This window comes from Pollicipes pollicipes, unplaced genomic scaffold (genome assembly GCF_011947565.3).
Source record: "Pollicipes pollicipes isolate AB1234 unplaced genomic scaffold, Ppol_2.1 Scaffold_7261;HRSCAF=8764_pilon_pilon_pilon, whole genome shotgun sequence".
In the NCBI taxonomy this organism is placed as follows: domain Eukaryota; kingdom Metazoa; phylum Arthropoda; class Thecostraca; order Pollicipedomorpha; family Pollicipedidae; genus Pollicipes; species Pollicipes pollicipes.
Genome location: NW_023597054.1, coordinates 26,844,932 through 26,916,303, shown reverse-complemented (window position 1 = coordinate 26,916,303; position 71,372 = coordinate 26,844,932). Strand labels below are relative to the sequence as shown.

At 53.4% G+C, this 71,372-nt stretch overlaps 2 protein-coding genes across 2 annotated transcripts; one reads left to right on the top strand and one right to left on the bottom strand.

Moving 5' to 3' along the window:
- Nucleotides 1-20,109: 20,109 nt before the first annotated feature.
- On the top strand, nt 20,110-23,919 carry LOC119111823 (nucleoporin SEH1). The gene is made up of 2 exons (XM_037235653.1): nt 20,110-20,252; nt 22,277-23,919. Exon 2 carries the CDS (start codon nt 22,375-22,377, stop codon nt 23,479-23,481), a length of 1,107 nt encoding a protein of 368 aa, XP_037091548.1. The 5' UTR covers nt 20,110-20,252; nt 22,277-22,374; the 3' UTR covers nt 23,482-23,919.
- A 1,785-nt stretch (nt 23,920-25,704) lies between these two features.
- On the bottom strand, nt 25,705-46,138 carry Letm1 (Leucine zipper and EF-hand containing transmembrane protein 1). Its single transcript, XM_037235071.1, has 12 exons — nt 46,130-46,138; nt 37,326-37,409; nt 37,055-37,210; nt 36,720-36,863; nt 33,020-33,223; nt 31,781-31,927; nt 30,900-31,004; nt 30,211-30,330; nt 29,830-30,009; nt 28,965-29,158; nt 26,578-26,728; nt 25,705-25,899 (listed from the first exon to the last, which is right to left on the bottom strand). The coding sequence occupies exons 1-12, from the start codon at nt 46,136-46,138 to the stop codon at nt 25,705-25,707; spliced, it is 1,689 nt and encodes a 562-aa protein (XP_037090966.1).
- Between the last annotated feature and the right edge of the window lie 25,234 nt (nt 46,139-71,372).

Below are 71,372 nucleotides of genomic sequence, written 5' to 3'. Positions count from 1 at the left end.
TTTCGGGAAAATTTTACATTTGATTTGGTATAGTGAAATCGATTATTGACCTGGCGACATCAAACTTATACACAATCGTGAGATCTTGCTGAGACTAACTCGCTGAGTATCTTACATTCCTGGGTTTGGAAACGACAGAGAGGGGTTCGCATCGAACACCGACCCATCAGTCGGCATTATGAAAAACGGCGAATCAGGGCGAGGGTTCATAGGCGCTTGTACAAAACACCAATGTAGGCTATACTCATTGACAACCCGTTGGAAGTGGTTGGGCAAAAACCCATGCCCCTATGAGCCTTGCGGCATCTGTTTTTATCTGCCCCTCAACAAATGTTAAGCATCGAATACCAGCTGCATCGTATAAGTTCAAATCCATCTAAAAATGGTGACTGGATCTATAAAAATTATAGGGCTTTGAGCTATGCAATGAACAGAAAAGATGCTGAAGAGACATCTGAGTTTATTCATTTCCTGCTGAGGATGGATCGAGTTATGATTCCATTATATCACAAAACTCAATAAGCGCAAGCCTGGTGGTTATTGGTGCCTCTTATTGTGGATGGGTAGGGTAGGATGATGTAGAGGCTGCTAGGTTGACACAAGTTTTCTGCACAATGATTATGTTCGAGCAGCACAACCTAAATGCTAGAAGCATGCTACATTACCTTTCGGTACGTCGCTCGGTGCCTGGTACTTCATGTTGGCGTAAGTTACTTAGCACCCTGTTTTGTTATACTGTAGAAGACATTTGTGCTCAGTGTGTGCGGCATAAGCCCGTGAATGCAAGAGCTAGAACGGTCGGCCATCGGATGCGTGCTAGCGCTGCGTGGGCAGATATCTTTCTTGAGAAAGACGCGGTTTGACTCTGTCAATCCCCTGAGACCCTCACTTCCCCCTTGGGAGAAATCCATTCCCAGGTCTCCAACGCCGGTATTAGTTTAGGGCAGTGATTTGTAAATTGGCTCCCGGGTAATAATAGACTGAACAACTACGCCCGTTATACAACAGCTTCCATGTTTTCAGTACGGAAGTTCTAAGCGATGGAGGAGTTTCAGAAAAGGCTACATCTAAACTTACTTATTTCTACTGATAATCGTAACGTAACGTAGAAAGAGCCATTCTTAAGCGATTGATTGGGCTCCATCCCCCCCGGGTCTTGGGCCTCATCCCTCCCCCCTAAAAAAACGCATTTTACGAAACCATGCCCCGGAAACAAATTGTGGTTAAAAGAAGCGCGAGCAGTAATATAGTGCGCACCATTTCTTGTGATATAGGTTCTCCAGTTCACAGGTTCTATGCACGCTATACACCCCCACCGCATGGTGTTGCAGAATCCAAGCACATACCTATTCGCGAGCAGACCTGACTTTGCCCAGCACATTCTGAGGAGCCGTCGATTTCACCGCTGGGCGATGAACCATCTTTAACAATGGACAGCGATACCGGATGCCTGCAATGTCCTGCCGCGTGCGATGGGCGAGCACCACGCTCTAAAGCGTCACAGTTGAACATATGTGCGCTGTTTGTCAGAGGCGTCTGCGACTCCACTATCTGTTGGTGGTGCCCAGCCGTCTCACTTGACTTATCGGGTTGGCGGCCGACTTGATCGTCTTCCCTCGTCTTCACTGTGTCTTCATCACCGCAAGGAGTGTTCATCTCTGTCTCACATCTCGCTCTGAACTGAAGCGTGAAGTCATGGCTGATGATGCACACCCCTGATGGCATAACTAACGTCTTGATTCTCATCTCAAATATAATCGAATGGCAGAGGTGGTAGTGGCGGCGGGCGTAGCAAATCCCATAGGGCCGATAGCACCAGTGAAGCCGGCGGATCCAGCAGAGCGGGTGTGCATCGGTACGGCTGCGGACCGGAGGGGCCGAGCCGGCCTGGCCACTGGCCCGCGGCTAGTGGCCCGGTCGTCGGGCGCCCTGGTGCCGGGTCCCTGAACAGACGATGCGAGCGGAGCGGGACGGGGCGCGCAGGCCTTGAGCACCGGCATCATCCCGACGTCAACGTCACTCGTCTGCGATCGGTGGATGTCACGTGTCTCAGGCAGGCTGGACACAAGCTCCCCACCTCCGCAACGAAGGAGAAGCTGGCTAGCGGTCGCGCGCGCGAGCCGCCTCAACGGCTGGCTAACCGGCGCGCGCCGACCAGCCAGTCGCTGCTGGTCAGCTAGGAGAAGCTGGCTAGCCGGGCGCGAGAGCCGTCTCAACGTTCTCCGTGCGCGTTAAGGCTTTGGGATGCGCCGGAGGCAGTTTGTCGACGTTTGTACCCGGATGGTCTGCTGGTCAACGTCGATCGGAGGGCTGTTCATGTTTTTTTTTCTGGTTGGCTATAGGGATCTTCTCGCGCGTATGCTGCCAATGATGAAAGCTACGGATAAAAGCATTTTTCGCCAGTGAACGATTCTACCTGCCCCACAGGCTACATGCATGCACATATATTTTAGGTCCATTTTATAGGTGCGTCGCTCTGCGTCGCTGAAAGGATAATCTGTGCTGCACAGCTAATTAAAGGTTTGAGCGCAGATGGTCGCGAAATACTTTTAGTATCCCGAAGAACAGTTTTATGTATGTGCGACACATGCGTAAATACACCACCGAGCCATGGGATGCACTGGGCTGAGTCCACGCATGCCTCGCAGTATTCGCAGCGCGGACTGAGCGATACTCGGAGGATAAGGTCGTAAATCAAAATTCCTACGGATTTGGAGGCTGAAAATGCGGGGATTATGAACATGAAATTGATATCGTCTGGCTTTGCGGGGTGAGAGGATGGGCACTTTCTATGGCCCGAATCGAAGCTAAATTCACAGGACAATAGGCAGTGGGCGGCTTGACCTTGAAGAAAATCCGCGCATCGTGGCATTTGATGAACCGTGTTACGTACCAGATCCATTGTAAAAGAATCTTGAGCGTATGCGAGGACGTCATACGCCACTTAAATCGGCTCGCCTTGGAAATGATGCAAAAGTGATATAGGAAATGATCCAGCCTGGTATGATCCAAGTGGCTTCAGGCTGGCATGCGAATCCATGCCATACCAACGGATGCCACATGCTATTAGTGAGCAGCAAAACAAAATGCGATACTATCCTTCAGAAATTAAGATATAGTGCAGCAGCCTCCCATAACTTAAGATATCTAACTTTACCAATTTCGACTTACCCTCTCCATGGCTGCGCGCGCGTGCAGCCAAGGAGTGAGTGAGTCGAAAAATCATAGCCGTTGCTGGTTATTTTTGGCGATGAGCTACTTCTCCCCTTGCTTGCGCTCTTTTGGGCGAAATATCCTAAAGGGGTAGCGTCTGTTGGCCCCCTGACTGGGCTAGATAGGCAAACGAAGACGGGTGTATCGCTTGTTAAGACAGGATGCTAACAGTATGTTTTCCTAAGGGTGTGAAACAAACACCTCATCATGATTCGCAACACCACCCGAGCGTGAAGTTCTGTCCACGTCCAACTCCTTCTTCTCCTTCTTGTTCCGTCGCCCAGTTCCCTCCTTTCCTTCCTGTTCCGCTGTCCAGCCCCCTGCTCTCCCCCTTGTTCCGCTGCCCTACCCCCTTATCTCCTCCGTGTTCCGCTGTCCAGCCCCCTCCTTTCCTCCTTGTTCCGCTGTCCATCCTCTTCTCTCCTCCTTGTTGCGGTGGGCTACGTTCCATCAATCCTCCCCTTCCCCACCATGCGCTAATAACATATGGACAACTCTTCATTGACCGGACATATCCTGGAACCTTCCCTTGCGAAACGTGCTCAATGGATGCATGATCGATCACATTCAATTTTGGCAACGCTTTTGCCCATCGTTTTTCAGAAGTCTCAGAAATGCTCGTGGCGGTGGCACGCTCGCTTCGCTCGGCGGGAGTTGGAAGGGATGCCTGACTAAGGACGTCGATGAACTTAAGCATTCCCCATAGTTGTCAACGACGGACGATAAACACAGCAAATTTGTTTATCTTTTATCAGCCACAACACTGCAATCAGTGTTGGCGACTAGCGCATGAATGGTACAGCACTTCGTACCGGTTTCTGCTGCTCACAAAGCGCCGCTCACAAAGGTCATCAACGGTTGCACTGTATTGAATCATCGAATGGACCTTGCAAATCGAGGCTGGCTACAGTCAGTCATGAGCCTGCACGGCAATACGCTTTAAATGGCGGCAACGATTTCCGGGGTTGTCGACAGATTTGTCAACGGAAAGCAACCATGGAGTTCATGGGTGAGTGATCACGTAATAATACACATTAAAACCCGCCTACCTAATACCCACACAATGATTAAATTGCGTCTCCTGTTTGTCTTACTGCCTTACAGGACGCATCGATGATGCAGCATAGTATAAGGGAACCGCCTTAGACTTTTGGCTCCATGCATTACACTTACGTGCTGCCGACATCATCGTCTCGTTCCACGGGCTAAAAGCCCACGAAACTGCAAACTGAGTTCGTGGAAATGGACCAAACAGGCATGTGGCACGCGGTGGTTGCACGCGGCGTTCCGTTGTCACTCGGCGTCGCAGCCGGGCAGGTCGTCGCAGAGGCGGAACGGGCCCCGCAGCGTGGTGTTGATGCTGGGGACGGAGGCGGCCGGCCAGCTGAACTCGTCCACGTAGTACAGGTCACCGGCGAACAGCAGGTAGGCGGTGGTTGCGTTGCGGTCGGCGTTCCATAGGGCGGAGGCGGCGCTGAGCTGGCTGCGAGCACAGTCGCGACTCAGCCGTGCGGGTCGGCTCTGGCAGCTCCGATTTCTCATTTGCGCTTCACCACAGCATATAAGTGAAACGATCTTAACACGCATCGGACTTTGACCACCCACACGTGCGCACTTTTGCACTATGCAGCATTTAGTTGAGCGCTGAGGCTAGCCAAGCGAGTCAACATTGAACGCAAAGCATACGAACAATGCTCTTGGTAGCCGGCGGCCGCGGCACGACTCGCGCCGCATCAGTGGGGAGGCGGACTGTTTCGGCCCTGTACTGATTGATCAATCACCGCTGTGATCACCGATAACGCCACCTGATCAGTCGCCGATTAATCGGCTGGCGGTAGTGCCAGTGGCGTGCGGCGGTCGCTCCCTTCCCAGGCTCTCGCACGGGTCATGATAGGGCTCTATGCAAAGGTGTCACTTTGAACATTGTCGGGATGCCCGAGCCTCCGCCCCCCCCCCCGCCCCCCCCCCCACCCCACCACGAGGCTGACTTGCGCCCCCCCCCCCCACCCAAAGAATCTCCTCTAAGCCTTCCGATGCATATGGGCAAACTGAAGAAAAACTGGGCGGAGGAAGTACAACAAAAGACGGTTTAACTGGTCGTCCACCAGGTGCCTGTATACGTCGCTATTTGTATCAGCCTCATGTCATATCACATGACATTCTGTAGGTACCTAACGTACCGTTATCCTAGTTTAAATGTTAATGAGTGATGACTAACAGTTTTTCTAATGTATGCACTAAAGTACATACGATGTAAAATCGTGAAGTCCATACTACATTTATGCCAGACCACTTGTTAGCTCCAAAGTGATGAACCGGTTATGTTTGTGGTCATGTAACTGTTAAAAACTTTTGACTGGTCCTCAGTGTTAGTGTTAGCTTGAATTTGGTCATCCCATTACGTTTTTGTTGATCAAAGTGTTGTTAAGTGCTTATTAGCACCTCCCTTAACATAAGTACCACAAAACTCACTACATAATATCACAAAACATTTGCGATGTCCATACCACGTTTATCCCACACCACTTGATAGCTCACAAGTTTGCAGCTGATTATGTTTTGGGTTATAACAGGTTTGGGGTCTCAAATAAACGATGCTTCTTTCAGATAGATAAGATGGTAGTATAAGCCTTATTCCTCAGGGAAAAACGAGAATGAAAATACAGTTGTGTTGATATTTCGGCAGCATACCTTTATCGAAACTTGCTTTGTTCTGGAATGGATTGAAAGAAGATATCAAACAATACAAGTATGCGATAAAAGTGAGATAATGAAACATGACGCACTGACATAATGACATACATATGAGGCGGCGGCGCAGCGATGATTAAACAAAGGTTCTCCCACGTCGCGTATACATTTTCTCACGCAGGTGGCAGAGCACAGAATCCAGGTGATTTCCTCCACTACGGCGCTGGTCGGCAGGTCTTATCAAGGCAAAACGTGCTGGGAGGGCATACACTTTGCTCAGTGCGGCAGACTTTGCCTCGCATAGCAGTGCGAACAAGATGCTATCGGCAATGGCTGTCGCTGTTGCTGGATATGATGCTGTTAAGAAGGCGCGTTGTTGAGTTGTTTTCTTCTGTTTGTTGATGAGAATTTGCTGAGTACCAAGTTGAGTATTTTTGTCACATACTTCTATTGCTCGATATCTTCTTTCAGTTCAAACCCGGCATATCGGAGGCGAGTTGCTTTCAGGACGCAAAACTGCAATTTAAATTTCCGTCCAGTGTTGTAACGTCACTATGGCCCTGCAGAATCCATCAGGATAAAACGCAGCGATCGCAATTGAGGCGATTTATCCAATTGCTTTCTAGTGTTTGGCGTATCTCGACAAAACACTTTGGGGCATCTTTTTCCACATCACGCAAGCCTTTTTGCGGAGTGAAGTGCTCAGTATGCCATTACGTCTTAATGGCGCTGAGTTACCTATACCTTTGAGTTAGCACTACTGTCTATTTGTTAAACTAATGGACGAATAACGTACACGGCTAAGCCATTACAAGCATGAGTACTCAGGCTCAAATCTAGGAAGAGGTTCTCAGGTCGCTTTAAAAATGCGTGCTGGCTGACGGTGATTTGGCGCTCTTTGTCTGTATAGCAGCCTTCGCTAGTCATCATGGCTGGGAATATGGAAGCCTTCGCTAGTCATCATGGCTGGGAATATAGAAGCCTTCGCTAGTCACTATCGCCGAGAATATAATCCCTCGAAATGAAACATGCACGGGTCTCAAACCACACAAAGCTATGCAATGTACAAGCGTCATGCCATATCCCGACATTGATCCCAAAACCGTGCCTTCAATAGCAAATGGCCTATCTGTAGTCAATAATAGCATCCAGCGCTGCCAGATTAACACCATTAAGTCAATACGTAAACGAGAGTCAGCGGCCCAGTGAGCGGACGAAATGAGTCTGTTCGGGGTCAAAAGACCTGAAGCGGAGTTGGTCCCTTGCATGGCTGTGTGAAAGAGAAAGAGAGAGCTCGGCGGCGTCACGGCAATGCATGCTAACACCCACCTGTCGTCAGAGGTCACCTCACCCAGAAGCTCGTCCATATGCTCGTGTAGCGTGTGATTAATGACCACCTCTTTGCGATTTTTGCTAAACTTCAAGCCGTCGACTTTGGTCCACGTGCCACGGATCTTTTCGTCGCCCTTCAGAACGAAAAAAGATGCGTCGCAGCTTTGACCCATACGCGTGAAGGTGACGTTACAGAGCGGCGTGCTGTCGTTGGCTGGGCCGACCCACTGTACATTTTTACATCGGCACTGTGCACCGCCGACGCCGATCAGAAAGAGCTTATCAGGGCGGTACGCTAGACAGCTGGACGGCAGGCAGGCGGTGGCGTTCGGCATCTGCGCGCGGAACGTCTCGCTGGCCGGCGCTGAGCCCATCCGGCACAGCCGGCTGGCCTGGAGGCGGCCCCAGACGACAGAGCCGTTTGTGGTCATCAGTAGCAGCCGGGCACTCTCGCCGGGTAGAGGCACCTCCTCCGCGGCGAGCACGCTGATGGCGGCAGCGTTGGCAGAACAGGCCGCCGGGCTGCGGTCCCGTTTCCAGAGGTGTGGGTCGGCGGTGGAGGTGGCGGCGGTGGAGGTGGCGGCGGCGGCGGCGGCGGCGGCGGCGGCAGCGGCGGCGGCTGCGGCGGCGGTGGTGGTGGTGGTAGTGGTGGCGGTGGTGGTGGTTGTGGTGGTCGTCGTCGTCGTAGTTGTGTCCGTGGTGGTGGTGGGCATCGTCGTCGTTGTCGTGGCGGCGGTAGTAGTGGTGGTGGCGGTGGTGGTGGTGGTGGTGGTTATCAGCGATGTGGTGGTGGTCTCACTAATGGTGGTGGTAGCGGCCGAGGTGGTGGGGGTTAATGCAACACTTTCGGTTGGCGCGGAAGTGGTTATTTCACCAGCTGAGCCACCACCACTGGTGTGCGTTGCAGATGAGGCTGCGGGAGGGGTCGCCCCGAACGTGTTGACCGACCTGCTGGAGTGTTGGTCTGTCGGCGAGGCGCTGCCCGAGGATGTTTCGTTTGGGGGCAGGCCACCCGAGGTTGGGTTTGTTGGTGGCAGGCCACCCGAGGTTGCGCTTGTTGGTGGTAGGCTACCCGAGGTTGGGTTTGTTGGTGGCAGGCCACCCGAGGTCGGGTTTGTTGGTGGCAGGTCACCCGAGGTCGGGTTTGTTGGTGGTAGGCCACCCGAGGTTGAGTTTGTTGGTGGTAGGCCACCCGAGGTTGGGTTTGTTGGTGGTAGGCCACCCGAGGTTGGGTTTGTTGGTGGTAGGCCACCCGAGGTTGGGTTTGTTGGTGGTAGGCCACCCGAGGTTGGGTTTGTTGGTGGTAGGCCACCCGAGGTTGGGTTTGTTGGTGGCAGGCCACCCGAGGTTGGGTTTGTTGGTGGCGGGCCACTGGAGGTGGGGTCTGTTCGTGGTGTGTTGCCCGAGGATGGGTCTGTTAGTGGCAGGCCACCCGAGGCTGGGCCTGTTGTTGGTGCAGTGCTGGCCGAGGATGGGTCTGTCGGCGGAGTGCCGCCTGATGCTGAGTGTGTTGGTGGAGTGCTGCCCCAGAAGGAGGCACCCGTCAGCGGAGTGTTGGGGGACGGCCTGGCGCCGGAGGGCGGCGTGGCCCGCCTCCACGCCGACCGGCCGGCGGGAGGCTCAGGCTGCCAGTGGATGCAGCGCTCGTACAGCGTGGCGCCCGGCCTCAGACTGAAGCCGCGACAGGTGGACAGACGGGCGCAGCTCGCGGCACAGCGAAGGTCGCTGGGGCCACCTCCAGTACCGGAGAATAGGTCCTTGAGTATGGCTCCGGTACAGGCGGACAGCAGCAGAACGCCTGGAAAAAGCGGCTGCAGCTGAGCTTGGGTCCTGTCAAGGAATTGTTTCAGCAAAGCGATGTGACCAAGGCATGCGCCATCGATTTTGTCGGAGGAAGCAAGCAGATCTAGGGACTTTTAGCAGACTTGGAGACCCGCTTTCCTATCTCCCATCAAAACGCCACTTCTGATTTGACATATCTTGTTCCGAAGAGCGTCCCTTAATTATGTATACAGAATTTGACAAGGGATAGAGGGAGAGTCCTCCTAGGTACCTGTTCTTGGGTAACGGCATACACAGGAAAGATCTCCCGAGAAGTGGCCGCGACGATGCTGGATGGATCTTGATCCAAAGACCGTTGCTACTCGTGTTTCAACCCTTTCTCATAGTGTTCTTGCGTAGTTATCCATGAGTTTAAGGTTATAATATTATATATCACATATATAGACATTCGATAAAGGTGCGTTGCCTAAATATCAGCGTATCTATATATCCATTCTCCTGTTTTTTTCTCCGAGGAATAAAACATATTGATAATGTTGTGTGACGTTCATTCAGGTAGGACGATTAGACCACTGCACTGATATTTGGGGATATATTTGAGCGAGTTTGGCGAGGTCTGACGACTCGCACGGAGCAAGGCGACCTAAATTAAAGCACATAAAAACATCGCTGATGTACTGAAGAGCAGACTTCTCAATACTTTGCTTGAGCCCCGATAGAGACTCCTCAAAAGAATAGATTCCTCAGACTTCCATTCCCTTTGTACGGACATGAGATGCATATCAATATTTGGCTTCAGCCAACGCAAATACATGACTGACTGTGTCAGTGTTGAATTCCAACACTACGGAGGTTTTGATAAAGACAATGCATTCAAAGATGTTGTGACTGGACAACACTGCATTCCAGACTCTTTTGATCAAGACCTGGAAATCAGACACAATTTTTGAAAAAAACATTAAAATGAGCAATCTGCTTTTGTTATGCCTTCCTGTTCTTTATTTCAGTCTGTCGTTTCCGCATTCCGGAGGCGCCGATAGTTTTTCCCAGAGCCTGCCCATTAACTGAAGTTGGCTTTTCCTCGAGCCCTTCGTTCCAATAGCTTAGTTGGTTTAGGGCGATTGCATTCCAAATAACATGCTGGTGGCCGGTAGGGCTAGAGACGCTTTTCGCGGTCAGACTTTTAGGCCTGATTGGTACGGACTGGGAGTGGTAGCAGCGGGTGTTTTAAAGGCCAGGTGACATCGAAGCTTTACCCTCAAGGTAGGATGAGCAGTGCAAGGGCTGCGACAAGTTAAGTTTTCGCAATAAATTTTACCGTGGACCCGGAATACTGCGATCCATTAGTGGTGTCGCGTCCCACGCAAACAACATTATATAGCATGGGTGCACATCCCGGCAATCCATGCAATCAAAAATTTAAGATCGAATCTCTAAAAACGAAAGAACTAAAATGCCACAACCGGTTCCTAGGCTGCAATACTTGTGTGTTCCCAAATAAAGACCCAATGGTGATGGATGCCTGTCGCCTACCACCCACTCGCTCCATGCGCGAACAGGACCGACCACATATCAGCCTCTTTAGCTCACCTCGATTCCTGTCGAGCTTCTCTACCACATCGTCGAACGGATGGGCCGGCCATTAATCCCTTTTCCCCTCTGACCTGTCTGTTGCGGAGGGCACGTGTCGGGATCAAGACTGCGCACAGCAGCTTTGTGCTGCGATGCAGTAAAAGGTTTTAGAATTGACCTCCGGGAATTATGGCGCGCTGGAACGTCAGGGGACTTTATTTTTGCTGTAACTGTACGACGATTGGTTACCAGTCAGAATATGCCCTTCTTAACGTCAGTATTCATATGGCTAAATCATTAAATAATTTCATGATTAATGTGTAAAATGCCGCCACATGAAAGCCGAGGTTTTTGTCGTTTGAGCATTGGCATAAGATTTGCATTTCTGACATTGTCTTCTGCTGGAAAATGTGGCAATCCGGTTTAAACGTCGGAGGGGCCTGGTATCGGGCGTATCTGTAAAAGCAACACCTCATTTTTGATTCAACTATAAATTTATTGAACTCTGCCCTAGAACAAGCGCATTGACGCTGAATATTATTCCGCTGATTGATTTTTTCTTGGTACACCCACATATCCTCTTGCTTGGCATTCACCACTGGGGGGGGGGGGGGGGGGGGACAGGACCTGCTAAAGTATGAGTAGGGACATGCGTCTCTACTCATCTGCAAAATGCGGCGTTAAAAGAGCCCGCCCATCCCAAGGACAACGGCCGTGTTGGCTGCTTAGGCCGTAGTTGCCCATCTCCTCACAGGCATTGTGACGGCCGCATGACACGACCTCGGGCCGTGGCTCCACGCATAAGGTAACTGTTCTGTGCGTGTTTGACGCTTGGGATGAGTGATCTCCCGGTGCCATGTATCGGCGTATTTCCTTACTACCTCCTGGCATGCCACCTATCGTCACATTGACAACCACCAGTGCATGGCTGGTGAACAATCCCTTGCACTCCGCTGACTTGCAGGGCTGGCCCAAACTCACCGAGAAGCAGGCGAAGCATCGTCGCGCGGGTGTCCTGAGCGAGCCGCCCGCCCGTGCCAGGCCTGCCCATGGCCGTCTGCGCTGCTGCCTCGACAAAACGCCTGTACCAATTGCCGACTGTCACAAGTGCACCGCCTGCCAGCGGCCGACCTAATCACTCAGCGGGCTGATTTAGTCCGGCATGTTCGATTGAGCACGGCGCTGCAGCACCAGGATATATTGCCTGCAGTCTATCGCGTTCAACGGGCGACCGCGGGAAAGGTCCGTTAAGTTCTGCCTGTTTGGGACGGACAAAGGCAACGGATTAAAACAAAACCGTAGCGCTGAGACGCTTCCATGGTAGACAATACTCTGAGTCATCCACTAAGGACTGGAATTATGCCTTTTGCTGAGCGCCTCTCAACCTTTTTGTCGAGATCACCTCCGTTGCATTTTGCCGTCATCCGAGGCCTCGGTCGATAAACTGTCACATGAAGGGGCGAACATGAACAGGGGCGCCAGTTTCTCCCCGGCCAGCATGCCACCACTGACACCAGTCACAGACCAAAGCGAACCAGTGATTGTACAGCGTAAGATGACTTAACTCTCATCACCACACGAATGTTTTGCATTCTGCTTTTGTCTGTGCTACCACCTGTTACCTAAATCTGCAACGGCCACATCGATCGCCCTCCTGCGCTCGGCTTCAGCGTGTGTGCGAAGTGGTCAATGCGAGGAGTGTCCGGGATACCACTCGGCATGGCATCGACAAACTGACACTCGATCACCGAAGTCAGCCAGCCACCGCATAACTCAGAAACCTAATCCTAAATTGTATCTGGGTTGTACAGAGATATAGAGGACTCCGAGAATGCACAATGTAGATCGTAATGAATCAGCAATTTGTGAACATGGTCAAGCCGCGTTTGTATGGAAATGTTCAGCATTCAGTCAGAATATATTAGCCAAGAAAACCCTGTAGTGTAGTTTTCGGGATGCGCGCTCGCAAATCTTGGCAGCAAATACCTCGACGTCAAGCGTTACAGCCTCCTTAAGCAGTACGGCGTCGGTCCCGCGGCTAACACTAAGCCGACTGGACGGAAGTGATGACGCATCTGTAAAAGCACCTTGGAACGCTTAAAGATACCACATTATGCATTAGGATGATAAACCGGGTGAATATTTTGCCTGCGCGATTTTTAGATTGATGATCAGAACTGATTGACCCTTACAGCAACGCGAAGTGGTGCTAGAATATGGTGGTGGAGCCGGAAGAGTAAAGGAACAATATGCATTTTTCGTGTCGCTGTAACTATTAATCTGCCCAGACGACAACCTTAAAGCTGTAAAAATATGGTGCAACGATGAGATACACTCAGTCCGGTCTTTGAAAGGCACAATTTAATTTTTTAAAGACATTCGGAAACCTTATTTTACGACCGTCGTTCTCGCGCGCACGGCGCCGGCCGCCTGGTCTCACTTGCAGCGGCCAACGCCGTTCGGTTCTATGGAAGCTGTGCGTCAGGCCATCGCCGTCCTTGCTCACGACATTGTGGGCGGCCAGGCCCAAACTTTTTGTTGCAGTTGGTTTCACCAATCGATTCTGGAAAAGAACGACCGTTCTCAGGCAAACATGGGATGGCCTTGTTCGTTACTTAACTCGTTTTAATCCGCTCTTTTCAACACTGATGAGACTCTTGATTTCTTTTGCGAACAGGGGCCCCTTGAGTAGGCACTGGGGAGGAGATAACCGTTCCCAGTTAACGTCTGAAGGGCCATTCCGTCCCACTGTGCGATGTCTTCCGGCTACCATTCTGGCGATACGAGGCGGGATCCCCCGGCCGACCTGGAGATCCTTGAGGAAAAATCAAACAATACAACTTATGCAATATTTGTCCGTCTTTCGCAGAAACGTCACCAGGCTACCCGGTTTGTCTACACTCGGCAACTCTGTGACACTGCCATCGTCACGCGGCCAGGCCCTCTGGGGATAAGAAATGTGAATGTTCCTATTCTTCTCTGACTAGATTGTATTCGCTTATTTTCATCTTGCTGCAATTAAATCTATGCTCGATTTCGCCGGTAGCCAGCCCCCCCCCCCTAATCCCAGCATTTTTGCATAGTTGCATGAAAAAATATGGTCAAACGATGCCTTTTCTTTTCACCCAATGACATGCTGGATGGCCATGGCTTGTGCTTCAGCAACACGGGTATCGATTTGTATTCTTTTGTGGGGGCCCTGGCCCTCCCAGTGTTGAGTTGCCCCCCCCCCTCCCCAATGTTTTTGGCTGGAATACTAAAAAAAACGGGCAAAACATGATCATAACATAGAGACTATCTTCTTTGACCTTTCTGCGTGGTGGCGTCTCATACCACTCTCATAGCAAAAAGTAATGGTTGTTCTCCCCACAAGATACAAATAGTAACACCTGAGCGGATAAACGATGCAGTTAACTTTATATACCTAGCGCCATAAGACACGCAATGGTTTGTGAGGCCAAAGTAAAGAGCTCTGGAATATGGGGATGACCGAAGTCCTTCATGACTGACCCCGTCTCCGTACCCCACAACCAAAATGCGTGCCACCTCCCATGACCGCCATAGAAGAGCGCCATCGGCACCTAAAGGTGACCTCTAAAGGGGCGCCTTCGCTTGCCGATCAGAAGAGACGCGTACGTCCAGCGCCTGCTCCCTGGATTCAACCCTGCATGACTTCTGTACCGCTTAGATTAAGACTTTTATAAATTATACAAAGATTACAAAACATATATTGCGTTTAATCAAAACAAAATGGGCTATGTCCGGTGAGAAAAATGGGGGTAGGCTGTTGGGTCTTTGGTTCGCCCCCCACCAATAATTTACCAAAAGTTACACCTCTTTTCATCAATATTACATTCTTCACACATATCACGACTGGGTACGCTTGAAACTGTCGTAAAACAGCCGCGCATTCCTGGTTTGGGTTGAATATGTGGTATTTTTTAAGGAAGACTACCTTTTGTGATAGACAAATAATTGTTCACAACTTTTGCATTCAACAAAATAGCATTGCAAATTCCAAGGGGTTAAAAAAGGTTAATTGGCTTTTGGTCAAGCTGTCGCGGTTTGAAAATAAAGTGAAAACATTGGAAACAGCTAAAAGACGCGCTGCCTCATTGTAAGTTGAGCAGTACATAGCCTTGTGCAAGCTAAATAATTGTTGATTGTGTTATAGGCTCTCAAAGACAGCCTTGCTGGATGACATCTTAAGAATTCACGTTGCTTTCGCTTTTCAATCAGTACTCTGAGTCTGAGTTTCCCGAAATTGCACGGCTGGATTCAGGACATAAGAAACCCCTAGAAGAATTTGCATAAAGCGCAAAATATTAGGTGTTATGTTCCTGTCGAGTTGTGTTGGATGCCCATGTTGCGCTGCCCCGGGCCCCCTTCGCAATGAAAAAAGATATACCAAACGACGACGCAAGAATGATAATAAGAAATAGGAAAATGAAGTGGCCGAAATCCGACGACGTTTTGTAAGGAGGAGGCATCAAGTGTCGGGGGGCAACATAGTAAACCGTGGCCTCTCGCTTGACGGAATCCTGGATCCGCCCATGGGCACAGCAGGCTGTGGGGCAGCAGGCTGTGAGACACCAGACTGAGTCGCAGCAGGCTGTGACGCACCAGGCTGTGCCGCACCAGGCTGTGAGGCACCAGACCCAGTCGCAGCGGGATGTGACGCAGCGGGCTGTGACGCACCAGGCTGTGGGGCACCGGGCTCAGGCGCAGCGGGCTGTGCCGCAGTCCGTGCCGGACGGCCCCGTGCGCCACTCATCCCCTGCCGGCCGGTCCGGTCCGCGCTGATGATACAGACAGTGCTGGCCCAGAGGGACGACTGCAGACGGCTGGAGTCATTGTTCGAAAGATGATAGCGTCGCGACTACCGGGGATTTCCCTCACACCCAATGGCACTGGTTGTCTCAGCCGTGGCTCACTTAGCGGCATGAGCTTAGCGTGAGCTTGTCGTTGACCACAATTTTACGTGCACAATGATAATGAAGCGTTTATGCCTTTCGCAAGGAATGGCTTACGTCAGTCCGTCTGTACTGAAGTATAAAGTGACCAATTATGATATGTGATCAGTCACAAAGAGATGTCTTGTAGACCACCGTTCGCTTCAGTGACTTGCATCAGAGAGTGACAAGCTATGCACACGATGCAAAAAGCACGCCCCAAGAGGGATTCTGAGACCACGGACCTGCTTTATTCAGACTCGTCGACCAAACTAGATATGCCACGGTCGGGCCCATCGAGCATGATCCCGCAGCCTGGCACGTCGAGCATACGGGATCCGTTACAGCCGAAGCCCAAGCTCAACTCCATTCGGTGGACTTCTCAATAGCCAGGAGCCTCATCAGGGGTCATTTATGAAGTTGGATATGTATCGTCGTCTGCACAACTGCTAAGTTCACCCAAAGTCGCTCCGAGCGGTCTGATCGCCAAAAATGGATCTGTATGTCTGATCGCCAAAAAGGGATATGTATGTCATCACGACTGTCGTCGGAGCACCGCCAGGTCGCAAATGTCAGCTGGCTGCTGGGTTGCGTCTGTCTGTCATAAGGGAGTTTTAAAATGAAAAACTGTACTCTAGTGTCGATGATTACTAAAGATTGTAATTTGCGAAGTTTCTTTTCGCGCTTTCATCGTCCTTGAAATGGTAGTCGGCCCATATCACGTAAATAGTAAGAACATCTCTCTCCTAAATATAACTATAAACATGATAAGAAATGTTGCCTATCGAATCTGATATATGTGGAAATTATATAGATATCGCATGCGTGGCAAAAAGCACACGCTTGGTTAAATAGTGTTCTTCTGAAAGTGTGTTGTTTTCTTTGTGATCTCAAACGGGTTCAGCGCATACGAAAGGGAAAACAAGATGAAGTAAACGGAAGCGAAAATTGGAAGCCAGCCTTCCATCTCATACAGGATTGACCAAGAGCATGAGGACACAAACATGCGAATACATTGAATTGTGCGCAAGGGTCATGGTGGACTTGGTATAAAAATTGAACCGCCCGTCCACGTCATACGGAAATAAACTGCAAATTCTTACACTGCCCCCATTTATACGCATGTAGCTAATCACAGGTTTGGCGCTACCAAACGCGATCAAATTCACGAGAAAAAAGCACGATCAAGAGCAAGCCGAATGACATGGTTCTGGTGTTTCCAGAGCTAGCGTCGCCAATTGTGTAAACTGCACAACTGTAAAGAGACCTGCAGTTGTTGGCAGTTGTGTGGACGAAAACGGAGATGAAGAGAAAAAAAGAATGCCAAGAAGGCTGCTGGTTGTTCAGAAGACGGTCAAATGGAGCTGAGCCTGAGCCTCGATTGTAACGGATCTTGTTCCTTGACGATACAAGCCCGGCTGTGGGGACAAGCACCACTAACCCGACCGAGAGGGATCCAGTGAGATCAGAGTTCTGACGTGACAGACCCATGGCCTCAATCCTTCCTGGGGACGTGCTCTCTGCATTCTGTGCATGTGTTCTCAGCGCGGTGCAAGTTTCAGAAAAGAACAATACGCCTTTTGATAACGGTCTGCAGCCCTTTGTTGGTCGCCTTATGCCGCAGGTTAACCAGACATTTTCAGTTGCATTGTACCACAAAAGGCACTGATACGGTCACTGAAGCTAAACTCAAAACATAAGCTTATATAATACCGGCCAGCTCAGTCCTGCTCATTTATACACTGCCTATTTATAACGGAATCGTTTCATTGTGTTACAACAACCAATCTCACTTATTAGAAGTTGGTGTTTGCCGGTTCAGGCAGATTGGTGTATAACAATTTTCACCAATGTCATAAAACATTGGCAATCGCAGCTTGAAGGCGTCCTCAGAGCCCTTCGGGCATGCACGAGCAACGTAGGCTTTTTAAGAGCTACTCTGAGCTGAGCTTCCTCAGTTTCTGTATATCGGGTTGAAAGTCAGACAGGGTAGACCTTGCCACTGTCATCCGGGAGTGGCACCGCCTCGTCACGAGAGCTTCTAACCAAAGATGAATTTCCCGGCGCGTTTTTTAACTTCACACGTGAATGAGAAGTGTCCTTGACTTTCGTTAAAAGCAATCAAACCTTATGAATACAATTCGGATGGACTCTGAAACATTTCCCGCAAAAACTGCTTCCTGCCAGGCAGTGAGCTCGAAAGCCATTGCCGAAAAAACAGGGTCTAGAATGGCTTGCCATCTTTGGTAGTTTCGTAGCTTCGCCAAATGTTTGAATGCACACCGCATTAGCGTCGATGGCTTATTGTTAATCCTGTCATTGTGCTGTAAGGCCAGTTCGATCCCTTCCCAGCAACAATACTCCCCTCTCCTCCACATGTCCCTAAGCGCAGTCATTCACACTCTTCGTTACGGTGATGGTAAAGCCTTCGCGGTGAAGAGGATGCAATGCTTGGCTAAATACTTTGCATTTGAACAGTCGTTTGCTTTGCACCCCCCCCCCCCCTCCCTCCAGCTCCTCGGCTGCCCTTGTTGAGCCCAGTAGGGAACATGACGGCCTGCTCGTGACACCCTCTCCAGATCATCCCAGCAACCATGCCACGATCCTGATCCTGATAATCTGCTGAGCGTGCAGGCGTCAGGTAAGGATGAGCGTGGCTCTGAGTGTGGTAATTAGTCCTGCAATACAGCAGGCCACGTAACGATGGATGCCTTACAACAATATGAATGATAACAATTATGCTAGCACCAACATGCAACCATTTTCGTGGCTCAGCGTACTCATGTCATGATTTGGAAGTGTTGTGATCCATCACCCATTAAATGCTAGGCAAGAGTAGCCTGACTACGCTACATGGTGATTGCCGCAAAATTGTTACCGCTTCGGAACCGTTAAACGACAGGTGTGTTTTGAATGTACGTCAGCTGCTCTTCCCATCCTGAAACTACGACAGTGCTGCGTGGCACACTTTCCACAACTAAAGAAGGGATGCTGCTCGGGTGATTCAGTAGAATCTTTTTATCAAATAACACTTTTTTTTTTCAATGCACGCTTTGGTCAGGTCAGATCCTGCTCACGAGTACGAGCTTAACTCACCTACCGTCTACCGACGACATTCCGGCGCCCAGACGCCTACCTCCGAGCGCCGCACTCACAACAACCGCCTCTCCTGGTGGGCTGGATAGCGGGCGAGAAGGGAGAAAACGAAGAACAGCATGGAGAGTAGCTCATCACGACATGATTTAACGTTGCTGGATTGCAGGAAATGAAAAAATACGTGTGTGTGTGTGTGTGTGTGTGTGTGTGTGTGTGTGTGTGTGTGTGTGTGTGTGTGTGTGTGTGTGTGTGTGTGTGTGTGTGTGTGTGTGTGTGTGTGTGTGTGTGTGTGTGTGTGTGTGTGTGTGTGTGTGTGTGTATGTGTGTGTGTGCGAAGCGTATTGGAATTATCACAATATCCCTACCACGATGCATGACTATGCCCCTGCAGGAGGGAGCGCCAGACCAACATATGCGCAAAACCCACAACCAGAAACCTCTACGCTCTGACCTGACTGAAAACACACTGGTTCTAAAATCATGTCCGAACAAACGCCGCCTGCAAGCTCTTGACGTCATCCTCATCAGAGGAAGAATGCCTGACTTCAACAAAAAGCTTAAATCATCCATTACTTTGGACATGTTCAGTCGCCCAATGACAGCAACGTGATCCGATGTTTCTACTTTTCCATGATGTTGAACTGGCTGGGAAAGTAATGTGCTTATGTTTGTCCATATTTTGTGATTTGACTAGATATTCGGATGCATAATCTATTAACTGATGGTTTACCAATGATTATGTCTCGTGGAGCATGTCTCGTATCTGACCATAATCGAATGCTGTCCGCTCGACCGCCTTACATTGCTTTGAGGCTGGGGAACGAACGCCCTTAAAACGCTAGCTAGTTTGAGCTGATATATATATATATATATATATATATATATATATATATATATATATATATATGCATATTTATATATATCGTAAATAACAATCATATCTTTGATACAAAATTATGTTTAATACTTTTTGATTTCATCTTTATCTAACTTAGAACTGTAAAAATGCAGCTTGATGTAAGGTATAACAATGACGTCAAATTCCATCCTAAACACGTTTAGACACACGAAATCAATGGCTTCGAAGTCTCCGGCTCTTAGGAAGGGTTTTGCCTTGGAGAGAGAGACACCGAGAAAACTGGACCGAATAACGTATGAAAACGTACAAACATGGCTTTGGGTGAAGGCTTGCAATTTTTCCGTCCATGTACCGAGCGCTGCCACCAATTGTGAGTGTGCAGCCGAAGTACGATATTCTCCGACGGACAGGCCTATTGGCTTTATGTTTAGATGATTAGTTGCATTTTTTGAAATTAATTTTTTGCTTGAGCTAGGTTTTGCAACATAATGATTCTTTAAAAATTCAAAACTCCATAAAAAGCAATACCGAAACCGACGAATAACTGACAGCGGGTCTGTCATTGGAGACTGTTCCTCTGTGCGCGCTATTTCTGTAGCATTCTGGGTTACCAATACAAAGTTAATTTAAAAAGGCTTTGGAAAGCCGTGTCGTTCGGCGAGGGCAGAATCGGTTCAGAATATTGGTTAAGTCTATAAGAAAAATTCAGCCCAGCGTCATACACTGAGGAAAGTATCGTATCAGACTCAACGTTGGTAAGTAAATGTAGAGGATGCTAACTATTCAGGGCTGGTTCGTTCCATGAGGAGGGAATAATCTCCTGCTCCTGCTGTACGGATCTCCGGACCCCGATTACACAGCAGTCTGACGCCCCATACGGTGCAGTTTAGTACATGAGCTTGGGAAGAGGTTGGGCAGAAAAAAATGTGTTTAACTCTGGTAGATAGTGTAAAATCATATTTTCTTTCTTAATTTGATCAAATTTATTCTCAAAGTTGGTGAATGAGGCTGGAGTTCCATCCAGCTAAATAGTAACTGCACCTCTGGTCCGAACTTAAATATATCCAGGCCTGTAGAAGCCCAGGTGGGTATCATGTTTCCTGCACACCTGAGGTGAGAAAGATTCCACTTTGGTTGTTAGGTAGGTGCCCTGACCACCATGTGTCAGATAGTCCTATTTATACTAGAGTGGCTTGCATGATATTTCAGTCATGAATTTGTCATGATGTGCATGGGAAATTATGCAATGGGTCCACATCATTTGAAGCATTGGTTTCTATCACCCTCAGCTGAGACTTGCACCGTTAGAATAAAGCTGCTGTCAATATGAACAATTTTTCATGTTCCATAGCTAAAAAAAGTGCAGTATACCTTAGCATACATATAGAAAGGAAACACTTGCTTAGGAAGAAAACACTTACTCAGGAAGCTAGAATCTTCCAGAATTATAGGCTGCCAATTTGCAATTGCCTTAGGCAACCACAGAGACCAGCTAGTGCATGGTATTTACTGTCTAACTACTGTTATAAGATGCTATACATTATCAGTTATGTGCACAGTATGTATTCATGTGGGCTTTTTTGTTCTCACTACAAGCCACAGTTTTACAATTTTGTTCTCTATCCCTAAGAATCAGTACCAAGTACCAATTTTCAGTCACAGTACAAGTGTACTTAAATTTGAAAGGAGACAGTTCTTATTTTGCCACAGATAGCACTCTTAAAAGATGTGTGAGATTCAACAAAGCTCTCAAGCTCTGAATAATGTAGATTTGGTGAGGTGAAGCCTTAACAAGTAACATCATTGTCCAGAGCTAGTGGTGTCATTGTCAGGACACATGTGCATGCCTGGCATAAGGTCAATTTTATGACATCAGACCTCTGGGCAGTCAGCAAGTCAGATGTTCAGAACATTGTCATGGCCAACCTAGTTTGGTGTGTCTGTGATCATCATCAGTTGTATGAATAAGGTTATGATCCTGGATAAGGCCCTGTTACCACCCTTTTTGTTGTGAAGCAAGTGCTAGGTGTCTTGCATCTGTCTTGCTCTATGTTTGTATGTGTGCATATTTGTCCTACACCTTTGTGTGCTAAGATATGCATCAGCCTGGAGGTATGAAGTAAACTATTATTATTATTTCATTATGTCTACTGTCACTTATTCACTTAGCCCTGTGTGACACATTTAAAGGAAATGCTTGGTTTGGAAATATGGCAGGCTCCATAGCCAATTTGTTGGTATTACAATGTAAGATGTTCAGAAAAACTTTAAATGTGTAGAATCTTTATCAGTTCACATTTTCTTGTGAAACTGTGAACTGATAAAGAAAATGAAAGAAAGAAAGAAAATGTGAACTGATAAAGATTCTACACATTTAAAGTTTTTCTGAACATCTTACATTGTAATACCAACAAATTGGCTATGGAGCCTGCCATATTTCCAAACCAAGCCACAGCCACAGCAGTGGCTTGCTCCATCCCCAGCTTATTTCTCAGACATGAGGCATGAAGTCCTGACAATTGTCTCTCATGATCACGACAACCTCCAGCACTCAAGTTGATAAACAATGCTATCAGGTTAAGCGGCAGCCATGCTGGTCATCACCTGAATATTTGTCCATGAAGCCACAATGGCAATCCAAAGAATTGGATGCACTGTCATTGCTGCAATCCATTCATTGTTCCTTTTCTTTATGGACCAGTTAAGCATTGAATGTACACTGTCAATTGTGGTGGTGTATCATTTGGTAATCATGTGTAATTGTCCTGTTCATTGACAGATCTAACTGGTGTTACATATCTGTGGTGCCTCAAGTCACTGGTCCACCCTAGCATCAAGTCTTGGGTGTAACACACAACTCTGAGCCCAGACTGCCATATGATGGGGTCATTCAAGCAGAGAAATATAGAGTCTGGCCACCATGACCTGATCAACGACGTGGCGTTCGACTTTTATGGGCGGCGCCTGGCCACCTGCTCCAGCGACCACACAGTGAAGGTGTGGGACCAGGGTGAGGACGGTCAGTGGCACTGCTCGTGCAAGTGGAAAGCTCACTCGGGCGCCGTGTGGAAGGTGACCTGGGCGCACCCGGAGTTCGGCCAGGTGCTGGCCACGTGCTCGTTCGACCGCACGGCCGCTGTCTGGGAGGAGATCGTGAGCGATGCCTCCAGCGACCACCATCAGAACACGTGGATCCGGCGCGCGCCGCTGGTGGACTCGCGCACTTCGGTGGCCGACGTCCGCTTCTCGCCGCGCTACATGGGCCTCCAGCTGGCCACCGTGTCGGCCGACGGCGTAATCCGCATCTACGAAGCCATGGACGTGATGAACCTGAGCACGTGGTCGCTTGAGCACGAACTCAGCATGCGCTGCGCCGGCTCGTGCATCAGCTGGTCGCCGGCGCCGTCGGGGCTCTCGCAGCTGCTGGCCGCCGGCTCCGAGGAGCAGGTGGGCGCCGCCAACCCGCACACGGGCGGCGCCAAGGTGCTCGTGTTCGAGTACAGCAAGGGTGCGCGCAAGTGGAGCAAGGTGCAGAACCTGACGGCCATCACCGACAAGGTGCACGACATCGCGTTCGCGCCCAACATGGGCCGCTCGTTCCACGTGCTCGGCATCGCGTCGACGGCAGTGCGGATCGTGGCGCTGGCGCCGCCGGCGGCCGACAACGGCGGTGGCGGCGGGGCGTACGAGGTGCGCGAGCTGGCGCGGCTCGAGGACCACAGGTCGGTGGTTTGGCGCGTGGCCTGGAGCATCACCGGCACCATTCTGGGCTCGTCCGGCGACGACGGTTGCGTCCGACTTTGGAAAGCCAACTACCTGAACCACTGGAAGTGCATCTGCAAGCTGCTGGCCGACAACTCGGCCGCGGCCGACCGCGAGGCGGACGGTGCCGCGGCCCCGAACGCCTCCGGTAACGCCCTCTCCACGGCCAAGTACTACAAGCTGGGCGCCATCAAACGCCCCAACGAGGTAGCGTGGCACTGACGCTCGTGCTGGGCCCGCCGCGCTCCGCCCTGCCGCTGCCGGTAGCCGGGTCCTGGCGGGGTCTGGGCGGTCTCTGCGGTCCAGCTGCCGCATGCGAAGTGGACACGCCGCCCGGTCTCACCGTGCGCTCAAGTTCGCGGTGCTCCCGCGGCCCGTCACGCTGATGGCGCGGTGTTGTCGCCGCGACGCCTCGGCACCGGCGTAAGGGCGAGTTGTGAAACGCCGCTGGTCTCAAGATGAGGATCCTGGTATTGACTGAGGCCGTGTTTGAAAGGTGCGGAGTGCCGACGAGTGTTCGGTTGAGGTGGTGCTAGTATACGCTAGTATTTCGGCCGTGCCGCAACTTCCCGCAAGTCGGCGGAGCAGGGCTCCTCCAATGGCCCTGATATATATGCGGGGATTCACATCATCAATTAAATACATATAAAATATGGTGCATTTTATGAGTTCGTTCTCCCCAAGTTTGCGACGAACGCGAAGCCTTGCTTTGTCGGGGACACATGTTGGCGTACGTCTGCAGAGGTCTACGTCCCTACGTCAACAGGAGCCCCATGTCTTCGGGCGCGGAGGCTCGTCTACGGAGAGGAGAGGCGGCGTGAAACACTTCTGAAAGTGGCCCTCGGCGCTTGAGCCCGGCGGGGTTAGGTGCCTCACGCAGAAGCTGTGCGCGCCAGCCGCTTACGAAACGTAGCTCGGTTACACGGAGAGCCTGGACATCTCGTGGTGGGTGAAGTGCATACACGTGTGACTCACGACGAAAGATTCCGAATCACACAGAATCCACGTTATGCAGGTAGTGAATCTGCTATGCCGGAGCCATTTCCCATACCACTGACAGGTTAGGAATGGTTCACGTGTGAAATCGATCCACGTTTGACGTGGCAGACGCGTGCAGGCGAATTTCATGCGGCATATATTCCTTTGGAGCCACATCGCGCGGGAAGCGAAACACTTCGACGAGACCAAGCAGCGAGGACTAGACCACCGGGCCCGGAGGATCCGGATGTCACTGCACCATTGATGAGGGCTCGCTGCGCATAGAGAATAAACACCACAGTACACGTCGGTAAACTCATAACAAACGCTTGTGGACGGGGCGCGCAAAACTCCACAGGCCGCAGTTGGGTGGGGTACTATGCGCATGAGGAAAGCCAGTTAGTTTTCCAGTCTACAGGTCACCAGGATTTGCCTAGTCCACATTACCTCAGCAGGAGTGGACGTTTTTCTGGCATATTGGGCAGCGGTTTCTGGGAAGTCATAGTTTTAATTTCACGGGACAACACTAGGAACTCCTAAAATTTCGTATTTCTGATGTAGCACACGCACCAGGAACGAGCTGGGGATATTTGATCTCTCGATTCGGAAATCAATGCTAGCCAAATAGGCCGCGTGAGTCGGAAAGGTTGCTTATGGCATAAAGTATTACACCAGTCCATGCAGCGCAAATCGAGAGAACGCAAATTCGCACTTTCGTCATAGGAAACTATGCCCTGGTTCGTGATTGTGAGTCTTTTTTGGTAACGGCGACTGGAACAGTCAAGAGGTTTGCAACGCTTCAGGTGCACAGAACGCGTTGGATTGTCAGCTTCCCTGCTGAAGACGCACTGACGTGGATTCATGTTTAAATAGTGGCCAGCACAAAAATGCTGAGCGAGCATAATTTACACGAACCAATCCACGAGGCTTTGCCCCAATCATTGCTAAGCAAGGCATATTCACCTGACGGGGGAAGTAACGCATTTACCCCCACATGTTCCTTACCCGGTCATGAAACAACGCCCCCGTATGTCACAACGTGTGGGACAGATAAGCGTACAAAACTAGCAACTTTGGCGTCCCTAACAACAGTCCAGAACCTATCGCGCGTATCGCCGGGGTTCGGGCCGCAAGCCAATGATCACACGCACCGCGGCCCTGACCCCGCCGTCTCCTGCCACGCGAACGCCACGTGACCGAAGGACAACAGACTGTCCACGCGGCGCCGCGACGCCAGCGCCGCCACCGTCGAAGTCCCGTAATGGGCGCCGCGACGCCAGCGCCGCCACCGTCGAAGTCCCGTACTCGGCGCAGCGGCGCGCGGCGATCACCGTCGGAGACCATTGCACATCTCATCTTTAACAGGCCGCCAGGGCGGGGCAGGTACGCGCGTCCGGGCTAAGCCGGCCAGCGGGATCCGGCCGGAATATCCAGCCGAGCGCTGGCGGCGGGGGGAGGGGAGGGGTGCTATTGTTCCGGTTTTTGTTGGGCGGCCTTCTCGGCGGCAGCCGCCGCCGCCGCGATCTCCTCCGCCTCCCGGAGCAGCGCCTTCTCGATCCTCCGCTCCAGATCCAGCACCTTCTCGCGGTCCAGCAGCTGAATGATCTCCTCCATCTGCTTGCTGTTCAGCTTGAGGTTATCCTGGCCCATCAGCTCAATAACCTGGCGACAGCGACGATCACGGTCACGGGCGTAGTGTCACAAAATATGTTGGGGAAAATGGCTAAACCCGACACAAAATAGCACAAAAACGTGTTTTCTCTGCGAACTTCACCGCTGTTTCCGAAATGGGAGCTAGAACCCCCTCCCCCCCCCCCCCCCCCCCAAGGCAACTGCATATGAGACTACACCCGCCGGTCTCGGTACGACAGCAAATCAGCCCACTGATCAGCCAGATCAGCCTAGAACCCCCCCCCCCCCCCGCAAGGCAACTGCATATAAGACTACACCCGCTGGTCTCGGTACCACAGCAGATGAGCCTACAGTCACTGCAGGCCGTGTCAGAGCAGCGCCTCTCGCGCTGCAATCTGAGAAACACCGTTCCGCCGCGGAGCTTTAATCAACCAGTCTGGCCTGAGCCCGCGATCGTCAGAGAGCTCTTCTTTCACATCTTCTGTAAGCCACGGAGAAGTAACTCCGCAAAATCGTTACCGCGCCGATGCCGTCCCATGTTTATTGTTCCGTATCCCCAGACTCCGGGTCTCGGCGTCGAATACTTCACTATCCCGTGAGAACTGACCACATCCCTTCCCGTCGACACCCCACCTGACGGCCGGGGCGTCACGTGACCACGGTCAGGCCCAGCTCCTCTCTCGATAGAGGGGCCTGGGGCACACTCACGTCCAGCACGTCCTCCACGCGGATCGAGCCGTCCTGATTGTCGTCCATCTTGGAGAGCACGTGAGCGATAGTGTTGAGCTTGGTCTGGTCGGGCACCGACTGGATGTGCTGCAGCGTCTGGATAAGCTCCTGGATGCCCACCTCCTCATCGCTGTAACACGCAGAAGCGTCGTGTCGGGTGACGTCAGCAGGGTCAAGGCCCCGCTCCGCACCTGTCCATACCATCCCTGATGCACTGTCTTGCCGTGAAGGCTGACAAATGGGTGGTTTCAAGTACACGCAAGGATTGTGGTCGGAAATTATCAAGACAGACCCGTTCTATTTCTAACCTCTATTTCCCTTTAAGCGGGGTGTTTCACATTTCTATAGGGTTTTGAACTGAAATAGCCATATTGACGATCAGTCTGTGCAGGTCAGAGCCCTGTCCTTCTCAGGACCCAAACCCCTCTAGTTTCTGACTTAAAGGCCTGCGAAGATGTACAGACTATTGGGAGGGGGGGGGGGGGGGGGGCATTTCAAGGTCACCAAAGCATCCGTGACGCCATAACAACGTTATTCAAACCCTGTCACTGCATTAGCCACGCGGCGATCACGGCCAAGAAAATCCAAATTGTCGAGTCGTTCACATCTGACGTTCGTGAGCACGACTTCCAGACAGCCGCAAACTGGCTCCTAATCAATGTTGTGCAAGGAACGACGACGTCATCAAACGATAAAGCATTGGGGAGCATGTTCAAAAAGCAGACAAATCGTGTTGTCTAGAGCAGTCTCTTCCAATTGAAGGCATACTAATAGTTATGAGTGAGCTCCTTGCATGATATCTCATGCTTGCTCCAACATCTCCAAGTGCCTTTAAACTCCCTTTTCCCTTTAAACTAGCAAAGGCGTCCGTCGCGCTTGATAAAGCTGTGGCTGTCAGCAACTTTGCCGAAAACGATTCCTATATTCTACAGGATGCCGCCCAATGCTGGCACTGGGATAAATCACAATGCACAGTTGACCAATTCAAAACCTATTAACTTAAGGAAAATGGAACGACGCGACGCCAAAGATTAGCATACTGAAGAATTGTACCATACAACGCAGTAAGCGCGCGCGTGTGTATGAAACATTTGATCATAGGCATACGAATTTTTCTCCCTTGACTGAAATGATATTATATTTTTCTGTCTGTGCAAGACAACACAAAAAAACGACCTCATTAACTGGCTCGCGAGTGGCTGATTGAATGCCACGCGCTAGGGTCCGAGGCCCTTTAGACCCCTGAGACCACAAAAGCTAAAAGGGTTGGAAACACCACACTCGCAGGATAGGTAAGACTCTACGTCCCTGGAATCTGATGCCACTTAAAAATGAAGGTTTGGGGCCTACTGCCTGGTTTCCGATGCCTCTCAAAAATAACGGTTTGGGCCATTTGTCGTGCCCATGAAACTTGTTACCCCTTGAAAGTAAAAGCTATGTGGATCCCAGATGAGGATTTTGATGTCCCTTCACCATGAATTTTTGGTGCTTCTTTGGCCCAAGGAGGGGGACAGGCCCAGACCCCTCCCCCTGGGCACGCTGCTGGTGCAAAGGCGCTAAGAACATACCAATGCCGACTCAAGTTATGGAAACGTCTAGGGGCATATCCCATGATCCGTAAGTCAGAGGGAATTGATATTGTGCTAGGTGAATTCTACACATCAGATAACCCATGGTACCAACTTCCAGCACCATCTGAGACCAGACAGCATTAAATCGCCTTGCTGGCGCCGTGCTGGGTGGGACACCACACCAGCTGATCGCCGGGAGGGGGGGGGGGCACCTAGAACGATTGCAAAGTTATTCTGAAACACCGGCGAGGGGAGATCTTGACCAACCCTGGCGGTGGCACGAAGCCGCGGGTCGCTGATCGGCGACGCTGTTAGATCGCGGGGAATTACGGACGTACCAAATCTCCGAGAGGGAAATAATGATCTCTGAATGAAAGAAAGACAAATGGCTTTTATTCGTTGTCAATTCCCAACTTCCGAACGCTTGAGGAGTGTCATGCCACTTGAATTACCAAATACATGAAATACTGGGGTTTAAGGCTAACGAAGCATGCACCTTGTGTTACACTACTTCCCGCTAGTTTTTTTCTTTTGTGCGACAACCCGCCACCAAGTGTTAGTAATGAGCTTGCCCCGCTATGCTTGTGAACGAATATCAGAGCGCCAGTGACGTGCACAGAGCTAAAATATCGTAAGCACTATCCCAGAGCGATACTAATATGACTCAAACGATATTATGAAAACTTAAGGCCCATGCCTGGCAAACTGCGACGCAAATACCAGAAAGTTGCGAGCAATCATGAAATGAAAAAGCATCACGTCACGAAATGTATCAAACTCCGCACATTGCCTTGCCTCTTTTTGCCGTCGCGGGAGGTGTTTTGTTCATGCAGCTTCTTCTCCTTGGCCTGCAGCTTGTCGATCATGGAGTCGAGCGAGCCGATCATCCTGTTAACGCTGTACTGCAGACCTCGAGCAGCCCTCGTCTCCTTCAGATGACTCATCTTCTTGCCGGCCTTGTTCATGATATCCCGCAGATCCTGCACATCCTGCCCGACCACAGAAAAACCGGCAGTCGTGAGAAGAAACCGAGCGCATGTAAACATGCTGTGGGCACGGACGCAGCACTGCCGCAGCAGCGGACGCTGTGAGCCGGGACGCAGCACTGTCGCTGCAGCGGACGCTGTGAGTCGGGACACAGCGCTGCCGCCGTGAGCCGGGACACAGCGCTGCCGCTGCAGCGGATGCTGTGAGTCGGGACGCAGCGCTGCCGCTGCAGCGGACGCAGGGCACAGCGGCACGGCACGCTCTTACCGATCAATCAAGACCATGAAGTGGTGCGAATACTCTCTTAGCAACACACACAAATAATTATCCGCGCGGCCATCGCTGCCACTGATTATGGCTTCTCGGGTAATTCGCCGCTTACTTATGTGCTGTCTGGGTCTACACACCTTATCTTGGACAGTGGAAAAGGCGCCCACCCCAGCACAAGCCGACCGGCCGCGGTGCTCATCTCAGCACAGTTCAGCTTAGCTCAGTTGAGTTCAGTTGAGTTCAGTTCAGTTTAGCTCAGTTCAGCACAGCTCAGTTCAGTTCAGCTCAGCTCAGCTCAGCTCAGCTCAGTTCAGTTCAGTTCAGTTCAGCTCAGCTCAGCTCAGCTCAGCTCAGCTCAGTTCAGCTCAGCTCAGCACAGCTCAGCTCAGCTCAGGTTGCTCACCTCCTGGTAGTCGGCCATCTCTTCCTTGATGTCCTCTAGCTCTTCCTGCTCGAGCAGCGGCCGGCGTCGGGTGGCTGCCAGAGTCTCGAGCGCGCCCTCGATTTCGGATACGTCACGTGACGTCAGCTCGCCCACCTCCTCCGCCCGGTCGGCCAATGTGGGTGCCGTGTCTCGCAGCAGCTCGGCATCCAGTTCCGGTGCGGGTGCGGGTGCGGGTGCGGGTGCGGGCGCGGGTGCAGGTGCGGGTGCAGGTGCAGGTGCAGGTGCGGGTGCGGGTTCAGGTGCGGGTGCCGTCGCCGGTGCCGGCTCGACCAACTCGGCCGGCTCCGGCGCGCGCCGTGCCGCCTCTTCCTGTTGCTGCTGCTGCGCAGCCGCTTCGACGCGACGCTGCTCCTCGTCCTCCTCCAAGATCTTGCGCTCCTCGTCCTTGATCACGTCCACGCGCGTCTTGAAGTCGACGCGGCCCTCGCGATCTCCGATGGCGGCGCGCGTGGCCGTGCCCTGTGTGGGGTGGCGACACAGGGTCAGATTCCGGAGACAGGGAGATATTACGCAAGGTCAGGCTCCACGCGGGCAGGGAGCCGCGACACTGGGTCCAGCTCCGGAAAGACCGGAAGCGGTGACAATGGGTCGGGGAGGGGTGACACTGGGTCCAGCTCCGGAGAGAGGGAGCGGCGACACTGGGCCGGACTTCGGACAGACAGAAGGAGATTACACAAGGCTCGGCTCCAAACGTACATGGAGCGACTAAACAAAGTCAAGCTCCAGCGAACGCAAAACAGCAAAGGCAGGTCAATGTCAAAATGGACAAATGACAACCATGTTGACTAGAAAAACATCAAAATGGCACCGGATGATCAACTCCGATGCGATGAGCGGAGTGCGTTCGTGGTTCAAGATGTCGGTACCAAACAAAAGAACAACTGCAAGAAAACACCCACATCTTGAAAACGTTGAAACACCTCAAAACCCAATCACGCACAAGATCACACGCATGGCAACCCGTCTCCACCGGGCGAGAGTAAGCCAGAGCTGGGGTCGGCGGCGCCGGGCGCTGTGCGCTAACGTACCACAGACTCAGGCAGACGGGAGATGGCAGCCTTCAGCTGGTCGCCGGCAGGCAGGTTCTCCGGCAGGTACAAGGCGCGGGAGAGCAGCAGCAGAGACGGGGGCACCTGTCCACACACACGCACACGCGATGGTGGGGTGACACAAGACACCGGCGGGTCAGAGGGACACCTGTCCACACACACGCACACGCGATGGTGAGGTGACACAAGACACCGGCAGGTCAAAGGGGCACCTGTCCACACACACACGACATGGGCGGGTCGGAGGGGCACCTGTCCACACACACGCACACGCGATGGTGAGGTGACACACGACACCGGCAGGTCAGAGGGGCACCTGTCGACACACACACGACATCGGCGGGTCAGAGGGGCACCTGTCCACACACACGCACACGCGATGGTGAGGTGACACAAGACACCGGCGTGTCAGAGGGGCACCTGTCCACACACACGCACACGCGATGGTGAGGTGACACACGACACCGGCGGGTCAGAGGTCCTACAGAAGACCTGTGGAAGCCACTAGCCGTCTGCTCTACGCGCCACTTGACACCATAAAACTTCCAGAGACTGTACCACATTTTGCTATTGGAACTTCACTTAATGGGTTGAGCTGCACACGTGCTTTACTTATGTACAGTCCCCTCCTCCCCCCCCCCCACGCCGTGCGCAGAAGCCGTACGCACGCTCCTTCCATGAGGCCGATTTATTATCTCGTGTTGCTTACAACCCTTACTACTGACACATTTAGCGGACTGAAAACAAACCACATGACATAACGACTCGGTGCCAACAGTGGCCAGGTTACCGGCGGTGGGAGGAGGGGTGGGGGTGGGTGGGTGGGTGGGGGGGGGGGCGACGTGAAGCGCCAGACACACCTTCTCGTTGAGGCTGAGGTCGAGCCACTTGGAGAGCTGAGAGCGCAGTCGGTCCACGGACACACCGTACGCTCGCATGCCCCGCGCGCGACACGCCGACTGCAGCTCCTCCACCACCATCGTCTCAACGCCCTCCCGCTGGATAATCTGACGGCAAGGGTCCGTGGAGTCACATACACAGCCGTCCAAACGCAGCGGAGAACTGAATATCAGGCAAAGTGCTCTCCATTCAGCACACCCGACGGCAGAATCGAGAACACCAGCACGTCGGTCCCGCTTCTGCAGCCCGCGCCCCAACCGAGACGCTCAATGGTACGGCGATTCACTAGCGGTCGCGTCATCCACCCCGGAGGCCTCAAAAACAGGTACTGATACGGCACAGAGACTGTGACCATGCCGTGGTGTCCTGTCGACCACTGGGCGATGTGGGCCGGTGTTCGCTGTCACCCTCGCCACGGCCCACCCGCGGGAGCCACCCCCTGCCCCGGCGTTTGCAGTCACCCCCGCCCCGGCCCGCCCACAGCAGCCACCCCTGCCCCGGCGTTCGCCGTCACCCGCCCGCCAGCAGCAGCCACCCCTGTCCCGGCGTTCGCCGTCACCCGCCCGCCAGCAGCAGCCACCCCTGCCCCGGCGTTCGCCGTCACCCCGCCCCAGCTCACCCGCCGCAGTCACCCTTGTCCCGGCGTTCCCCGTCACCCCTGCTCCGGCCCACCCGCAGCAGCCACCCCTGCCCGGCGTTCGCCGTCACCTCCGCCCCGGCCCACCCGCAGCAGCCACCCCCTGCCCGGCGTTCGCCGTCACCTCCGCCCCGGCTCACCCGCAGCAGCCACTCCTGCCCGGCGTTCGCCGTCGCCCCGCCCCGGCTCACACGCAGGAGCTGCTGCATGCAATACCAACATCACAGGCTCCGGGTAAGCCAGTCGCTGAAAGCGAGTCGGACAACGAGACACTACACAACTTAAGTGATAGCGCGGGCAACGCGATCGCTAACGCGTCGTCTATAACTGTAAATGGTCGTCCTTTTCAACGCACATCGGTCTCAACAATGTAAGACTTAAGCCCACCCGCTGAAAACGCGATAAACACCCAGTAATTTTCCGAGAGACTGACCCTACGCTACAGGGATGCTATGCCGCCAAACACTGGCACAACCAACCATGGGCCACCCGTGCATCGAAACCTTTTCGCGCCTCACGACCAGAGCGAACAACCGGCCCTCGGCGCCGCGGCGCGGCCAACCTTGTCATCGGCCTTGAGACCGCGCAGCTTCATCTGGATGAGGAAGCGAAGGAAGTTGTTGGTGCCGAACGTCGGGATCTCGAGCACTCGACACAGCGCGACGAGCTCCGGCCGGTCCAGCGAGTCGAGCGTCACCTCGTCCTCGAACAGCTTCGAGAACTTGATGATCTGCTCGTTGGAGGCCTGCTCCCCGGATGTTCGGATCTGGAACGTGGCCGACAGCGCCGTCAGAGAATGGCCGCGCACGACCGCGGGGCGCCGGCACTACGACATAATACTGACCAGAGGTCCCTGGTCCTGGCTTGTTAACACCAGGGAAGCACGGCAGCATCACGCACACGCCTCATTCAAACGCATGGGCCACTGAGGTGCAAGCACATTTATTTTGCAATGTTGTTCCACAGACGTTGAACAAGGTAACTGTTGTACTTACCTGCAGATACTGCGAAACAGATGTTGCCTGCCATCAAATCACCAGGAAACCTCATTCAGTCATGGTCCACAGAGCATGGCTCCTAAGAACCATTCACAGCGTCAGAGTTTTATAAGTACCTCTTTAAAGAAGTCCGCAAACTCCCTCGCAGTGTCTGAGTAATGACCTTTGCCTTTCAGTGCCATCGAGTCCAGGGTCTTTTGAAGGAACTTCGCCGTTTCTAACTTAAGTTTGAGCTTCTGTTTCATCTTGGCCTCCTGTAATCCCAGACAAGTGATCACACGTTATCACAGTCAATGTCACCGAGCGTTAGCTTTGTTCGTTATATTCAAAATCCAGTTATATTCAAAAGACGGCACGCCTGCATAAAATACAAATCCTGGATTCACAGGACTACGTAGATCATACATGTTCGATGCACCTCCACACCTCAATGAATGCAGCGCACGCATTAGGCACCATATTTTCTTGAATCGGCAGCATCACTAGCAAAAACACACCTATATGAATTACAGGTCTAAAGCCCAGGTTTTAATGGCACCGTCCCTGCCACGGGCCACCAACGACGCACCAAATAACGTTAAATACATTCTAATACCGGAGCCTTCACGGCGCGTCAGCGCAGCCATCGTTATGCCTTCCGAACTGATTCAGAACTGGCTGCCGCTACCGCCTCAGGAGTACTAGTCTAACGGCACGGTCTAACTGATGAAGTAAAACGTGTGCGTATTGCCTCCTGCTATGCGAAAACACATCGTTTTTGGAGACACATTACACTGTCATTCCCTGTAAAAGAAAGCATGTGAAATTCAATTGCACGTAACGGGCTAGTAAATACAGAGGAGTAAACCATCTAACTTCCGCCATGTGAGGGCCGACCGTTACATTAATTGTCTAGTAGCCGTATGCACGCTGATATCATCGGCGAAATCCCAGGCCAGTGCTCCTGGCCTGTCGCTGGGGGCTTTTTGTGCCCGTCATGCCGCATCACAGCTCCCTGCTGTATCAGCGCCGGCCGGAGAAGCACACGCCCTCGTTCCTAACGGACGGCACAAACAAGGAGCGTGGTACGCGTGACGTCACCGATGAGATTATCTGAGGAAGGGCCACGCGTGTAGACAGGTCACCGGCGGAGGCGCCACAAAACAGATCGTCTCGCCTCGCGCGCACAGCCAGGCCGGTGGCGCTGCCATCACAAAACAGGCAGTCCTATCCAACAAACACAGCCAGGCCACCGGTGGTGCCGCCACGCACGGGGAGCCGGCTCCAGCCTGAACGCTGTGCATCGGCGGCGGCTCCGCGCCGTCCCCAGCGGCGACGGCCCGGTCCAGCGGCCGGGGACCGACGGCGGTGCACAGCGGCCCGACGGCTGGGAAAAGACGGCGGCGCAGAGCGGCCCGACGGCCGGTCACCGCCCGGTCCAGCGGCCGGGGACCGACGGCGGTGCACAGCGGCCCCACCGCCGGTGATCGCCCGGTCCAGCGGCCGGGGACCGACGGCGGTGCACAGCGGCCCCACCGCCGGTCACCGCCCGGTCCAACGCCAGGGACCGACGACGGTGCACAACGGCCCGACAACTGGTCATCGCCCGGTTCAGCGACCGGGGACTGACGGTGGCGCAGAGATGGCGGCGGACGTGACCAGGCTCACTGGCTCACCGTCCACAGACACTGTAGCGGTCCTCGCTGACGGACGCTCATCGCGGGAGTCAAAAGCCAAGGTTCAGCCAAGAAAAGCCAAACTTATCGCGGAAGTGGACCTTCTACCGCCTTTTTGCGGGCCGACCAAAAAATGCTACCAAAAAGTGTTCAATAAGAGCTCCTCTCCTATCGAACACAATACCTCGCAAACATCAACGGTGGTTCTTTATGCGTTCCCCGCGCCGCACGTCATGTTTTAAAGGGAGTGTTCCACATTTATATGTGGTTTTGAGCCGAAATAGCATTGATGTAACTTTCAATGCCGTTCACAATCCTGCCCTTATTAAGACCTGAGCCCCTGTAGTTTCTGAGCGACAAGCCCGCGAAAATGGGGAAAGGTGTACCGGAGAGAATATTTCAGTCACCTTGGCATTCGTGATGGCTAATAACGTCATTCAAATCCTGTCATTTCATAACCCATGCGGTGATCAAGGCAAAAAAACAAATACAATTGTCGAGGCGTCCATATCTGGCGTTCATGAGCGCGATTTCCAGATATAACGGTCGTCAACTGGCTCTCATTCAATGCTGTGCGAGGCACGCCCAACAAAGGGTGTCTCGGTGGCACCTTTCCAGTGCGATCCACCCGTTCACACCACGCGATGGAGCGGCGCAAGTCGGTCTCGGTCGCCTAGCGGCACCGCCGTACCAACCCGCCGGACCAGCCGAAGGCAGCTGCCTTCAGGCGCTGGTCAACTGCCCTGGCAGAGACCGCGTCATCTCCGATCAGCCGGCCCCGCCGCTGCCAACCGATCAGCCGCCGCCCGCCGGCGACGGCTGATTGCTCGTCGAGCTGCGGCGTCACCAGCACATCCTCCAGTGCTGAGCGACAGAGTATGCTCTACTTGCGGCAGCGCGAGGGCTGAGGAGGTGGCAGTCGGAGCAGGGCTCCCAACATCCCGCGACTCCCTCGCAACAGCTCCACAGCCCTGATGGCTGTAGTCACATGGTCTGAGTCGGTACTCGGCCTCCTCTCCCCGATCCGCGCACAACTGACGAGCCGACAGCCCCGCCCCAGCCGGGTTGGTCTCTGCTCCACCGCGAGGCTCACCGAGTGGCGCCCGACACTCTGACAGGTCCCCAACGTCACGCAGCGATTGCTGCCAGTGAGGCCGCATTTTGGATTGCAAATCGTTCGTTTGGAATTCGAACCTCACCGCCATCCCGCTCTCTACTTCACCTGTGAAGCTGTGGTGGGCTCGATGACGTGGAGCGCCACTGACACGGGACGCCACGCCCTTACAACAAGGGTTTGGCACACGGCGCAGGAACGTTTCACGCAGCTGTGAACTGATCATATTATCTCGGCGAGCCAAGTATAAGCCCACGACCATGCAACAATCGTAAGCAATACAATGGAAGCGAGTTCCTGCGGTTCAAATGTTGGTGCTCCTGAATGTGCTAAGGTGGCAGACGTCTCAACACACTGGCAATACCCGCATTCGTCGCGATGATGACAAGGTAACAATGTGCTTGAAAGCCGTGTGAAACTGTAAAGCCCCCTCCCCCTCCCCCACGAGCTGAAATGGATGTCTAGCGAGGTCAGCACGACTGTTCCACCACCCACCTCAGCGTTAGACGTCTGGAACGTGGAAGGCAACATCTGAGGGAAGATCTTCAGCGCCACAGGCAGCAGCAACTCCATGAACGGGATGATAATAAACACAGAGAACGGCAGCAGCCGGAACAAGTCGGCCACCGTGCGCACCAGCTGAAACAGAAATTACACGGATCAGGAGAGGACGATGACCACCGTCGAGCGCAGCTCTAAAGATCACCCGCAACCACAGACAGGGCAGAAGGGCTCAACTCTGACCACCCATACAGCAAAGCCGAAGCCGAGACACGTTCTCGCCAGCAACCCAGCGGTCTGCTGCTTACTGTGACGGCCAGATCCCTCACCTGTCGCTGTTCCCGGCGTGACAGGCTCTTGCCGTTGAGCACCTTCCACACGAGTCTGCGAGAGATGTTGATGTTGATGAAGAGCAGCTTGAAGCCGTGATAGTAGTGCTTCACCTCGTCGACGAAGCGGATCCAGAGGGTGCGGCGCGGTGGCTCCTTGACAGCCGGCAGCGGCTCTGGCTGCGGCGCGGGCGGCGCCGGCGGCTGCGGCGCGACCGCCGGCGCCGCATCGCCCTCCTGAGTCCTTCAGCTGGTCCCGCAGCGACTCCACCGACTCTTCCACCTTTGAGGAGGGCTTGTGCAGCTCCTTCTCGCGCAGCTGGCAGGAGATGTGGACGCCGCGCTGGGAGGCCGGCTGAACGGGGACGGCCAGCCACAGCGCAGGCTGCAGCTGCCAGCGCGCGGCGCGCGGCAGCCGGACCAGCGAGCCCGGCGGCACGGCTGATGCCAGCAGCGCGCCCCGCCCAGCCGCCCGGCACACAGTCAGCCAGCAGCTGACCATGGCGGCCGTGCTGCGATGACACCGCCTGCCGAGGAAGGCAGGAAGAGGCTGAAGAGCCACGCAGGCTGGTCAGAGGGTGACATGCGGAAGCACCGCGACCCGAGCCAGCGACCCCCCCCCCCCCCCTCCCTATAAACTGACCAATGAGTTTAGTCTTGGAATATGCTTCCATTTCCCAGGTAGTGCTTTTTAAATAAAGGCAGAAAGACATAGAAACACCAGGTCAACAAAGAGTTACGAGGCCCCATCGGGGTTGGCCAGCCTCAGATTCTGCACACATCCTCGAAACTAGTCTTACCACCCAACCTGCCTGAATCTATCTATAAATGAGATCTTGAGACCGATAGAACTTGTCCCAATGATTTTTAAATGTCGCTGGGAAGTGCTTCCTACAACTTCTTTTGACAGTCCATGCCAATCATCCACTACTCCTAGACCAAATAACATCAGCTGCTTTATAGATCTACTCCCACCTTTTGTAACTGAAACTAGCTTCCTCTAAATCTTGGCCTAATGCCCAGTGCTCCATGCCAATCTGCCTTGTTGATCCCTTTAATAATCCCCTAATCATAAAACGTCTTTCATAATCCTCATTTCAATACTGTTATCAGATTACCTCTAAGTCTATGATAGCTCGGTGAACATAAATCCAAGGCCCTTATCCCATCTGTGTATTCTAAGTTGTCAATCCCATTAATTATCCTAGGTACTTTTTGCTGTACTCTTTCCAGCCTATCTTTATCTTTTTATAAGTATGGGGACCAAGCCTGTACACAATACTCTAGATGTGGCCTGACATGAGCTAGGTACAACTTTTTGACAGCATTAATGCTATCTTAATACACATTTATGTTAATAAGTGCCACCATCTGAAGCACCTTGTTCAGAGCAGCCCAACAATGCTTTTCAGTCATTAAATCCCTCGAAATGACAAACCCTACAACATTTTCTTCCTCCATCTGGTCTAACTCCCAACCTCCCATTTTCTAGTCAATGCCCTCACTACCCAAAACTACCCAAATACACAATCTTACAATTATCAGAATCGAGCATCTTCCACAAAGAATCCCAGTTTACTACTTCCCCTAAGTCAGGTTGAATTTGGTTCACTTAGTTGGCATTTTTTGACACCCCTACCACTTAAACATCATCACCAAATTTTCCTTATTCTCTAATCATATCCCAATATCATTCACAAAAATAGTAAAGAGCAAAGGCCCCAACACCAGCCCCTGCGGAATCCCCCACTCTACTGGCTCCCCATTGATATGTTGTACCATTGAGCACAATTCCCTGTTCCCTGTCTAGCAGATAAGCCCTTGCCCAGCCAGGAATCTGTCCCTCAATGCCATGCAATTTTACCTCGGATGCTACTTTTGTGTCGATCCTAAAACTGAGACCATAAATTTGTTCAGAACGTGCCTTCCACATCAATACGTACTTTCCTCACAGCATGATTAAAAAAGACTGGGACAAATTATGCATTGCATCCTTCACTGATACATATAACATTAAGATAACAGGCACGTTCAGCCAGATAACAGTTCAGATAACAGTTCAGCTAACGTCGGAAAATTATCCGAATTGATGGCAAGTTTTCTGTAATGGCGTTCGGCGCTGTCACCACGGAAAATTGTCCGAGAATTTTCCGCACCGAGGGAGAATTCCGAAACCTTACGCAGCATGGTAGGAGACGGAGAACCGTTTTTTGCTACGCATAGCTGTGACCGTTGACTATGCACGGCGTACGGGAGACGACCCGGGGGATAATTTCCGGACCTGCGAGCGTAAATGGAGAATCTCCGTGGATGATTTTTAGAGATACTTAATTGTTGAATAATTTTCACTAAACCAAATCACAACATTTTCACAATAACTTTAACATGGGTGCCATGGAAGACCAGCCGCATTGCAACACAACATCCTTGTCATAGTACTGCACTGCTATGAGGCATAGTCCCCAATGTGATAATGAGTTGGGCTTTATGGTGTGCAACTGCACTGGCGATATGGTGCCCATAGCTCCCCATGTCAAATGACCATGATCCATTCCACAGTTCAGCACCTGAAGGGTTCAAAAGCTGCTGTTTGAAGCATGTAAGCTGTGGATAGGTGCATTTCAACACTGTATCCCCTCAAGTTTGACAAGGACTGGTTTAAGAGGTAGTTGGATGACCAAAAAACAATTCTGCAAGTTATATGGTTGTATGGCATACATAAGGAACTAGGAACAGGTTAAAATATGTGATGACATTATGAACCCACTTTAACATGCTCTAGCTGATGCAGTTTGCAGAGTGTGCTTGGGAAGACTGCATCAGAAAGCATCATATCTATCCTTTTTTGAAACATGGGTCCATGTAACACTCAAGGTCAATTAGGTATGTGTACTGGCTTAGCTTGACTTTTGACTTCATTTTCTCAAAAACATGATGCCTTTGATATTCTTTAACCTGACATGCAACTAAACACCAATGGATTGCTCCTCAGACTAAAAACAGAAATTGATGGGACCTCTTCTAGATTAGCTACAAATCATATTTGAACATTGGTAGACCATGCACAGCTGTGCACCATGAGCTGAGTGGCCAGGTACGGGGTGAATGGGTGCCAGTTGACTCACTGCATCAAGACTTGTCAATTGTTCACTTCAGTTAATGTTCATGCAAAAAAGTACAACAAGCAGGTTCAAACCGGTCATTGTTTGTTGTGCACCCTATGTGGTTTGTGGTTTACCCTTTATAGTTTATTACAACTGTGCTGCTACAATGAATGTCTACTGCTGCATTTATCATAACAAATTCATCCCTGCTGTATTAATCCTCATAGCTGTTTATTTGAATTCTTTTGTGAGAGCCTTTCTCTAACATTAGGTTGGGCCCCTGTATTTTTGGCTGGAATATCACAAAAAAATGCATGGCAGTATTAACCAGTACACAAAGATAATCTTTGATATCTCCTGGTAGTGGCATTGCCATGGAAGGTGCAACTGGGTGACTTTAACTAACAACCTTAACATGATGTCCTAGATTGAGGGGTGACTGTAGACATTGGGAAAACCTCTTTATGCTTGATATTGGTGCCACTGACTCTTTAGTTCTGTGGAATTCTACCAATGGTGGGTTCTGAGCCTTTGTTTTACTAGCAGTTGAGACTATAGGTCCACTTCAGCTAAAAGAGAAGACACAACAGAAAAGGAAATTGAACTGGGATTGATTTTCAACATGGTCCCATCATAAACACATAGCCAAACACTCACAAAAAGTTTTCACAATCTTTACAAAGCCAAAATCAGACTGAAATCATCAAATATGTGTATGCTACTCATGATAAACACAAAATTAACTTATGTGAATTATACAGATGGTTCTATTCTGAACTAAATAATACAGGATAACTAAATAATACAGGAAATGTACCAGCACATACAATGTTCACTACAGCCTTTGACTATGTTGGTTCTCACATTCAATGCGTGTTGATTCTGTCACCACTCATCCACATTGTACATATCAAAACTAAGCCAAATTTCAAGCCAGTCACAACAGCACGCAGGATTATTCACGGCATGACAGGCTTTAAGAGTATTGATACATAATATCTTTAAACATCCCAATGTTTTCGAATAGTGTGGGGCAGGCATTTCATCACATATTACACTAGATGCACTAAAAACTAGGTCATATTTCTGGACACAAATTGTATTGATGGGAACACCCAGCACTCCCGGAGACTAACCTTGGTAAAACTATCCGATGCAGAGTATCTTAAAACGCCCACACACACCCAGCAGCCAGGGCTTGTGTTTCGGTCAAGCCGCCTGCTCTCTTACCCACAGCGACTATGCACTGTTGCCGGCCACCCACAAATTGGAAATACTTGATGCACTCGGTCAGGGTGCTTCACGCGTATTTATTCAGGTAGACACAAAAACGCTAATTCTGGTAAAAAGGTGCTGCAAAGCTGCCAAATTAAAGAAGTTTTCTTACTTTGCCCAGGCATGCGCTACAAATTGAGACCGCATTTTGACTCATCTTCGCGGACTGCTTCAATATGCATGGAAAATGCCGGACGGATAGATTTTAACTTCCTGATCCATCTCACAAAAGTGTAAGGTGGTAGGTCCAAAGCAAAAAAGCCTAGGTCTAGAGAGGTCATGGTCAGAAAGCGCACCATTCGGATTCCTCTGAAAGCTAGTACACAGATGAAGCTTAACTCATCATTCTCGTGAAATTGCAATGTGGCAATTCAGAAACAAAAAGTTATAATATGTACAATAGTTCAAGGCAAAAATCGGATTTACTGAATTTACACTAAAAGTAGTTCATTTAGGCAGTTTCATGTTTTAATAAATCTGCTGAAATTGCTAAATGACAGCCTGGAGAACAAAGGAGCCTTAGCGTAATCAAAGTTCGTCAAAATTGGACTACTTGAATGTGCTCTAAAATTGGTACACTGGTGGGGCTTTCATCTCCTGATATCATTTCGGTGAAATTACCAAGCAGCAGCTACAAAACAAGGAGTTACAGCAGGTTGACGAAGTCAATAAAAACCGGGCCACTTGGATTGGCTGTGGAATTACTTCACTAATGAATTAATTATGATCACTGATAACCCTGTTGAAAGTGTTAAGTGCAGATTTCAGCGCACTGCAGAAATCCACAATTTTCATAAGATGTTTGTTGCAGACTTGGAAGTTTGCAATATCAAGAGTGAGCGCCAGAGCACGCACGATAATCTTGCTTCGCGTGAGGCCTGATCTTCAGTCATCGAATCAAAAACGTTTTGAAACAATTATGCCAAAATAAAGTATGCCGTCCGAGCGGGCCTATGTACCGTAGTAATGATCGCAGTTTTAATTAGCGGGTCACGGGCTCGTTTTAGACCCAGGGCCCAGGAGCCCCGAAGGGCCCTCCGTTTATTATTATATTTTTGTCATTTATTTGTCATTTTTGCTATTCATTGTCATTTCACGCACTATCATTCCATGTCAGGCAAGGAGACCTCGACCGACGTAAATGGCTCTCTGACATTCAGGGTCCCGTCCTGTTCCACTCCAGAAAAATGAACCTCTGGTCGGCTGGGAAGAAGGAGCTCCTTGCCGCCGGATAGAAGTCTCCGGTACCAATGTAATCACTGCATTGTGCTCACGACGCTATGTCAACCTCCGAGCTTCACGCGCGCCCCAACTCCGGCGTTCCTCGCCATCTAGGCTGCCCTTTACATGGCTCTCCCTTCTCACAGCCGCACGTCTTTTGACGCAGAAGTCCACAGCCCTAACACCGACACAGCCCCCCCCCCCCTGTTAAGCACTCCGTGCCTTGAAACAGGTAGCCACTTTGTTTCAGGGGCCCCGGCCAACGCAGGAGGTGCTGAAGTGCATTCATGTGCATGCAAGGAGGTGCATTCAGTGACAATTGAAGACACTGCTCTTGTCCCTGCGTCGTAAATGGGCCCCCAGGGTCCAGACTGGCTCAGAGCCAGCTACTTAGCATTTGTGGTCTCGGACCTACATGGATGCATTGATCGTCTCGGGGACCGTCGACAAGCGCAACGAGTTCCTTCTGCCGACCTTTGAGGGCCAGGCTTATGCCCCTGGATTGTCCCACAGCCAGCCCTTCGGGCCCCCAATCGAGCCGTTGATAGCCTGTGCCAGTTAGATAGGCTTGGACTGTGCCAAGTGTCCCGTAGGCCAATCAAAGGCTTGCGGTAGGATATGTTCTCCGAGCCCCCACCAGCTGACTACGCCTCTGAATGTGTAGATATGTGCGAAACTCAATGGGCAATAAGGAAAAACTTTTATGAGAGGAAGTTGATCGCTTTACTACAACCGTCAGTGAGGCGAAATACACGCTCCCTACGTTTTATCTATTTGGTTGAGCCTTAGCCAATCTGGTAGATAATGTTCCGTCTGGATATTTCCTTCGGGTATTTGGTGACTTAAGAAAGCATTACAGTTAACGAATGCATTGAACACTTCCACTTCCAATGAATAACTTCTGCTTTTGTTTCGATAAAGGCACGTTGCCGAAATATCAACCCAATTATATCTCCATTCACCTGTTTTTTCTACAAGGAATTAGGCTAATACTACTATAAATGCATGTGAATAATGTTACTCGCTAATGCACCGAACAACTCACGTAACACACTAGACCAGTGGTGAAAACGTCCATATTAGTGGCAACAATCCAATCCCTGGTGAGATGTGGATTTTGTTCATTGTTGACCATTCAGTTTGATCGGAAGTGTCTTTTTTTTTATTTGTCAAACTTATTTTTGGCCACTGGTTGATAAGGAACCATCTGAATGATATACGCTTTTTTGTCCTATTTGACGTCATTCAAATGCAAAGTTTACCTAGGCATCATGGATTTTGGTATCTGTGACGTCATTTTATTCCTGTAAGATTTCATCGCACGTTTTTCCGTTGGAAGGCGCGTGGCGCCGGCGATGTTTGTATCGCAGGGATGCGGCGTGGGCGAAGATGAGGAGTGGGGCGGTTGTATTGTATAGTGGCTTTAACTGCTAGTTTTTTTCGGTAAGGCATGTTTTAACTGTATCATTTTACATGTGTATGTAGCAGTTAACCGCCTGCTATCTAGAAGGACCGTTTGCGAGACAGCTACGTGTGCCTGATGAAACGTACTTTCCTGCCCTGTTAGAGGTACCTAGGTCACGACGCATAACGGTTGCACTTGTCTCGCGCAGCAGGTTGAAGTTTTAACGTGTTTTTTGAAGAGTTAAATAACATAGCTTGGTCTGCATACTTCCATTGGTCTAATGGTACAGACCCCGGTAGCGATTGGTCTGTCAAGAGAAGCATGGGATTGGAAATGACAACCAACAGTTTGGTCATATGATGGCTACCTCTCAAGTAGTTGCACAGTATTTGTAGGTAATTTTCCTTAATTTTGTCATGTATGGCTGAGCTTCTTAGTAGTATGGTGCCCTGTGCAATTGCCAAGGAGAGGCGATCCTAAAATTGTCAGTATGATATTTGTGCCACGCTGATTTGGAGTGCTGATTGTGCTTGGTGTACCCATCCATGCTCCTATTTCATTGAAAGTGTCATTTTGCTGGTATTAGTGGTTATGCATACCAAGATCAATATGGTTCAAATGATTCAATAGATTATGGAGATAAAGGGTACATGAGAAATCAGGAGTTAAAAACAGGCTATGAATATAGCACTGATCCAAAAAAGATACATGTGTATCAACCCAGATGGTCATCACCCTGTTCTTGCATATCATTCTACACTGAATTTTGGGTATGTGTTGTGTATCTTGGCTATTTTTGATGCACTCTTTCAATAGGTATATTATTTAGCCATATGTATGCTCTTGGTCCTGGAAATTCCTAAAATGCTGTGAATGTTTCTTAGAGCTCATCTTGTTACTGATTTTCTATATAAGTTGAAAGCTCCCCCTCCCCCATAATCTGACTTACCATTAAATTACCATCAAGCTTAATTGCAGCCAGAGCCTACTTTCTGATTTTGACATTCTGGATGAATAGCTCAGCTTTTAGGTAGAAGCTTAAAGAGGGTGTTCCACCTTTGAAACTTGGAACACAATTTTTAAAAAAACACTGGTGGATTGCTGGATAGTGTCACTGCAGCACCACCAAGGCATGATAACAATGTAGATATTAATTGTTTTTAGTCCAAATTATATTGTCATCACTATGTAACCTTACCAGACTTCTCCCTTTCCTTGTATCCCCAGGGTATTCAGAATTTATGACAACTGTGGTTGTTGCAACTGCTGTCATCATGTAAATTACCATCATCATGATGAAAGCAGCCCCCTGAGGATGATCAATAGCTGTTTCAGTTGGATTACTGCCTTGGAGCTGTGTCAATCTGAATGTTGTGGGCCTTCTGGCCTCTGCCTAATGGTACCTCTGCTGGTGTGAATGACATCAATGCGATTGAACATATGTGATTGGCATGGAGAGTGACCAGTTGCTAAAAAATGGATTGGTTTGAATCACCCCATCACTATGGGCCATGTGATACCCAGTTTTCCCAAAGCCAAAGTGTGATGTGAAAAGATGCTCTAGTAAATACAATAGGGGAGAAATAAAAGGCATCATATGATATTTTAGGGATAACAGTTCCATGTGTGCAAGTATTGTTCTTCAAGCAGAATGTTTCAAGCTGTGCAAGCATCTAATTCACAAACATTTTGGTGAATCAGTGTATTGCTACCATAACAGATGCTCCTGTTTAAAAAAGCAAGGCAAAGGAAATGTATGTCTTTGATTATGGTGAGCAGGGAGTCCAATGAGATTTCTCCACTGCTTGTCAAATTGAAATGACAGGTGCTCTGACTGAGTTTTCTACCTGGACAGACAGTGTTACTTGTTTGACATGTTACCAATGTTATCCGGCCTTGATAAAAATGAACTAGTTTATATTTGACTGTGACATTCTTCAGGCACTTCATCCCATGTTTTCATGCTTGCACTTAATTGAAAGCAGCAGGGTGTAGATATCCACCAATGAATCAAAATGTCAAGTATATTTCTGGTGTACAGCGCACATATATGAATCCACACTAACTGACATGGCCCATTGCAGTGTCAGTGTCACATTTGGTGGTGCATCTGAGCTGGCTGTCGTGCAGTGTCAGTGCTGGATCTGAACTGGCTGTCATTTGGCGTTGGTGCTGCGTCTGAACTGGCTGTCATGTGTTGGTGCTGTTTCTGAGCTGGCCGTTGTGTGGTGTCAGTGCTACATCTGAGCTGGCTGTCATGTGGTGTCAGTGCTGCATCTGAGCTGGCTTTCATGAGGTGTCGATGCTATGTCTGAGCAGGCTGTCATGCAATGTTGGTGCTGCGTCTGAGCTGGCTGTCGCGCGGTGTCGATGTTATGTCTGAGCTGGCTGTCATGCGGTGTCGACGCCTTGTCTGAGCAGGCTGTCGTGCGGTGTCGGTGCTGCGTCTGGGCTGGCTGTCGTGCGGTGTCAGCGCTGCATCTGAGCCAGCTGTCATGTGGTGTCAGTGCTGCATCTGAGCTGGCTGTCGTGCGGTGTCGATGCTGTGTCTGAGCTGGCTGTCGTGCGGTGCCCACAGGAGGTCGCTATGCCGGTGGCGCCGTCCAGCGGCGGCCAGCGGCTGCGGCTGTTCTCTGCCGTCACACGCCAGCGGCTGCACCAGTCGGCGGCGCGCCCCGGCGCAGATGTCGACGCCGCCCAGCAGCCGGGCGCGCCGTTCGGCCAGCCGCTGCCCGGTGGCCGGCTGGCCTGGGCCGCCAATGGACCCGCGCTCGAGGTGGTCTGCTGCCGGACGGGCGAACGGCGCGCCGCCTGGACGTTCGGCGCACACCGGCCGGACGCACCGCCCGTCCAGGTGACGGCCGTCTGCGGCCTGGCCGAGGTGGCCGGGCCGGCCGCCGCCCACCTGTTAGCCGTCGGTCTCGACTGCGGCCCGGCCACCGGCGCCGGCGGAGGGGGCGGCGGCATGGTGTGCGTGTTTGACGCGGCGGCGGCGGCCGTGGTGCGCGCCGTCCAGCTGCCACACAAGGTAACCGCGCTGACAGCGCTGCGCGTGCCGCCCTCCGACGACGTGTGCCGGCCGCTGCTGGAGATGGCCGCCGTGGTCGCGGTCGGCACGCAGGACGGCTTCGTGTTGCTGCTCGACCTCGGCCTGGACGCGCCCGTGCGCACTGACGAGCGAGCGCCCGGCATGCTCTCGTACGTGACCGTGCTGGAGCCGGCCGTAGCGCAGCGGCGCGCCGAGCAGGCGGCGCTGGGCAACCACCTCTGCCTGCCGCTAAACGACGCGTCCGTGGAGGCGGGCGTGTTCGCGCACCGGACGGCGCGCGGCCTGCTGGAGCACGCGCAGCCGGCCGCCGACACCTGGGTGTCGGCCGTGCAGTACGTGCCGCAGCTGCGCAGCCTGGTGGTCGGCCTCAGCTTCGGCTGCTTCCAGGTATGTGACGGACTCGGCCGGCGACCGGCTGCCATTGGATCTGCCATGACAACCAGAGTCTGGTCAGAGTTGCCTTTTTACGAGCATTCAAGCCGGGGCAGCTTTAGCTTTCCTGGTGGTTGGATAAGATATTGTGATGTGTGCGTCGCGTCTCAAAAAAAGTATTGATCTAGTGTTGGAATTCCTGGTTGTTCATGTGGATTTTACTGTAGGTTTATGGTTTTGATGCCGGTTTTACTTGCCCAGTGCAAATTGTCCGGGCGCGGGGCACCGAGTGTATGCAGCATTTGCCATGCTTTGAGACTTGTCCCATCAGTGAATCACTGTTTGAAGGGCTTATTTCATTGGTAAATACGTTTGAGGAGTCATTTACTCAGAAAACAAACGATACAAGGGGCGGTTCCGATGTGGTGTGCAGGAGGGTCAGTTCACCTTGGAAATTCCCCACGTTTCAACTCATGGAAGTCGATATCGCGGTTCTGGAGCAGCACCCGGAAGGAAGCCATCGTAAATCGTCTCATTTAGATGGCAGACTTGGCGGGCGCACCCAAGCGCCACCACGCCACATTGTTGCGTAAAGATTGTTCATTTGATCAGAACGTGCAATGACCTTCACAAAGCATTGGTGACGCATTGGCTGCCAACGCCTGCTGTAGGTGCGCTCTTCGGGGAGTCTGGTCGGGGCCAGGTGCTCGAATGGAAGAGAGCCCTGTAGCCGTGTTTTCATAATGGGCCGTTGTTGGGTATCCTTTCCTTTCAGATCCGAAAACTGAGAGTCACGGCTTGCGGTCTGTGATGGGTTTTGTATCGTCCCTGGGACATTTACAATACAGCATCTCAAACATTTTGTCTTGGAGTGGTGACGAATTGTCCATTTTGACGGCCGCACCAAAGCTCTACGTTTGTACTCGGTACATTGCGAGAAAGATAGATTGAAGCAGGCGCAGCTATTGCAGTTTAACATGTGCTCGGTTGGTGGCTCAATTTGACCCCCCCCCCCCAAGGTTTTTCGGAATGGTTTCGGAACAGCGAAGCGTTGCCGCGCCAATTTGTAATAGCAGTAGAAAACTGAGTAGCAAATCGTTTGGCACCAAAAATTTTGATGTGCCTCGTAAGGTCGCTGACCTACGGCAGGCCCAAATCGGGCCATGGATTCAGCGAAGGCAATTTCTGGGGAGTGGTCCGATCTGATGCAGCATCGGAGCGTTAGGCGAAGCCATACATTTCTGAGAAAGTTTCATAGGCGACACAACAATTCATGAACAAGTTCCATTCGCCTAGGACCAAGTGTATATAGGTATAACGGTCAGACCAAGGTCAAAGTCAACCTGTTTTTATTACTCCAGAGCTTGCAGTGTGGGATAGTGTCTGGTGCTCATTTTGAATTGACTGATAACAGAAACCGCATCACGCGTCTTCCATGGACTTCGTGAAGGTCAGTATAGGTCAGTGACCTAAAATGACCGGGATTAACCTCTCGTGTCTAAAAACATATTGCCTGTCGTTAGCATTGACACTTAGTAAAATCCAAAACCCGGAGCAGTCTTGTATAATTTTGGTCACCATGACCGTGCGAATGGTCAAACGTCACTGACCTTAAATGAGCATCAGTGACCTTTTGCTTAGAACAGGTTTAGAACCGGTGGCTTTTTGGACAACAGTCTGGAGGTTGGTCATGTTGCAACTTATTTGACCCGAAGGTCATAACCTAGGAATCCCAAAAGTGAGTTCACATGTAGGGCAACGCGCCCCGTGAATTTGGTGTCTCTAGCCTTCTTCGTTGCTGAAATCTCAGGTGGTCACATGGACCGCCTTCTCCCCACCCGAGCGAAGGATATTCAACCGGCCACCCGGGCGGGTGTTAAAACTCTTCCAGGCTAGAACCCCGGGCCGCCCATTCCCCCCCCCCCCCCCGACGCTTCAACCGTGTAGCATGCCCTGTGAGCATTCCTGTTGCCGTGTGGAGGATAAATGGGCTCAAAACGCACTATCGTTGTGCCCGCGTTTGACTCGGCCCGTGTCCCGGCAGATTTGGGACCTGGAGACGCTGCAGATGGACTTTGCCAGCTGGTACGAGCCGGGCCTGCTGCCCGTGGTCAGCTGCGTCTTCCTCGAGCCCGAGAACGACCCGCGCCGCTTCGTCTACCTGTGGATGCTGCACAGCGTGCCGGCCTACCACGACATGAGCGGCTCAGTGGCGTCGGCGGCACTGTACGCGCTTATCTACAGCGAACGCCAGTGGGCGCAGGATGTGCCCGTCTACCGTGGCCTCGAGCAGGTCGGCCTCAAGCTCGTCTATGACCTGACCACCACGCCCGAGCAGCCGAACCCGAGCGGCGTGCTCGCCAGCTGTCTGCTGGCGGCCGTCGCGCTGCCGGCGCCGGCCGGCGACGTCAGCGCCGGCGGCGGCGCCGACGACAGCCTCGTGTCGCGCGACGTCACGCGCTGCGCGCTGGCCTGGGAGGCGTGGACTGCCGACGGCTCCTCCACGTGCACGTGTCTGGCGCTGTTCGACCTGAACCGCTGGTACCAGGCGCACATGCCGCACGCCGTGGACGCGGCGGCACTCGAGCGCTGCGAGTACCTGCGCTTCTTTTCGCTGGACGTGAGCCAGGGCATTGTGCTCGGCGTGGCGGTGCGCGAGCTGGAGCCACGCTCGGGGCTGCTGTCGGCCACGCTGCTGCTGGATGTAGGCGTGCTGCCGGTGACGTTCGTCGGCCCGCAGGAGCGGCTGCTGCGCGCGCTGGAGGCGGCCGGCGAGACGCAGCTGGCCCGACCGCTGCCGGCGTACGAGGCGGCGCGGCGCGCCGGCCTCGTGTCGCCCGGTGCCGTCACACCGGCTGAGCAGCGCGAGGCGCTGCTGACGCTGGCACTGGAGCGTGGCTTCGGCTCGCTGGTAGCCGGCTGCGCGGCCACCTGGCGCTCCGGCGACGCCGACGGCTCGGGCTGCACGCTGCGCGCGCTGCTCGACTGGCTGTGGCGGCGCGCCGTCGACGTGGTGACGCAGCTGGACGCCGCGTGTGTGCGCCTGTTCGATCTGAGCGGCGGTCCGCTGGCGCCCGACGAGACGGAGGTGCTGCACGCGCTGCGCACGCAGCTGGACGGACTCGGCCACGTGCTGCACACCATGGCTACCCGTACCGTGAACACAGACGTAGGTCTCGGCGAGCTCGAGTCCAAGAGCTACGTGCTGCGCGTGCGCAGCCTCCACGCGTCGGTGATCCTGTGGTTATGCCACGCGGGCCTGCTGCCCGAGCAGGCGGAGGCGGACGATGGAGGTGATCCGCTCGAGTTCGCGTTCCCGGGCGGTGCGCTGGCTGCCTGGTACGGCGAGCGGCGCCGCAAGCTGGGCGGACGCCTGCTGATGGTGGACGGCTTGGTGGAGGAGTTGGGTGAGCCGTTGCGCCAGCTCTGGCAGGAAGACGGCGACGGCCACTACCCGCCGCGCTCGCTGCACGCTCTCACGCGTGCCTACCTGCTGGACGGTGTGCCGGACGTGCGCAAGCACCGGCTCACTCACTATCTTCTGATGGACCTGGGCCGCCTGTTGTCCGACGAGCACTGCGATACGCTCAAGTCGTTTCCGTCCACGTTCGCCATGTCGCCGAGTCTCATCAAGCTGACGCACGCCTTCTGGAACCTGGACCACGGCAACATCGAGTCGGCGCTGGTGTTCCTGATGGACCCGTTGGTGCAGTCGGCCGACCTCACCGCCTGGCAGCACCGGCGCATCGTGGAGTCGCTGTTGGCGCAGGGCGAGCCGCGCGCGGCGCTGCAGTACGCGCGCGCCCGCCACCTCCCGGCGCCGCAGCTGGCTGACCTGCGCCTTCACCTGCGCGTGCTGCTTGATAACGGCCTGGTGACTGAGGCGCTCAAGTACGAGCAGCGGCACCGCGCCATCGGCGGCGACCGGCTGGTGCGCTGGCTGCTGGCCGGCTGCCAGGAGCGGCGGCTGCTGGTGCAGCTGATGCGGCTGCCGTTGGACGCGTCGGTGGAGCGGCAGTTCGTCGACTTCCTGCTGGAGAGCCCGGAGAAGGACTGTGGCGAGCTGCTGCACGTTTTCTATCTGCAGCGCGGCCGATACCAGGACGCCATCCGGTTACAGCGGCGGCTGTCGGCCGGCGTGCCGGCGGCCGACCCGGACCGCGCCGGCTTCCGCGACTCGCTGCATCAGCTGCTGCCGGGCCTGGTGCACCACCGGCTGGCCGACGGCCCGGGCCGGCCGGCCGGCCGCCCCTGCCTGCCGGGCGTGCCGCGGCGTCCGCTCTCCGCCCAGCTGCACCAGGTGTCGGCCACGGTGCGCTCGCGCTCGGCACTGATCGAGGCTCTGCTGGAGCGGAGCGGCCAGCCACCGCCACCGCAGACGGCCGCCACGCCCTTCCGGCCGCGCCACAAGCGCCGGCGGCCCGAGGACGAGGAAAACGAACCAGAGCCGGGCGACCCGCCTTCGCCCGAGCAGCGGCGCCCGCTGAGAGCTGAGCTGCGCCGCCTGCTGCAGACGCCTCCGGTGGAGCGCCGGCCGCGCCGCTCCGACATCCTGCCGCCAGCGACGCCGCTTGCGCGCACGCCGGCCGCCCGCATGACGCCGCAGTCGATCTTGAAGGTGCGCCGCTTCCTGGAGTCGAGTGGCGGGCGCAGCGCGGCCGAGGAGACGCCCTCCAAGCAGCTGCGGTTCGGCCTGTTGCGCGGCCGCCGCTCACTGGAGGAGAGCCGGGCCTCGTCGGACCGCGGCGCCGACGATGTCACGCCGCCCCCGCGCGGCCTGCTGCCCTCGCTCTTCACGCCCGGCACGACGCCGGCGCCGCCGGACGTGGCCTGGCGCCCGATCCCTGTGCCCCCGCTGCCGACAGCGGACGCCGAGCGCTCTCCTTTGCCCGAGCCGGCGTCGCCTCCGCGCAAACGCCAGTCACTGGCCAGTGAACTGGACGACAGCGAGTTCTTCAGCTTCGAGGCCAGCCCGACGGCGGCGGTGCCCGACATGACGCTTGAGTTCTTCGACCGTGAGCGTCGGCTGTGCCTGGTGGAGCGCTCCTGGCACGACAGCGACGATGAGGACGAGCGGGCGCTAACGCTGGGCGGCGGCGTGCTGCGCCGGTCGCGCGCCGGTGACGACGACGACACGGTCAGCGAGGACGGCGCGGCGCGGCCGGGGACCGAGGAGAGTCCGACGGAGGACGAGCCGTGCCACTCGACCCCGCAGAGGCCGTCACCGCCGCTTGCAGGAGCGAGGTCTTCGCCCAGGCGTGGCACTCTGAATGTCAGCTCGCGAAAGAGTATTCATGAGGCGTCGCCAACGTCGGACGCAGCTGGCCGGCAGACGCGGGACAAGTCCATCAGCCCGCGGTGGGAGGCGCGGCGCGCGTCCGCCCTGGGCTCTGGCAGCCCGCGCGAAAAGCTGCAGCGGGAGGGCGCCGCGGTGACCGGCAAACCAAGCAGAGAAACTCCGCTGACTCCTGCGATGGCCCGCAGTCAGAAGGCGACGCCACGTGAGCCAGCCGGCGGCCTCGGCTCGGAGGAGGCAGAGGAGGAGGAGGAGAGGCGGCGCGTCTCCGGCTCATCGGGCGAGTTCAGCCCGCTGATTGGCAACCGGTTCGACACTCTGGCCGGCTACGTCGAGGAGGGCTCGACGTCGACGAGGCTGGCGGCCGTTGAGGCGCAGGTGTTGGCCGTTACCAGCGTGACCACAAAGAAAATGGAGTCGCGAAAGTCGTCAGCCCGCGCCGGGGATGTGAGCGGCCGGGAAGGACTCGCTGGTGAAGCCCCTAAAGAAGGAGGAGAGGTAAAAGGTCCCAGGGATTATTCTGCTGGAGTGATCGTGGGGAGCCGTGAAGTGGAAGAGCCGTTGGTGGTCAAGCGGGCTGCTTGGGTTACCGGCGAGAGAGCCGAAATGGAAGGGCTCGAAAGGCTGCCAGCCGACGAACCAACCGTCGCCAAGGAAACTGCCTGGCGAACTGGAGAGAATCGGAGGGCCGAAGCTCCGATCGACGCGCACGAGCCGACCCCGACCAGCGAGTCGCAGGCAGCGGCCGACGCCTCCCGAGAGCTGGAGCCGCCGGCCGTGCGCGAGGCGCTCTGGCGGATCGGCCGGGCGCTGGACCTTCCCGAGTGGTCCGGGGAGCCGCCGGCGGGCGCGGAGCGCGCTCTGCTCTCCTCCGGCCTGGATGTCTTCGACAGTCGGATGGAGCTGCGGTTGGAGTCTGACAGCGACAGCGAGTCGGAGCGGCGCGGCGGCTTCACCTCGCTGCTGGCGCGGTCGGAGTGCGTGCCGTCGCCGCCGCGCCCGCCTGACGCCCGACTGTCGTCGGGCTCGCAGACGTCGCCGCAGCGGGGTTCGTCCGGTGGCCGTCTCTCCCGGTCGTCGGTGCTGCGCCAGAGTCTCCGCATGGAGTCGGAGCTGGCCGGTCAGGAGGTCGCGTCTGGCACCGCGCTGCTGACGCCGCGCCGCGGTCTGCGTTCGTCGGACTCCGCCTCGGCCGCAGCCAGCGAGAGCTCGCCTTGTAGTAGCAAACTGATAGAAGAAGTCTTCACCACCTCCACGACCACCACCAGCACGGTGGAGAAAGCGCAGTTAAGCGTGGAAGGCTCGATAGGTACCAAGTTTTCTGTGGAGAGCTCAGAGACGGTGTCTAAGAACGTCACTGTGGCTGTCGGCGCAGGCCTTGGGTCACAGTCACCAAGGAAAATCTCTCCCGTCTCTCCACCCTCAAAGGAGTCCGTGGTATCGCCGATGACGACCCCGGCTGCCGCCGAGCGCCAATCAGCCCGAGCATCGCCCCAAGACGCGGGCTCGCCGGAGCGACCCGCGTCGGGCTCTCTTGAATTGCCGCCTGCAGAGGAGCCGGCGTCCGCCGCCAGCCTGTCACCGCCTAGGCCGCCGGCAAGCAGTGAGTCGCCACCAGCGACGCCGCCGAGTGTGCGCCGCGGTGGACGGCGCCCGGCGCTGTCGGGCGCGCTCACGCCGAGCACGCCACACGCCCGTTTGAGCGTGCTGGCGACCGTGGCGCCGCTCTCGCCCGTGCCGGAGGACCCCAGCTTCGAGACGGTCGCGCCGGCACCGTTCGGCGGCCAGAGCAGCTCTGCAGGGGAGAGGCCGACCGCTCCAGCCTCCGTACGGAAGAGTGCGCGAACTCGTGCTGCCTCCTGTGAGCCGGAGGAGCCGTCCGCTCCAGCCTCGGCACGGAAGAGTGCGCGGGCACGCGCCGCCTCATCTGAGCCGGAGGAGCCGTCCGCTCCAGCCTCGGTACGGAAGAGTGCGCGGGCACGCGCCGCCTCGTCTGAGCCGGAGGAGCCGTCCGCTCCAGCCTCGGTACGGAAGAGTGCGCGGGCACGCGCCGCCTCATCTGAGCCGGAGGAGCCGTCCGCTCCAGCCTCGGTACGGAAGAGTGCGCGGGCACGCGCCGCCTCGTCTGAGCCGGATGAGCCGTCCGCTCCAGCCTCGGTACGGAAGAGTGCACGGGCACGCGCCGCCTCGTCTGAGCCGGAGGAGCCACTGGCTCCGGCCTCGGTACGGAAGAGCGCGCGAACTCGTGCTGCCTCTTTTGAGCCGGAGGAGCCGCTAGCTCCAGCCTCGGTTCGGAAGAGCGCGCGAACTCGTGCTGCCTCGTCTGAGCCGGAGGAGCCACTAGCTCCGGCCTCGGTAAGGAAGAGCGCGCGAACTCGTGCTGCCTCGTCTGAGCCGGAGGAGCCACTACCTCAGGCCTCGGTTCGGAAGAGCGCACGGGCACGCGCCGCCTCATCTGAGCCGGAGGAGCCACTAGCTCCGGCCTCGGTTCGGAAGAGTGCGCGGGCACGCGCCGCGTCGTCTGAGCCGGAGGAGCCGTCCGCTCCAGTCTTGGTTCGGAAGAGCGCACGGGCACGCGCCGCCTCGTCTGAGCCGGAGGAGCCACTAGCTCCGGCCTCGGTTCGGAAGAACTCCCGTTCCAGGGAGTCCGATATGCCATCGACGCCACTCCGGAGGAGCTCGAGGAATAGGAGCGTGTCGGTTGAGCCGGACGAGCCAGCGCCAGCCGCTCCCTCGAGGGTACTCTCCCGAAATCGTACCGCATCGCCAGCGAGCAGAGACGACGTGCAAAAAGATGGTAAGGTCGGAAGGCCGTCCGAGAAGACTGGGGATGTGTCTTCCGCCCACCCAGCGGCTACGGGTGTTCAAAGACAACATACTTCGGCAGAACTGCAACAGCATTCTGCGATGGACAAACGTGAAGAGGATAATGAAACTCAGAAATCGTCGCAGGACCTAGCCACTTTGGATGTGGCATCTGGGGTGGACTTGAAGGTTGAGAAGGCATCTGAGAAACGAGAGCAACATGCAGATCTGGACACCGCTCGAAAGAGCATCAGGACGAGGAAGGCATCTGAAGGGCTAGATGATGCCTCAGGTGCGGACTTGACGCGGATGGGAAGGCGCGCCAGGAAAGCATCCGAGGAATCAGGAGAACTTTCAATGCTGGATGCGAGTCAAACAGCGGTCAGAGCTAGGACTCGGAAGGCATCTGAAAGATCGGCCGGAGCGTCCTCTCTGGACTCTGCCCCAAAAAGTACCGGAGCAGGGAAGCAATCTGGAATAGGTGAGGAATCGCTCATTCAGGACACTTCGAAAAAGGGACATAGAACCAGGAAAACGTCTGAAAAACCGGATGAGGATCCAGTTATGGATGTCGCGCAAACGGATGAGACGGCCAAGAAAGCATCAGAAGAATCGTTAATTCCAGACACGACTAAAACGGGGCCCAGAACCAGGAAGGCGTCTGAAGAACCGGAACAACAAAGTACCCTGAGCACTGCTCGAAAAAATGCAAGAACCGAAAACGTATCTGAGGGACGGGAGGTGGCGCCATTACTGGATACGACTGGTAGCAGCAAGAGACCTCTGAATCCGTCTGCAGGGTCTGAAGACTCATCAGAAATAACTCAACAGATGTCAGTCACCAGGAAGCCGTCTCAAGATTCAGTCGACATCCGCGGCCCCTCTGGCAAGAGGAAAAGAACGAGTAAACCGCCGCAGGCCGACGATGCCCAGACGGCCCCGGGTACCTCTGCGGGCACGGTCGAGTGTCCGAGGTCGTCGGAAACCACAGAGGACGCTGCTGAGGAACGCGAGAGCCACGGGGAACCAGACGCGGCCGGGGCCGACTCCCTCACAGCTCGAAAACGCCGCGCAGCCGGCGGCGGCGGCGATCTGACCCCGGCCGCCGCCGACCGGCCGGCCAAGAAAGGCCGCGGCTCCGGCGCCCGGAAGAGCCGGCCGGCCGCCCCCGAGGCGGCGGCGGAGGATAGCGGCGCGTCGCCGCCGCTGGAACGCCGCGTTCGCCGGCGCCCGTCAAGCTCGCGCCGCCCCGGCCCGCCGCCGGCCGCAGGCGAGGCGGGCGCCATGCCGGCGCCGGCGGCGCGCCGCAGCACGGCCCTTCGGCGGCGGTACGCGCGGCCGGCCGACCGCCCGGACGGCAGTCCGATCGTGTTCGTCACGGATGCCCAGCTGGAGGAGATGCACCAGGCGGCTGAGGCCGGGGCGCCGCCGCCGCACCCCCGTCGCTCGTCGGCGGCGCGCGCCCGCCGCCGCACCGGCAGCAGCCGCCTCTCGGTCCGGCTGTGGTAGAGGCGGCGGCCGATGTGGGCGGGAGACGCCCACGTCCGTCGGACTTTACGGTACGCCGTTGGATCGCAGTGGCGGCGCGCAGTCGGTTAGATTGGAGCGGCCAGCTGCTGGTGGATTTGTGTCTGTCCTTTGGTTGGAGAGCGGCAGATTGCAGAACGCGCCGGCGTGTCGGTGAGAACTAACTTTGTCTGAGCTGGGCCGCGGGCGGATTGCTGTGTCGCTGTGCTGTGAGACCACTGCCACACACTTTTGTGGCGGGGCGTTGTAGTCGCCCGACCCGGCGCAGCAGCCGCCCGCAGCCTTCGCAAAATGATTACCGCAGTCATTCAGTTCGGCGTGGAGATTGAATGGCGGCTGCTGCCGTCTCGAGCCAGCCGCATGATGGCGTGGGCAGGCGTTCCGTGATTGTATTGGGAGTGGGTGATTCGTTTCATGAGACGGTGCTTCCTTTGCGCGATCCTGTGTCAGTTGTACCAAACGTTACAGGAGAGGCCCAGCGCCAGCTCCGATATCATGAGGATTAAAACAGGTTAAGTATAGGATGCCCGTTAAGCAATGCGTGAGGGGCTGTTAGCGTCGTGCTTAGTTGAATTTCCACAATAAACGTGCCTACAGTATATGCGTTTGATGGGTGCTTGGGTTACCACGATGGCATAGACCATTGACGGCAGCAGGTGAGCTGGTGCGGCCTGGCTGCAGCATATAACGCTGGTTGAAGCTGTCACGCGTAAAGCAGCCTCTCGCTGAGCAGACATACGGAGCTACATGGGGAGGGCAGTGGTCGATGTGCCCCTTCTGTTGGCTTTTCAAAAGGACACCCGGAGCAAATTCGCATACGTACGCGAACGGTGCTTTTGTTTATGATTATTGTGACGACGAGCCGAATGGCATGCCAGCGTAGTAATGAAGACTGGCATCGGATGAGGGGCGCTGAGTTCCTGACCACCCGGACGGCGGTGGTAGGCTAACCTAGCGCACGTCGGTGCAGCGTGACCCCGTGACGTCAGAGCTCGTGCACCGTAGCGTGACCGGACGCACACTTCACCCGTGTTCACGCCGTGCCAAATCGCATTTTGGCACGAACGGCCGGAGATAACCGATGGTTGCGCCAATGCCCGGCCGGCTGCGAGATGTTCGAATTATGATGAACTCACCCTCGCAGTCTTAATTAAGTTCGCTAAACGCCGCTTGGCCGGTCGTAACTCTTCCGAATGGCTTTATTAGAACATTGCTCCCGAACGGGGCGGGCGCGGAGCTCGCCGTCGCTGGGCAAGACCCCACGCCGCCAGCCCGCCGCGAGGGACGCTGGGAACGGGCGTCATCTGGCGCCCCACACGCGCGCGCACTGTTGCACAGGGCGCGGCCTAGCAGTCAGGGCGACGACACGCAGTGAGGAGTATTTCTTGCGGGCGTAGTTATGGCTGGTTTCATTATTGGCTGCTGGTGCCGTATTTCCGAAGGCACAGCGCAAGGACGCTTGCCTCCGTCGTCGGCGCGCCCACCATAATCACCCAACGCACCTTTAAATGTGTTGTGCCCGTGTGCGAACGATGCACGTTTACAAGCTTGCCTCCGCCGTCGGCGCGCCCACCATCATCACCCAACGCACCTTTAAATGTGTTGTGCCCGTGTACGAACGATGCGCGTTTACAAGCATAATTGCCGCATAGAGGCGTTTGCACTGTGCTGGTGCGTCCTGACCCGGTGTATTTTGTCACATATTTCCCCATTCCTTTCCCAGACCACTCCACGAAATATGCACACCCGGTACGTCTCCGTTCTAGCGATTCTAACCTTACCTGATACCAGCAGTCATACCATAACCGATAACATCAGTCATTTCCTAAAACATGACTAATGCATTCACAACCAGTATGAGTGTTGCTAGCACCCCTCCCCGAGTACTGATATTATGCCGCCCCTTATTCGGTGGGTATCCCTATCACTATCCCCACCTGTCCTCCCGTATCCCCTCAGTACCCCCATCGCCTGTTTCCCCGTGTCCCACCCGTACTCCTATCACCTTTTCTCCCTGTGTCCCATCAGTACCCCATCACCTGCTCGTCCCGTGTCCCGTCCGTGCCCCAACTACATGCCCTCCCCGCGTCCCGTCGATGCCCCCACCAGCTGCTCTCCCCGTGTCCCGCCAGTATCCGCATCGCCCGTTCTCCCCGGGTCCCACCAGTATCCGCATCGCCCGTTCTCCCCGTGTCCCACCAGTATCCGCATCGCCCGTTCTCCCCGTGTCCCACCAGTATCCGCATCGCCCGTTCTCCCCGTGTCCCACCAGTATCCCCATCACGCGCCCTTCCCGTGTCCCAGTGACACCACTGTCACTTGCCCTCCTGCTCCCCACCTCCTTGTATCACCGGTGCCCTATCGCCCACCGCCTCGTGCGCCGCCGTCCGAGCGGCGGGGCCGTCGGTGGCCGCCGCCGCTACCGTTACCGGCAGCGGCGCGCGTGTCGGCCGCGACGTGACGCTGATGCGGAGTGACGCGTCGACCGGCCCCGTACGGCGCGTGCCCGGCCGGCCGGCCGCCGCAAAAACACCGCATCGCCCGGCACGAGAGCTGCACGGGGAGTGGAGCGACGGAGTGCGCGGCATGGTCTCCGCTGCATGGGGAACAAACTGCCGCAGCAGGGAAAGGGTCCGGCGCTTTGCGAGGAATGTATCGATTCAGTTCGTGGGAACAGGTCATACGCAGGGACAGTGCAGCGGGGTGGTGCACGGGGGTAGAGGATACAGTTGCCTTCCCTGACGGGGAAAGAGCATGCGTTTGCCATAATTTTTTGAGAGACGCCTTTCCACACGAAAGGCATTGCAAATACCCATAGACCACCAAATTCAGATCAAGAGGGCCCTACAACTGAGACTGGGAGCGATAAATTTGACCCAGAAGACCCTTCTCTACACCAAGAGATCCGCTTTTTGGACCAGGAAGCCACCTCCGAGATTAAAGTAGCACACGGTCTGATCAGGGGGCCCAGCGTTGTGTTGAGGGGGCCCCTTTGCTGGCTCGGGTGGCCCTCGTTGTAAACTAGTAGACCCTGTTCTGGGTTGAAAGGCGCTCTCTTTTTTCAGGACGCCCCTTTTATTCATCAGACGGCCGCAGTTCCGAATCAGCCTTGTGATAACGAGGCTCCTTGACTATATTTGGGGCCGTTCCGTGAATTGGAAGCATGTTGTTCTGGAAAGGAGGTCCCTCTTTGCATGAAGAGCCCCTGTTTTAGGTCCCTGAGGCTGTTGGATAATTTACTGTGTACTGGATAATGTAATAATGTACGGGGCAGCTGACCAGCCACCATCCGGTGTGTGGCTGGCTCCGCCCACCTGCCTATTCCGTCAAACGGCTGGTCAGTGAAGTGACGAGCGGCCGGAATGACCCTGTTGAAGACGTGAACGTGCTGCAGCTGATTCAAGAGATGGTGGCCAGAGTGAAGGCCAACGACTCGGCCAAGGGTCGATGGGACGCGAGCGGCGATGCGGTAGCTGTCTGGACCGACGCGAGCTCGCCGGCCCTCGGCGCGGTCCTCGAGCAGATGCAGTGGGTTGAGTGTGGCGGAGTGAGTTGATGTGGGCCGCGATGACGGGCCCACATCGTGCTCTCGGAGCTGGATGCCGTGCTGAAGTGAGTCGGCATGACTCGCCAGTGGCGAGCTGTGGACATTGATATTGTCACAGACTCTCGCACGGTGTTACGGTGGGTGACGGAGGCTCTCAGTGGCAAGGCACGTCTGTGATCGGAGGCCGCGTAGTCGCTGATCTGAGGGAGGTTCTACGCACTCAGCAGTTGGTGGATGAGGGCAACCTGGGCGTTCGTGTGAGGTGCGATCCCTCTGCATCAAGCCAGACACCCTGACCAGGGTGCCGGAGAAGTGGCTGCTGGCGCGAGCCGCAGCGGATGCAACCATCGACGAAGACGAAGCGCGCGGCGCTGCCGCCGCTCTCGGTGTCGCAGATGCAAGTGCCGGTGCTGGTGACGGAGACGGTGCTGGCGGTTCTGCTGGTGCGGCCGGAGCAGCGAAAGAGTGCGTCACCGGTAGCGCCGGTAGGGTAACGGCTGACAGCGCCGCTGAGACTCGGACCGCGGCCAGTGAGACCGGTACTGCGGTGAACGAGACAGCCGTACCAACTGACGCAGAGAAGGAGGGCCTGTCTGGAGATGACGACCGCGACACCATCAGGTAAGGAGAATACATCACACGGCAGGACACCCTGGCATCCGGAGGACGTTTGCCTTCGCCAGACGCGTGCTTCCGGGCGCGGTCGGGGAATTGATGTCCGACTGCGAGCTACGTGGCTCCATTGATCCTGCACCTGTGAAGTGTAGGAAGGGGAAGCTGGGTGTGGGGACAGTTTGGGACAAGGGGGCGATGATTGTGGCCCGTGTTCGAGGCAGGGCACATGTAACTGATAGACTACGGTTTGGCCGTTTTCCATCTGTTGTCTGTTGAGGCTGCAGACGAGCGCTGCAGTAATTGAACAGCTGGGGTCTTTTTCGGAGCGAGGCGCACCCAGTGAACCATCAGTAGATAATGATCCTGCGCTTCGCAGCAAGCAGTTTCAGGACTTCGTGATCCAGTGGGTGTGCTCTGTTTTCGCTGAGCGCACGTGGCGTCAGGGAACGGCATCATTGAAATATGCCACCATAGTATTAAGGTGATTGCTGCCCGAGAGGGTTGTACCGTGGCCGAAGCGATATATCGTTACAATGTGGCTCCGCGGGATGACAAAACGGCCGACTTCGCTCCAGCTGGTCGGCTATACCGGTGCGGAGTGCGTGTGCAGTGACAGGGAGTGATGGGCGAGACAGAGCGAGCTCAGTCTGGGTGTCGTCCCGGCAATGGTGTTTGGGTCCGGTGCATTTCTGAACAATCTTAAGTAGAGCAGCATGGGTAATAAGTTGCCAGGTGGTGCAAATTTGGTCGTCGGAAAAATCTTGGAGATCGTCCCCTCTCTCCTCAGCATCAAACCATTGGCTTCTGTCCCAGAGAAAGAAACTGGCTGCCCCAGTTGGGACTGGGTCGGAGGTCATGGTAAATACCTCACTTAACAAAAATCAACGTACATCAGACGCCTTCTTTATAGCAGAAAGCACCGTTGATAACCAGAAAACAGAAACATTCATCGTCTCACCTTGTAAAAACAATGACGACGGCGACGGCACCCAAGCAGGGTCGTCAATTTTTCCTTATGAAGCTAAGTTTTAATATCATGAACTTACGATGTTCACACGGAGGAGGAAATATGCCCACGCCATTTCTACAGCCATGCAGTATCGTTTTCCCTATGTCATGGACCACAAACTGTACAAAAGAGAAAACTCACCCTTCGCAATTCGCGCTGTCCATCTGCTACAAACGGCGGAGGCCGACCACATCTATGACCATGCGCGTGGTGGAATCAAGGATCAGAATGATAATAATATAATATGAGTGTGGGTCAATGTTACGCCTTTCTGTTATACGTGGCAACTTTGGGATTCAAACAAATAGGCTACGCGAATGACGTAACAAAACACGACGTTACCTAACATACCGTGCCCTAACCTATCCTAGCCTAACCTAACCTAGCCTAGCCTAACCTAACCTAACATAACCTAACCTAATATAACCTAACCTAACCCAACCGAATCCAACCTAACCTAACCTAACCTAACCTAACCTAACCTGACCTCAAAACAATCAACACCTAAACGATGTCTGACCTTGACGCGTCGGTATAAAAAACAGGTCGGGAGGGGGCTGATAGTGTAACGGTTAAAGGGTCTGCATTAACTACTGTGTGTCTGGAAAACCAGGGGTGCGATTTCCGATTCTCGGTCCGATTCGGGGTCTGATTCTCCACAGTGCCCGCCCTTCCTACCAGGGTGAGAGACAGGCGACGCCATATGGTCTCAGCACCCGAGTGCGTCGTTAAGAACCAGTTACAACGAAGAACAGCTCGGACGCTCGCGTAAGCTATTCCCATTTTTTTATTCGTAACCTATTCGTTTGATTTTGCAATGAGGTCATGAATGATTTGAGAGATCACACGTTCGCACACCCTCGTCGTTATATGATCAAAATTATTATTTCTGAAGGTAAAATGATACAATGCTTCTGTTTGGTATTACAGACGCTGTGTGCGACATTAAAGAAGGCGGTTTATATAGCATTAGTAGTTGTAAAACTGGGCAAACATTCTGGCTCTTGCCGGATAGGGCCTGCCCAAAATATCTTGTCGGTTGGTATGCCACTTTTTAAGATTGTACGAGAAGTATTGGTGATTTCTAGAAATGTGAGTATTATTTGTTCGGGAGTGAGGATTCAGCGAAGGCTGGTAGGTTGCGTGGAGAATGTGCGTGAATTGTGTACATTAATAATGCTATCATACTGTCTGCTGCGGCTGTAAATCTGCATCCCAGCTGCTGATAAATGTAAATTTTGGTTTGGAAATTATATCAATTGAGTACCACTTGCATTGGTCGGTTTTGTTTTGATCTGAAGTCACCGACTGGATTTGTGAAATCAAATTACAGCATCTAAAACCTAAACCAAGCATGACACAGTCTCGTACAGCCCGCAAAGTATGGTAGACCGGTCAATTAAATATTTTGGATGGGTCCGATCCAACCAAAGTTAAGATATTTGCCTAACTTTACTACAACTAATGTCATATGATTCGCTTTCTGTAACGCAACAAACACCGTCGGTAAGAAGAAAAACTAGGTTACCTTAATCGTCTGATAACTAGCACATCCCAATAATACTTTGTTCCCGTCGTACTTCTTGTAATATTTGCGTATGCATATAATTTAGGTATTGCTATTTTACCGTTTCTTTTCTTTTCCAAATAAGGTCTTTCTGTGTTGCCATGTAATTTATGTTTTATGTATGAATATTGCAGCTGTCATTTTTGTTATGTTTATTCCTCTCTTTGTCCCCTTTCGGCGTTTCATGTCTCGTTGTTCCATTTGGCGAACTAGGGACGGCCGGTTTCACATTCTGATCACATTTCACATTCACATCACGTCCATTCCGACCGATCATCAGTCCCATTTAGCACGGCCACAAAAAAACTTGGATATGGTTAAATGTTGCAGCACTATTTCTCCGAGGAAAAAGATCAGAAAAACGTGTCCAGGGCCTTACATTTCACATAGTCTACTGACTGCAGCTTTCGAATTAGTTGAAATGTTAATTGACGTCATAAGATGAACTGGAATTTCTCACGCTGACCTTTATGCAAATTCAGATATTTGATGAGATGGAAAGAACAAATAAAACACAAATGTTCGGTATGCGAATATTCACATACTCATGCTGATCACGATGAGAATTGCAACAAGGTGAAATGTATCATGCCTAACAGCCAGTGTCATCTTGGTCGCAACTTGCATGATTTGCGGACATAGACAAACTTTATAGTACCATCAAGGCTTATTTCTCTTTCGGCAACTGTCGCACATTTGAGACAACAGTTAGTGTGAACTTTGTTGCCAAGTGAACGAGAGAAGGGCATTGAAAACCGCACGCTTCCCCTCATTCCATTGATCATTTATATTGGCTATGAGGCATGGTTTCTGTGTAAAGTAAGAATGTTTAGGTGCATATCACCTTCACAATAGCAGCCAAGCGCAGTATGCAGCTGTGTTTATAAAAACGGCCCGCCTGACTGTGCAATGAGATTAGGCCGATCTTTACAAATTTGGGTGGTTATTCATGAGCTTTTTAGTGAGATGCTTGTTTAATTGTTCGACCTGTGCAACTTGTTTTACTGGTGCGTCATGGCGGTCATTGGTTTCCTGCTACTGGATCTCCTGCTACAAAAATGAAAATAACATTTGTGGTGATTGCATTGTGTTTGGCTACACTCTCAGACTTTTGGATGCTTGTGGCACTTAAATAATAGCCCAAAAACATTATTTTGCATGTGAAAATTCGTAATTTCCAAAAATCCGCCAAGTCTGGCAAACGCGACCAAAAGCGTGCGGGTCCGTACGGGCCAGATGTTGGCCGGCTGACGGGTTTAAAAGTTGCGTTTCTAGTTCAGACTCAGGCTCAAGCTACGAGACATGAGGCCCGGAGTTAGCAGTTGATCAAGGTTTTTATGAAATCCCGAGCTCAGAGGCGAGCGCACATGGTATCCCGGATGCCTGTTTATAAATACCTGCTCCCCTTACGAAACGTATGACATGTTGCCCTTTGTACGGTACAAAACGCTGGCAGTGAAAAACTGGAGACAAATACGTACGTGAAAATAGGAGGATTAAGAGTATGCGTTGCTGTTGCGAAGGGAGTTTGCGTGAGCTTGCGACGCGCTAAACCCCAGTTTTATTTGACAATTTCTGAGTTGTGCCCTTGCCCGATTGGGAATTTCTGTGTACGCCCTTGCTCCTGTCTCTCAGGCTTACAATCATGCCACACGATTTTACCTGCACAAGCTGCGTTTGCGAACTTGATATATTTGGCCGCCACTGCTTTTTAACGTGTACAGAACGTCAATGAGTTCCTCGCTCAGTTCATCTCTGTGAGTTGCCATGGCCGCCATTGGCGCTTTAAGAAGTGCTGATTTTTCCCCGTCAACATAAACCCGTTCAGCTTCAGTGAAACTTGGAGTCATTTAAGCATTTTCTTCAACCAGACACATAAATGTGGATTTTTGTAACATTACGTGCAACTGGAAGGTAAAGACAGCATTGCTGGAGGAGATCGCGGAGACCAGGGTCCGCACATTACCGAAGTGTTGGCATAGGTGACAGACAGGGCAGAGCCAAGCTATGTACGAGAGAGTCATTGCGCGGCGTTCGGTCCTGCCAAGCGTCTCGTCAGACCACCAAGCCAGCCAGTAGACGGGGGGGGGGGGGGGGGCTGTAGGGCCGCTGGCTATGCCCGGCGGCCGGGTGGGTCGACACCAGAGGGCAGCAGCAGTAGCCAGCGGGGCCGGTACGGAGGCGTGCTCCGTCGGACCCAGCTCCAGATACTCTCCATCGGGTGGGTCGACACCAGAGGGCAGCAGCAGTAGCCGGTGAGGCCAGTGCGGAGGCGGGCTCCGTCAAACCTGGCCCCAGCTACCCTCCACCGGGCTGGCCTCGGCGCCACAGACGGACGGCACACTAGCTGCGCGGCACGCGCGGGCGACAAAACGGGACCCTCTCGCTCATTAGCGTCGCGCTGGAAGGCACGACTTGTTCTACGGGGCTCGCTCGGAACCCCGAGCCCACCGCCGGCCGGCGCCAATAAATCGACGTCCTGCCGGCGCACTAACAAGACGCGGGCGGCGCGGGCTCGGCTTAATCACGCCTTATTTGAGCTCATTAAGGCGTATCTCTTGATCTGCGAGCCGGCGGCCGCGGCCGGCAGGCCGCCGCCACCGAGCGCCCCTGACCGACGCTCGTGACATTTGTTGCGGGGGATGGGGCGTACCCCGTCAGGCAAAACACATTGCATGTTTATCATTCATGTGACCTCTTTATCTGACCGGTGTCACCGGCCCGCGGTGGCAGTGGTTTTAGGTACGTGTCAAATGCTGACAACTGGGAGGGGCTGGTGACTCTGGTCGCTGGCGATGTTGGGGTGTCAGTGGTGATGCTGCATTATGGAGGCGATGCTGATTATTACGATGTTGAGCAACTGGAAGCAAAGTTGCGCTTTCGGTGGCTGTGTTCTGATGATCACTCGTGATCATAAGCAAAGCTTCCAACGTGGAATGCTGTTAATATAAGCAGTGTTTGCTCTACAGCGTCGTTAATCCAGGACCACATGTAATACCGAAGGCTGATAATTCAGCATGAGAACTCTAAACTCCCATTGCCTAGGAAAATTGGACCATGTGCATACATAGGCGTATTGTCGTGTCTACTGTGACCAATACCCACCCGATATATTCGCGTCTTGTAACGATTTGCGCACAGCTTCTAAAGCCGTACAAATTTTGAATTCATCGACGTTGCGATAAACCACTGAGGATGGCCAGACAAGCTTGTCTACCACCACAAGCGAGCAAAGTTTCATGCAGTGCGATTAGTTAAGTTCCGCGCGCGAATACTGCTTCAGCGGACGTATGACCGTAAAATTTTCATGAAAGAAACTTTGCAACGGATTGACCACACCAATTGGTGTTGGATACCAAACCATGCATTTTCTTTGGATTTTTTTTGGAAATTTCAATTTCAATTGGAAACCAAACCATGCAAACCAAACCAAACCATTCTTAGTTTCTTTCCATGCAACCCTACGAAGCTTATGTTAAATGTTGCTCGAACTGGGGGGGAAGGAATGTGAGGGGGGAATGCCCATGTCCCCCATTGACTACCACTGCGGACATGCGTGCCTGTGGCCGTCTAGCGTGGGTGCAGATGTCCGTGCCTGCGGCCGTCTAGTGTGGGTGCAGATGTCCGTGTCTGCGGCCGTCTAGTGTGGGTGCAGATGTCCGTGCCTGCAGCCGCCTAGTGTGGGTGCAGATGTCCGTGCCTGCGGCCGTCTAGTGTGGGTGCAGATATCCGTGCCTGCGGCCGTCTAGTGTGGGTGCAGATGTCCGTGTCTGCGGCCGTCTAGTGTGGTTGCAGATGTCCGTGCCTGCGGCCGTCTAGTGTGGGTGCAGATATCCGTGTCTGCGGCCGCCTAGTGTGGGTGCAGATGTCCGTGAGCGCGGCTGTTGACTTGAGCTCCGCGGCCGCCTGTGACCGTGGCTGTCTGGCTGGAAGTGGACGTCTCACTCGATCTCTGTCCCCGCTCCACGCTGGGCCCAGTGACTTCATCCCAGGGGTTGATTAAACTGTCGTAAAGGGGTAAATGGTATCCCTTCTCTGAATCACCTCATTAACTTGCTTTGGACAACACCACACGAAAATTTATCGCTCACCACGACAGTTTTAGGAACTCAAGCTAACTCGTAACAAAAGAAGTTTTACGGCCCCTAAACAATATCCATGAATGTGTAAGGGTGACTCGTAAAACGGACGGTCTTCTCCCCGACAGTGACCTGGGACTGGCCGGTAAATCGGGGGAAAGGTGATTCATTACTCAGCACACAGCTGAAGGTCTTTCCTTGTCCTCCGAGGACTTTGGACAGTTGAGCACCATACATTCTTGTCCTTTGTTTAACTGCAGGCTATTCATGCCATGTGGTTTTGTACCCTCTAAAAAAAATCATTGTTCATTACTAAGCCTATAGAGAAACGTCTTGGATATATTCATAAGACTCACGGTGCGACGCAGGGGCGCAGCCAAGGGAGGGTGCTGGGGGAGCAGAGGGGGCAGGCCACGCCTTACGCGCGGATTTGTCCCCGTTTTTCACCATGTATGACTCTAGAGATAATGTAGGCATCGGTGTGTTGCGTGCTCACCGATTTCCGGGCAATTGTTTTGGTCTTGAGTCCCCACTGTGGTAGGGACCTCTTTGTCGGCTCACCGATTTCCGGGCCGGGCAAACAAGGGCAATGCTTGATGAGGCCCGAGGAGGGCCCGAATGACCCAACTGAACAGATCATCAAAGGCCCGCTTTGGAGGGCATAAGAGCCCGAAGAACTGTTCGTATGCCATGCAAAGAATCGTGACCCGTAGGGTCGTAGCCTCAAATATCAGTCAGAGGTCCTCTTGTGCCGTTTGAGAACCCCTAAGACAATGCGGGTGTCTGAATTCGTCACGGACCACGAACGCCGAACAGTTGGCTCCCTGTCAGTCTGAACGCTGGGGCCCATCTTTCAAGGAAGAACAAAACCGGGGGCCGCGATTTACATTGGCCTGGGTCCCTGAAACAGTCACTATTTCAGGGTCATACCACTGTGGTAGGGACCTCTTTGTCGGTAAGAGGCCTACAATAGGCAACACGTGGCTATGTCTCGGCTAGTGGCCCCTAGTAGGTCACGGACTTTGAGGGGGTCCGAAGTGGGGCCGGAGAGCCTCTCGGGACCTAAGATCAGGAGCTCGATTGGACTCAGATCCGACGCCCCACCCGTGACCACGCCCCAGGTCAGATCACGTTTCAGGTCATGCCCTAGCAATGACCTGAAATGTCAGTTGGGAGATTCCATTAGGTCACTCTGATAAGGCTTCCCTATTATATGCGATTAGTATCCCTACTATATAGAGCCTCGACACGGAGCCAAACACTCGGCTCCATGCCCATATGAGCCCTTGAGACCCATTTTCCAAGCAGGAACAAGGCCAGAGCCCGCGATTCGCAACATTCAGGGTCCCTGACACAGTGAGGGGCTCCTGTGTCGGTCAGGATCCACAGTGCCTTAGAGGAGTCTTGTGGCGGCACGTGACCAGAGTCGGCCGGAAGCGGTGTTTGAGGCGAGCCGAAAAGGGACCGAAGGGTCTCTTGAGACTAAAGCTCAAGTGCCCAAGTGAAGGGCTAAACGGCTCAAAGGGCTGGCTGTAGGTCACAATAAGGAGCCCGTCCGTAGGGCCATGATTTCAAATGTCACTTAGAGAGCCTCTTGCACAGACTGGAGACCCCTAAGGGAGGGCATTCCCCCTTTTCGACCAGAGATCACCGACAGCGAACGGTCGGCTCCGTACCGGTCTGAGCTCTGGGGGCCCATTTCCAAAGCAGGGACACGACCGGACCCGCGATTTACATTGGTCGGGGTCCCTGCAACAATGTAGGGCTCCTGTGTCGTTTTGGGCTCCACGGTGTCAACAAGGCATTCTGTGTCAACAAAGGACTTCGAGTCGGTCAGAAAAATATGTGCTCAACAGGTACAGGGACGGGACCCCCAGTGACAGAGGCCTTTTGCGTTGGTCGGGGCCCTCTGACAATGAAAGGAATTAGTACAACTTATAATGACTGTTCACATTGAGGCAATGAAAAGGTCCTGTGCCGGTCGGAACCCTCAGTACGGAACGGCGGGCACTGCAACCCAACTTCAGCATGGGCCGTTAGACCGAACTCGGGTCTGTGCGCCAATTATGGGACCACCCGCAGCGATCAGGAATGTTGTTACGTCATTGGGGGCTGCTGCGTCGATCCGTGGCCAACTGCGGTCTGCGTGGGTGAGAAGGCCCCATGCGTCAGGGGGAGGACCAACTGATGTGATGTATCCCTCTAAGGACCTCCGGGCCTCTAAGGGCCTAAGGGTACGCTTAAAGCGACGTTCAATAACTTTCATCATTAATCAATTCTGACTGAATGTCGAACATTTCCAGACAAACATGGCTAAGCCATATTTGCACATATTGTTTGTCCATTTCGATCTACATCCGCGGGGATCCTTGATATTCACGTACAGCCCAGACAAGATTCTTACATAGCTTCTGAGTTCTATCAGTTAAGAAAAAGACCACTGGAGCGTTATAAAAACTAAAAGCGCGGGTGATTTATTTCATGCAGTCGTTAAACGCACGATTTCTTCAATTGATTGATTGTAAAGTTCAAGCAGAATTGATTTCGCTGTAGCTTCTGGCTTCTTTTCCAGTTTTAAAGGTAAGAATGAACAATGTAAAAAACATGTTCTCATGAACCAATGGGCCCTGTTCGGTGATTTTGGGGTTAGGGGCGGGGGCTTTTAACATCAGGGCGCCCATTTTCAACCCTATGCCCCTCCCTTGACAAGGCTCTAATTGCGCGCCTCTACTGAAATATAGGGTCCCATCGGCTTGGGGACCCTTCGTAAAGTCTTTGCCCCCCAATACCAAATTCGGATACGACACCCCTACCTGGAGACAACTGAATAGCGGGTCGTTTGGTACCCAGAATTTAGATGTACCTTGTAAGGTCGCTGACTTATGGCAGGTCAAAGTCAGACCATGGAAACAACGAAGTCAATTTCTAGCGAATCGTTCAATCTGATGCAACAACGAAGTGTTAAACGAAATCACACATCTCTGCGAAACTTACTTAGGCAACAAAACAATCCAATTAATAAATCCCATTGACCTCAGGCCAAGTGCGAAGTTCAAAATAAGGTCAAAACCGACCTACCTTTTACTCCAGGGCTTACTGCATGGGGTAGTTCTAGTGCTCAGTTCGAATTGACTGATAACAGGAATCGCATTATACATCTTCCATAGACCTCTTAAAGATCAGAATAGGTCGCTGACCTAAAATGACACAGGTCAACAGTTCGCTTTTAGGAAAGTACTGCCTAACGTAATCTTTGACGCTTATTCAAATGCAAAACTCAAAGCGGTCTTGCATGATTTTGGCCACCATGAGCTTCAAAAGGTCGAACAAGATCGCTAACCTTCGATGAGCATGTGGCCTTTAAGAACAGGTATCTAGGTTCTGGGGCACTTTGGAGACCAATGTGGAGTTTGACCTGATTTGACGTTATTTGACCCAAAGGTCATG

Bases quoted from the DNA above. Each gene is read 5' to 3' on its own strand.
- Letm1 (XM_037235071.1), bottom strand. The intron at 33,224-36,719 runs GTGGGTGGTGGA...GCCACGTTCCAG, and splicing joins TCCAGACGTCTAACGCTGAG to ATCCGAACATCCGGGGAGCA. The intron at 31,005-31,780 runs GTGTGTCTGGCG...GTGTGTGGACAG, and splicing joins ACCTCAGCCTCAACGAGAAG to GTGCCCCCGTCTCTGCTGCT.
- LOC119111823 (XM_037235653.1), top strand. From the start codon at position 22,375: ATGATGGGGTCATTCAAGCAGAGAAATATAGAGTCTGGCCACCATGAC.